Source organism: Drosophila takahashii, chromosome 2L (assembly GCF_030179915.1).
Source record: "Drosophila takahashii strain IR98-3 E-12201 chromosome 2L, DtakHiC1v2, whole genome shotgun sequence".
NCBI classification, from domain to species: Eukaryota; Metazoa; Arthropoda; class Insecta; order Diptera; family Drosophilidae; genus Drosophila; species Drosophila takahashii.
In genome coordinates, this window is record NC_091678.1 from 2,472,244 (window position 1) to 2,531,087 (window position 58,844).

At 36.9% G+C, this 58,844-nt stretch overlaps 10 protein-coding genes and 4 long non-coding RNA genes across 14 annotated transcripts; 9 read left to right on the forward strand and 5 right to left on the reverse strand.

Annotated features, from left to right (window-relative positions):
• Window positions 1–5,147: 5,147 nt before the first annotated feature.
• LOC108064256 (uncharacterized) lies at window positions 5,148–7,140 on the forward strand. Its single transcript, XM_017151690.3, has one exon. The coding sequence runs from the start codon at window positions 5,297–5,299 to the stop codon at window positions 6,263–6,265; it is 969 nt and encodes a 322-aa protein (XP_017007179.1). The 5' UTR covers window positions 5,148–5,296; the 3' UTR covers window positions 6,266–7,140.
• LOC108064257 (heterogeneous nuclear ribonucleoprotein A1) lies at window positions 6,775–7,358 on the reverse strand. The gene is made up of 2 exons (XM_017151691.3): window positions 7,212–7,358; window positions 6,775–7,139 (listed from the first exon to the last, which is right to left on the reverse strand). Exons 1-2 carry the CDS (start codon window positions 7,221–7,223, stop codon window positions 6,855–6,857), a joined length of 297 nt encoding a protein of 98 aa, XP_017007180.1. The 5' UTR covers window positions 7,224–7,358; the 3' UTR covers window positions 6,775–6,854.
• Window positions 7,359–8,364: 1,006 nt separating this feature from the next.
• LOC108064201 (antifungal protein) lies at window positions 8,365–8,909 on the forward strand. The gene is made up of 2 exons (XM_017151606.3): window positions 8,365–8,483; window positions 8,565–8,909. Exons 1-2 carry the CDS (start codon window positions 8,472–8,474, stop codon window positions 8,868–8,870), a joined length of 318 nt encoding a protein of 105 aa, XP_017007095.2. The 5' UTR covers window positions 8,365–8,471; the 3' UTR covers window positions 8,871–8,909.
• Window positions 8,910–9,026: 117 nt separating this feature from the next.
• Window positions 9,027–10,002, forward strand: LOC138911879 (melanoma-associated antigen D1-like). Its single transcript, XM_070211485.1, has 2 exons — window positions 9,027–9,260; window positions 9,327–10,002. The coding sequence occupies exons 1-2, from the start codon at window positions 9,249–9,251 to the stop codon at window positions 9,993–9,995; spliced, it is 681 nt and encodes a 226-aa protein (XP_070067586.1). The 5' UTR covers window positions 9,027–9,248; the 3' UTR covers window positions 9,996–10,002.
• Window positions 10,003–11,493: 1,491 nt separating this feature from the next.
• Window positions 11,494–11,946, forward strand: LOC123003246 (heterogeneous nuclear ribonucleoprotein A1-like). Its single transcript, XM_044395190.2, has 2 exons — window positions 11,494–11,600; window positions 11,672–11,946. The coding sequence occupies exons 1-2, from the start codon at window positions 11,589–11,591 to the stop codon at window positions 11,912–11,914; spliced, it is 255 nt and encodes an 84-aa protein (XP_044251125.1). The 5' UTR covers window positions 11,494–11,588; the 3' UTR covers window positions 11,915–11,946.
• A 2,920-nt stretch (window positions 11,947–14,866) lies between these two features.
• On the forward strand, window positions 14,867–15,727 carry LOC108064191 (uncharacterized). The gene is made up of 2 exons (XM_070219237.1): window positions 14,867–14,885; window positions 14,943–15,727. The coding sequence occupies exons 1-2, from the start codon at window positions 14,874–14,876 to the stop codon at window positions 15,261–15,263; spliced, it is 333 nt and encodes a 110-aa protein (XP_070075338.1). The 5' UTR covers window positions 14,867–14,873; the 3' UTR covers window positions 15,264–15,727.
• On the reverse strand, window positions 15,526–17,323 carry LOC108064229 (uncharacterized). Its single transcript, XR_001770246.3, has 3 exons — window positions 17,188–17,323; window positions 15,785–17,132; window positions 15,526–15,729 (listed from the first exon to the last, which is right to left on the reverse strand). It is a non-coding gene; the product is annotated as an uncharacterized lncRNA (long non-coding RNA).
• LOC138913937 (uncharacterized) lies at window positions 16,014–20,204 on the forward strand. Its single transcript, XR_011419831.1, has 3 exons — window positions 16,014–16,151; window positions 16,205–16,598; window positions 20,009–20,204. It is a non-coding gene; the product is annotated as an uncharacterized lncRNA (long non-coding RNA).
• Window positions 17,563–17,928, reverse strand: LOC108064213 (uncharacterized). Its single transcript, XR_001770243.3, has 2 exons — window positions 17,791–17,928; window positions 17,563–17,729 (listed from the first exon to the last, which is right to left on the reverse strand). It is a non-coding gene; the product is annotated as an uncharacterized lncRNA (long non-coding RNA).
• On the reverse strand, window positions 18,176–19,308 carry LOC138913939 (uncharacterized). The gene is made up of 2 exons (XR_011419834.1): window positions 18,901–19,308; window positions 18,176–18,845 (listed from the first exon to the last, which is right to left on the reverse strand). It is a non-coding gene; the product is annotated as an uncharacterized lncRNA (long non-coding RNA).
• A 15,717-nt stretch (window positions 20,205–35,921) lies between the features above and the next one.
• On the forward strand, window positions 35,922–37,140 carry LOC108064208 (uncharacterized). The gene has a single exon (XM_017151614.2). The coding sequence runs from the start codon at window positions 36,103–36,105 to the stop codon at window positions 36,880–36,882; it is 780 nt and encodes a 259-aa protein (XP_017007103.2). The 5' UTR covers window positions 35,922–36,102; the 3' UTR covers window positions 36,883–37,140.
• A 1,087-nt stretch (window positions 37,141–38,227) lies between these two features.
• Window positions 38,228–39,532, forward strand: CSN1a (COP9 signalosome subunit 1a). Its single transcript, XM_017151618.3, has one exon. The coding sequence runs from the start codon at window positions 38,308–38,310 to the stop codon at window positions 39,454–39,456; it is 1,149 nt and encodes a 382-aa protein (XP_017007107.2). The 5' UTR covers window positions 38,228–38,307; the 3' UTR covers window positions 39,457–39,532.
• Window positions 39,533–43,701: 4,169 nt separating this feature from the next.
• Window positions 43,702–45,134, forward strand: LOC108064215 (outer mitochondrial transmembrane helix translocase). Its single transcript, XM_044395133.2, has one exon. It carries the CDS (start codon window positions 43,768–43,770, stop codon window positions 44,929–44,931), a length of 1,164 nt encoding a protein of 387 aa, XP_044251068.1. The 5' UTR covers window positions 43,702–43,767; the 3' UTR covers window positions 44,932–45,134.
• Window positions 45,135–52,652: 7,518 nt separating this feature from the next.
• Window positions 52,653–53,827, reverse strand: LOC108064192 (mast cell protease 1A). The gene is given in 3 exon segments (XM_044395301.1): window positions 52,653–53,128; window positions 53,313–53,473; window positions 53,535–53,827. Coding segments are annotated over 3 exon segments (930 nt in total).
• Between the last annotated feature and the right edge of the window lie 5,017 nt (window positions 53,828–58,844).

The window sequence follows — 58,844 nt, forward strand, 5'->3', positions numbered from 1 at the left end:
AAGCGTAAAACACTGGGGGAGTGGGCGGGAAAAGGGGGACTGGGGGTGGCGGCAGGACTTCATGTTTGCAGCACGTTTCCACTTTCGCACTTGGTAAACATAAGTTGCCCACGCAGACACACTCACAGACACACAGAGGCGAAGAGATTGCGCTCCGTCCGCCACACTCCATAAAATAATTACCAACACCAGTGCAGGAATAGGAGCTCTGGTCATACACTCGAAAAAAATAGAGTTTCGACATACAATAGTTTGCTATACAAAACTTATTTTTCAAAATGAAAAAAATGTTTTAAATGTTTTTTTTTAAACCAAAAAAAGTTTTAAAAATTAAAGAAAACGAAAGAAAGTTGTTTCTTTCTTAAAAAAGTATTTTGGGATTTTCAACTTCTTTCTAAATAATAATAAAATGAATAATAAAGTACAAAATTAATATAATAAAGGGTTTATGAAACCTTTCCTAAAATGTAAAATTTTGTAAGATATGATACATTACCGATTTGTAGACGTTTATTTTTCTAAGTGTACTATACTACCAGAATGGACTCCAAAAAGTGGGAGGTGCATGAAGCCGGAAGACTTCCATTACAAATGCCGCGCACCCAGCTTGGAAAATTGAAAAGAATAGAGCGAGATGGAGAGTCAAAAAGAGAGAGAGAGAGAGAGATACACGGAAAGCGGCACGAAAGGAAGAGAAGTCCCGTTGGGACCAATGTGCTTAACCCACTACTGACTGGTTAGCCAATTAAATAAATATAAGCGGTACCAGCGGACTAAATTGGATTTTGGCTTACAGTTGCAAGCGCTCACTAAAATCTAGCAAAATAAAAAATAGCAAATATTTATGAGGATTAATAAAATAATCATAGTGATAGCAAAGAATAATTCTTATTATTTGATTATTTTTCTGGGAATAGCAGATTTAATTTTCATGCTGCTGTGAGATAATCTCGATCGCAATTTGACTTAAAGGTCAACAATTGTTGCTTATATTTCTTACGGCAAGATGTAAGAGTAAGAGGTGTTGACTCACATCTTATTGTTTTTTCCAAAGACGATAACAGTGAATAGAAAAAATAATATTTTATGTGCAGTTTATTTGAACAGGGAATATTTTCAGAAACAATATGTTCGTGAATAGCTTAAAGTAGAAATAAATATATTTTCAACACAAAGTAGTACTTAGAAAATTAATTTAATTGTTCTTTTACTTAGAGGCTATTTATTAGTTTTCTTAGTAATTTATTATTTTAATTTTGCATTTATTATTAATTTATTATTTTAACATGAAACATTTTTGGAACCAAATTAAATGCAGATCTCATGCTTTGATTCCATTTTGTAGAAATGTTGAAAGCCAAATTAATTGAATAAAAAAAATATTTGAACTAAAACAAGGAGGACGTGGGGGACAGGGACATCACTAAACATTTTGACTAAATAAAATGCACTGAAATATAAACATCTAAAGGGTCAGCGTTTCGTTTTGTTCATTTAAATTAATAATAATAATAAATTTTTGTCAAATTAGGGGAAAAGTATTTGATAAAATACATATCTAGCGGCCATTTCATTTTTTGCTCTTAACTTTGTATTAGATTGTCCGATTTTTAAATTTTTTCTACATTTCGATAGGTATTAATAAGCACAAAAAAATATGTTAAGATGTGGGCACCAGGCTTTTTTAAAAGTCCTTTAAAGCGACTGTGGGCGTACAAGTGGGCGTGGCGCTCGGTTGAAACAAACTTGCGCTGCGTAGGAAGCCCAAGAGTATGTGTGATTAATCCCAAAGTTCTACCTTCTGTAGTTTCCGAAATCTCAGTGTTCATACGGACAGACAAACAGACAGACATGCGACTTTACTGAATTGATTTTTAGATGTTCACAAAAATGGCCTAGTTCTTAAATAAACAAGAAACATTTTTTCCACTTAACAATTATTTCTTAAAAACATTTGTAATTTACCCAGAAATCTGTTTACAATCTTGAGACAGAAATGAATAAGTACATTTCATAGCAAATAAAAATATAGAATTTCCAAGAAAAGTAACAGATAAGAATGTTTGCTCGCATTGCATTCATTTTTGAAGACCACGCCGCCATATGAAATACAATACAATATGGTTTTAAAATTGAATTGATTTTCTTGATGCCTCTCTTGAATTTCCGCTTCACATAAATATTTGATTCCTTTATAAGAGTTGTCTACTGTGGTAGCAAGATCGCCAAGAGTATATGGTTTTTATTTACCTTTTCGTTACCTATAGGTAACAAATATGTGCATAAAATTACCCTTGCTACATTTTTAGGTAATTAATTAATTATCAAGAAATAAGATCTTTAAAAGAAGAAAACATAACGTAGCTTAAATAGCTTTAAAATTTCGTCTTTGATAAACGAAAAATACAGGGATAAAGCGTCCACTTAAAGGCGATGCTATTGCTTCAATTTTTAAAAATTAGAATTGGAGACAATAATTTTTTTTAACTGTGGAAGGATGAACATCCCATCACATTTTGGATAGATTGTAACATTTCAAAGCGAACTCACATTAAAAATATTCCCTCAAATTTCTTAAATATGTATTCATATCTAAATGCATTTTTATACCCTTGCAGAGGGTATTATGATTTCAGTCAGAAGTTTGCAACGCAGTGAAGGAGACGTTTCCGACCCCATAAAGTATATATATTCTTGATCAGCATCACTAGACGAGTCGATCTAGCCATGTCCGTCTGTCCGTCTGTCCGTCTGACCGTCTGTCCGTCTGTCCGTCTGTCCGTCTGTCCGTCTGTCTGTTTCTACGCAAACTAGTCTCTCAGTTTTTGAGCTATCGGGATGAAACTTTCCCAAAAGTCTTCTTTCTATTGCAGGTAGTATATATGTCGGAGCCGACCGGATCGGACAACTATATCTTATGGCTCCCATAGGAACAATCGGAAAAAAAAAACTTTAACAAATTCTAGCTTCGGTGTTTTTTGAAATATTACCTTCTACTTTTGGGAATGTTATTTTTTAAATATATCTGAATTTCGAATTAATTATTTAAAAAATCGGACTACTATATCATATAGCTGCCATAGGAACGATCGGAAAATTAATGGAAAAGTAATAGGAAATAAATTTTAGCTTCTTTGGATTTTATTGTATTATCTTCTACTCTAGGATATGACTCTTTTTAAATATTTCCGAATTTCAATTTTAATTTAATCAAAATCGGACGACTATATCATATAGCTGCCATAGGAACGATCGGAAAATTAATGGAAAAGTAATAGGAAATAAATTTTAGCTTCTTTGGATTTTATTGTATTATCTTCTACTCTAGGATATGACTCTTTTTAAATATTTCCGAATTTCAATTTTAATTTAATCAAAATCGGACGACTATATCATATAGCTGCCATAGGAACGATCGGAAAATTAATGGAAAAGTAATAGGAAATAAATTCTAGCTTCTTTGGTTTTTATTGTATTATCTTCTACTCTAGGATATGACTCTTTTTAAATATTTTCGAATTTCAATTTTAATTTGATCAAAATCGGACGACTATATCATATAGCTGCCATAGGAACGATCGGAAAATTAATGAGAAATATTAGAAAATTGAACATTTTTGCGATTTGTTAATTAATAGGAATGATCTGCAAGGGTATATAAGCTTCGGCTGGCCGAAGCTAGCTTCCTTTCTTGTTTTAAATAAATTAATTAAATTAATTTTCTAGATTTAAACGCTTAACGATTTGGAATTGAACTACGAACTCAACGCGAAGTGATAAACTATATTTGATAAACAGTTTTTTTGTACTCTTCATTCATACGCAAAAAAATCCATAAATTAATCTGGGTAAGAGCGAAACACCAATAGTCAAAACACTCCAAAATTGAAAAAGAGTTTAATATTGTTAACATGTAAATTTCATCAAATCTTATTAATCTTATCTTATTAATTTTGTTCACAAAATATTTTGTTTAGAATAATGTTTCTAGGCTTGAATGGCAATAGATTGGGAATTTAATTACATGCTCATTTTATATTTAAACAATATGTTTTGGACAAAGTACTAATGTTTTGAAGAAAAATAGAGTAAGGATTTGTGTCGAAAAACGAATTTGTTTGTTTCTATTTTGTCCATCTGATAACTTATGCAAACAATCCATGAGAATTTTAGAAAGATTAAAAAAAAACGAATGTTTGTATTTTCCTTAAGTAGTTTGCACAGGACAAAATACTGTTGTTTTTACGGAATTTAAAATTTCTTGCTGAAGCCGGATTTTTTATTCTGTGGAAAAATCAACACTTGTTTGTATGGGTTTGAAATAATCTTTTATTTACGACTATACTGCACAAAATACAAACAAATTTCTTGTTGAAACCGGATTTTTTGTCTTTGCGCAGAAAGTATAAAAATGCGCGACATTATCAGAAATGTTATTATACTTCAGAAAGAATTCGTTCAATAATGTTGTTCAAGAAAGAGCTCACCTTCTTTTTCGTAGGCCTTTGCTTCTACGCAGCAATGGGCAATGTCATTGAAAGACGACAAATTGGAGGAGGATCTCAGCATCCTTTAAGTTTGCCTACATCTGGTGACGCAGCAATGGACCACGTCATTGAAAAACGACAATTTGGAGGAGGATTTCAACATCCTTTAAGTTTGCCTACATATGGTGATAGGCAACAAGCCTTTTATGGAACCCCAGAAGGAAAGAAAACAAAACAGATCTTAGTGGCCGCAGCATGCGGAGCGGCAGGATCAGTTGGTGGTGTTGCAGGAGCTGCCGTGGCAGGAGCAGCTTGTTCACAAATCCCCACATAATACCCTTCCTCACAGAAGCAAATGTAATAAACGCGTGTTGCATGCTGAAATACAAATTCAGTTTGAGCAAGAACATTTTTTTGTAATTTTTTATTAAGTTCTGATAAAATGTTTCCTCGGTTTATAGGCTAAAAATTGGGCCTTTTTAAAACTTAAAATAATTAAAAAAGATTTAAATTTTAGTTTCCGTAGTTTTCCCAACTAGACCTCTTTTTCAAAATGTCGTTTTTATGGGGTCGGAAACGCTTCCTTCTAGCTGTTATATACTTTTACACGAATACAATATACCCTTTTACTCTACGACTAACGGGTATAATTAAGTCAATATGAGAGCAAAACGAAGAAAAAAATGTCATAGTTTCGATTCGATGTGTAGAAATTCCAAACCCAATTGCCCTATTTTTCGACCAGAGTTTTGAGTGCATGTGCTGGCAGAGAAGTCGATCGAAGGGGTCGATCGATATCGAAATCGAGGATGGGCCACCGCAACATTTGCTGTGACGGCTGTCAGAGGCGCGACTTCCGGGGTCGCCGTTTCCGCTGTTTGCGCTGCGTGAACTTTGACCTCTGCGGCGATTGCTACGACCAGCGGCTGGAGACGCAGGACCATCGCTTCGATCATCCCATGCAGCTAATCCTGGATCCTTCGGAAGATCTTTCGTCCTTTCTGCTCAATGGCCAAGTGCCGGAAATTGTTCACCTCTCGAATTGCTTCACCTGTCCGTATTGCAGACAATCTGGGCAGACGGCCAAGCGGCTGATTGAACACGTGTGTGCCGAGCATCGCCTTTCGGAGGACTATGTGGTCTGTCCCCTGTGTGCCGGACTGCCAGGCGTTGAGCTGGTGGCCATTTGCAATCTATCGCGGCACCTCCTGCTCAACCACATCGATCATGCCAACTTCCTGGAGCCCGACTCGCCGCCACTGCGAAGGATCTTTGCCCGAAGTCGCATTCGCCGAAGACGACAAGTGCAAACTCAATCAAGGGGCTTCGATTTAATCCTACAGCTGTCGACGGTGGAGAACCAGCTGCCACCCAGCATCATCGTAGATCCTCCAGAGGAGAAGCAGCCTGCTAGTTTGGTCATTGCGGAACCCAAAGTCAAAAAGCCAGCCGAGCAATATCTTCTCATGCAGTTTATGGAGCAGCAGGAAATCCTTTGCCAACAGGAAACGGAAATGACGGGCAGTCAAAGGCGGAGACATGCCCTCTTCGCTGAGCATCTGATAATTTCCCTTTTATGCAGCGAAGAACTGCAGCTGCCGGAGGAGAAAAAGCCAGTTGGGCTGTCCAAGGTCATGTCGGTAATGTCCTTGCCGTGGACGAGGGCGTGGCAGGCCACACAGCTGGGCGGATTAGAGGGGGAGGGACCGAGGATTGAGATTCCCCCGGATGATGGGAAAAATATGGAAAAAGTGCCGGCAGAGGAGGCCATTGATTAGTGGCGAATGTTGTTTTTATTTCCAATCATAATGATCTCGATTTGTGGTTGTGTTAACACTTAAAAAACATTTCAATGCTAAAGAACTTTCAAAATTTTTGTGATCTCTTTGGGTTATATTTGTACCAAACTAAAATGTGTTTTCTTTTTAACAAAAAACGATAAGAAAAGTCAAGCTTAATCTAAACCATTTAATTTCTTGCAGTTCTATTTTAACAGGCACTCGACTACAATTTTAGTGCAATTGTTTTATTGATGTTATTTTTTTCAAATTTGACTTGAAAAATCTATGATTGAAATAAAATTGCGTGTCTAAAATCGGAATAAGTTAGTTAAAAATAGGCTGAATAAGGTTGGGGATATTCAATCGCTCTTATTTAAAATACAAATATTTATATTTGTTGTCGGGGTCAAATGCAAAGAAATATACTGCATGCATATTCCGTTTACGAAAGCCAAATTATGTGGTATTGACCAATTTTTTGATTCGCAATTAAGAAAATATTTAAATTTGTTTCATCAAAATTTCATATTTTTATTGGAGCGTTTAGTTTAAGGCGTCGATATTTTTCTTGCATCGTTTTAGCTGTTTACCAGCCACCAAATCCTCCTTGCTGTTGCTGCTGTTGTTGGTCTCCGAATCCACCTCCAAATCCACCTCCGAATCCTTCTTGCTGTTGCTGTTGCTGTTGGCCTCCAAATCCACCTCCGAATCCATCTTGCTGTTGCTGTTGTTGCTCTCCTCCGAATCCACCTCCGAATCCACCTCCAAATCCTTGCTGCTGTTGTTGCTGTTGGTCATTGAATCCACCTCCGAATCCACCACCCCACTGAGGAAGTGCAGCCGCCATGGCGAAGAGGGCAAAGAAAAGGATCTGTGAGAAAGTAAATATCCCGATTTAGTCCTTTGGATCCGTCGTGAAATAAAATTAGGTTTAAAAACTCACCAAAAACTTCATGTTGCTGATGCTACGGCTGATCTTGCTTGTATGAATAATATTTTCGGACGCTCCGGTCTTTTTATACTCTCCGCCAATCTCGTTGTGTCGTCACGTGCCTCCAAGTACATTGAAAAGGCCAGACGGACACAAGTACACGCCATTAAATTTGAACCACGAAAAAAAAAAAAACAAATCACAAAAATTTCCATCCGTCTGGGAGTTTCAAATGTTTGGGCACTGATTAGAAGTCTGCGCCCCAATGGAGCAACCCTTCAGTGGCGTTCGTATCAGTAAAAAACCAGCGGACTCTGGTTTTGGAGCCTAAACATAAGATTGGAAATGTTAGAAGGCGACTTGGGAACAGACTTTATTTGTGATTGCTACATTTCCACGCATTTAAAGCGTGACAAGGCTCATGTGCCCCCAAAACGTATAGAATAATCAAGTTTTTTAATAAATAGAGAACATTTTGCAATATTAAAGTGAGAATTCCGATTTCATTTACTTAACCATCCGGTGCATTTTGGAAGTTTGCTCTTAAGTCATTTATATATATTTTCGTTTGTTATACATTTTGTAAAACATTATTTTTATTTTTAAAATTATATAAAAAATTTAATCAAATGCTTTTAAAAAATAATAAAATAATCTTAAGTCTAACGTTCTACAAAGTTTCCTATATTTTCATTTCTATAGTTTCTGTTATATTTATAATATTCTTTTGGTATAAATAATACCTTTTTATATTAAAAAGTTTCTAAATTTGTATTAAAATTTTATATAATTTTTTTCTCTGTACTCAAGCTTAAATTCAGCCTAAAAGCCTACTGTTAAATAACTAGTTTCAAATTAAACAAATACAAAATTTCGCCAATTTTTATACAACTATAGTTTTCAATAAAAATCAAAAAAGCTTTCAATCGGCGCTTAGCTAATCAGCTCCGAAATAAGCAAAACAAATTAATAAAAAGAAAGATCAGGCTAAAGGTCCGTAGCCCTGATCAGAAATCAGCCCTGTCAATGGCGTGCTGGAATTTTGTCATCTCATCGCGGACGATTAATCTGAAAAACGACAAGCGAATTCAGCTTGGGGTATATAGATTTCAATTGGAAAGAATAAACAAAATAAAAGCAACAAAGCTGAATTTATTACTTTGTTTTGGTGCCGGACTCTGCAAACAGTCAATTTTTCGCTATAAAAGCCCTGACCATCGACGTTGATTTAGTTAGAACACTTTCAACCGTGTAAACAATCTATCAACCAAAATGAAATTCTTCGTAAGTTCTTCGAGGTCTTCAAAAATATTTTTGGGTGACTGGAGCTCACAGATTGCCGTTTTCTTTCTTCTCTCCTTGTAGATTGTCTTCTTCGCTCTGATCGCTGTGGTCTTCGCTGGCTACGGACAGGGTGGACACGGCCAGCAAGGATTCGGACAGGGTGGACACGGTCAGCAAGGATTCGGACAGGGTGGACACGGTCAGCAAGGATTCGGACAGGGTGGACATGGCCAGCAAGGATTCGGACAGGGTGGTCACGGCCAGCAAGGATTCGGACAAGGTGGACACGGCCAGCAAGGATTTGGTCAGCAAGGACATGGCCAGCAAGGATTCGGACAAGGAGGACACGGAGGACACGGTCAGCAAGGACACGGCGGACGTTACTAAAAGAGCAGCGTAATAAAATAAACTAAAACTCTAAAAAAAACACTTAAAAATTTGCATTATTAATTTCCAAACCAGATTTAAAATTTTAAAAAAGTTGAAAATTCCAAGAATGTTAAGTTTTTAACGTCCCATTTTTTTCAGGAACTTAGGATACAAATTTCGTGGCAATATAAATTAGGGATGTCTGAAAATACCGATATATATTAATGTTTTACCGAAATAAATAACAGAAAAGTTTGTTTTGCTACGTGTGCTATGATAATGCACTATATTACACATTCAACGATCTTCCATTATCGGTTCATTAATCTGTGAATGATGTGTGTATAAATACCATGCGTTCGCTTATTGCAATACGCATTTGGAATTTGAAGAGAAATGCAATTGCTTGTAAGTAAACACAGCCCAAGCGAACAAAAGTTTTGTTTAATTTATTTTTAAAAAAAATTCTCACAGCAAATAATTATAATTTGCTTGGCGGTTTCGCTAGCGAGCAGTCGAAGTTCCCATGACGTGTTGTACGAAGGAAGTGGTGGCGGATCGTATGAAGAAGGTGTTTTTCATGGATCAATTCCAGTAGTTGGGAACCGCCCGGGAAACTGGCAGAGACCAGGAAGCTGGAACAATCCGGAACATGGTCCTGCATATTGGAACCATCCCGGTCCTTGGAAAAATCCAGGAGATTGGAACCACCCCGGTCCTTCACAAAATCCTGGAGGATGGAATAATCCCGGTCCCGAACAAAATCATGGAGGATGGAACCGTCCCTTTCCTTCAAGAAATCCTGTAAGCTGGAACCATCCCGGTCCTTCACGATATCCGGGAAGCTGGAACCACCCTGGCTCTTGGCAAAATCCCGGAAGCTGGAACAATCCAGGACCTTGGCGAAATCCAGGAAACTGGAACAATCAGGAAGGAGTTCCTGCTCGATACCCTAGTGGCCAAAGTCCCGATGATGGAAACACAAGTGGGCCCTATCCTTCCGGCGGATCTTCCACTGTAAGCGGAAACACAGGCAATGGAAATAGTGACGGGGAAAATTCTGAGAGTACAAGTCGCGGACAAAGCAGCGGAAATATTGGTGGCAAATACGAGATCGTAGATTTAAAAGCCCCTCGAGCTTAAAAAATAAATTTCGTTTGTGACCGTAAAGCTTTGCATTTATAATAAGAAAGACAATATATTTAAAAATGTTTATACTCTATCTCTAATAAAAAAAAAAGTGTGTTTTAATGAAAATCCTTTTTATCCTTATAAAAAATTTGATATAAAATATCATAATTAGATAAATTATATATAAGTTAATGAAATGCACAGGGCCGCCCTTGGCGGTTTACCTGAGATTGAATATTAAAAAAAAAGTGGAACTCAAATTATATCTCAACAATTGTCAGGTTCCGAATCGTAAATATCTCAATATCTTTAAATATCTTCGCATTATCGTACTTCCAAAAAAGGAATAATATTTATGAAAGATAAGGTGTGTTTTTTTAGCCTTTCTCCGTATAAAATTTTCTTATCAATATTCTTCGTGTGGCCGCTGAGTTGTAAGAGTCAAAGCATCACTCGAAATGAGATTACTGGTGAGTTGAGAGCAATACTCGGCGATGGCAGAGCAAGTCATTTTTCAGAATCAATACGTTTACACTTGGTACTTTGAATTCCAGATTATCATAGTTTTTGTCTTGTTGGACTCTGCCTGGATCGAGGGGCAACGAATAAGCCACAGAGGCAAAGCTGTGAGAGGATTTTTCCTGAAATCAGCTTCCGGAAAAACGCTACCCATTGTCTACGTCGGAAGGGGCCAACCAACTCCCAACTCAGAAAATATATCACGTGGAAAACAACTGCCTATTGCCTCATCCTCTGAAAAGGTCCCAACAATTCCTGGATTCCAAAACCTCCCATCAATTTCCACTTTTAACAGAGAATGTTCTGAACTAATTTCTGTTCGTGGAGGCACCATATTGATTCCCGGCGTTAGGGGCGTCCTACCAATTCCAGGCAGTAAGGGGGCCCTCATGATCCCCGGCTGCATAAATATAGCCAATTTTCAGAACCGCGACGCTTCCATCGATAGCAGCCAATTTGGTCTTAGAAACCCTGGTAACCAAAAACCTGGCGAAAGTAAATATGAAATTATAGACTTAAAGAATTCTTGACTTTAGAAAAATTGTATATTCAAAGGATGTAATAAAATAACTAATTGCTAACATAGATATAATAACAATTTCTGTCCGCGGCGTTTTTGGGTTTCATTGCTACTCGAAAAATAAAATATGTAGCTACTCTCTATATTATTTCTTTGTTTCTTTTTGTATATAATTATTTTATTAATAAATTCAGCCCAAAAGAATGCTTAAAGATCAGCGCCATTGTCACATGAAAAATATTGACCCTGTTTTGAACTAGAGTAAAAGTCACAAACCTTTTAATCGGGGCTTACCTAATCAGCTCCGAAAACACACAAAAACAAGCGAATTAAATGCAAGATCAAGGTCCCCTTCCTGATAGCATAAGAGTTACTCGATGTTGGGCCAAATTGTGTCGTCTCATTGCAGTGACAAGCGAATAAACATCGAAAACAATACAAAAATTCTAGTATTTTGTTTTGGTGGCGGCAGCTGCAAAATTTCGGCTTTTTGCTATAAAAGCCCTGCCGATCGACGTTGAATTAGTTAGAACACTTTCAACTGTGTAAATAATCAAACTACCAAAATGAAATTCTTCGTAAGTTCCGCAAAGTCTTGAAAAAGATTTTGGCAGGGTATATTAATTTTCCTCGATTTATTTCGTTATAGATTGTCTTCTTCTTCGCTTTGATCGCTGTGGCTCTTGCCGCAGGACGTGGAAACCAGCAGGGACATGGTCAGCAAGGATTCGGTCAAGGAGGACAGGGTCAGCAAGGAGGACACGGCCAGCAAGGATTCGGTCAGGGAGGCCAAGGAGGACGTGGACAGCAAGGAGGACACGGCCAGCAAGGATTCGGTCAGGGCGGACAGGGAGGACATCAACAGGGAGGACGTGGAGGTGGACGTTACTAAAGAGATTGAAAAATAAAAATCTGAAAGCTCAAGCGTTCGTTTTGTTTATTAATAATAATAGTACATTATGGTCAAAGTAGAGGAAAAAGTATTTGATAAAATCCATATTTTTAAAAAAAAGCTCAACAAAAATTCTTCCATTTCTTCCAATTAAATACATTTTTTTGTGAAATCATTTGTTATTTAGCTAGAAATCTGTGCGCAATCTTGAGATATAAATTAATAAGTACATTTTATAACAAATAAATATATAGAAATTCAGAGACATCATTTGTTATTTAGCTAGAAATCTGTTCACAATCTTGAGACAGAAATTAATAAGTACATTTTATAACAAATAAATATATAGAAATTCCAAGAAAAGTAGCAGATAAGATTGTTTGCCCGCATTGCATTCGAGCATACTAATTTTTGAAGACCACGCCGACACGTGAAATACATTACAATATGGTTTTAAAGTTTAAACAAACCTTGCATAAAAATATTTGATGTATATTAATATATCCACTTAAACCACACATTCATGGGATCCAATTATTTTTAAATGTATAAGTAGAAGAGTATTTCAAAATTGTCACAGTAAAATCTATATTTTTCTATATAAGACAAGCGTGACTAAGTGAGCTCAGATTATTTTCATAATGAAATTATTGGTGAGCAGTCATATGAAAAATGATTAAAAATATTTATTTGAACAATGGTATTTCTTATTTAAATTATAGATTGTTCTAGTAGCTTTTTTGGCAATTGGTCTGTGCACGGCCCAAAAATCCGAGCACTATAGTTTTACTTCCCGGATCTTGTGCTCTATTAAAGATGGGAAAAGACATTGTGTTCCATGTTCGACTTCCAACGGTATAATTAGTTGCACTCCTAGTGGCGGTAGTACATTTGCTCAAGGTTCTGGATCACAAAGCAGTGTTTTTGAAGGGCATTCATCCATTTATGACCCAAACGCAAGTAATGGTGGAAGAATTCTTGCTCCAACTGTAAAACCGATCGAACCTAGTGGAAGAACTCTTGCTCCAACTGTGATGCCGATTGTACCAGGAAATTTCGGAGGTTACTCACCGATCTACGACACAAACGCAAATAATGGCGGAAAAAATCTGGCTCCAACTGTAAGGCCAATCAAACCTAAACATATCGGAAATAATGCCTTCGAAGGATATTCACACATCTACCCATATAGTGGAGAAAGAAATCTTGCTCCCACGGTAAGGCCGATCCAACCAGTTGGAAATACTTATTTCTTAGATTCTGGACTTCGAGGACTTCGAAATGGCAATGGAGGCCATGCAAATAATGGTGGATCAACACCTCCAAATGGCGGTTATATTGACGGTCCTGACAATATTCCAAACTTTGATTAATAGCTAAACTGATTGTAGTAATACAATCTCGATTACAATTTTAAAAGTTTCCTGAATGATTACCGTTACTTATATGCATGATTTTTTATAAAAATGTTTTATTGCCAATGAACAACAAAAAATTATCAAAGCTTTGTGTCTGATGAAAGTTTATTCATCTTTATTCTTTACACGCGATATTTATATATACATTTTATTGCATATTTATTCTGATAAGACTCCAACCTCTTGGAAATTAAGTGAGCTAAATTTTTGATTGCCTTAAAATGCAATTGAAATACTTCATATTATTTTTCAAGCACATCAAACAACTAAGAATATTTACAAGTAGCTTAATAATCGACCAGGCTATTTTATTATTATACAAAATATTTTTCAAATCATTACATTCTATTACTTAACATTTTTTTGTCACTGATCAAATAATAATCCATTGTAAGGGTATTTAAAGGATGTATCACTTTTACACCATTGGACTTAATATAAAGTAACTGTGCACAAACCATTTAATAACATTATTAAAATGAAATCACTGCCGGGCAGTCTACTAAAGGTACGCGGTACAGCTTACAGAAATATTAAAAATTCATTTGTTTTTTAAGATTTTAGTGCTCACACTACTGGTCTTTGATTTTGGTGAGGCCCAATGGCAATATCAATGGCAATGGGCCATGGCCAAAGCGAATTCATACCGTACGTCTTGCGATTGGAAAACAGGAAGATTTAAATGCACCAAGGAAAGTTGCACACATTCGTTTAATGGCAAAAAAGAGTGCACAATAAGTGAAGTTCCGGTATCCGGTGGATCGATTGGAAATGGTGGATACATGCCGAACTCAGGAGTCTTAGGAGCCAGTAATGAAAACTTGGCAAGTAATTCCAATTACAGATATCAAAGGCCTGTGATCGGTGGTTATTCATACCGGACCCAATGCAGAAGTCTCAACGGAACTAGAAACTGCATTCAACAGCGTTGCACTTTGATTAACGGAAGACAAGAGTGTTCCATAAGCGACGGCTATTCGAATCCAACCTATCCAACTCCAAATAGCAATCAATTACGCAATGAAAATAATGGGGTCAGCCCAAACATGGCAAGAAGCGAAATATCTCATTATGATTTTCCTGGAAGATTTAACTAATTGTTATTATAATTTAACATTAAAATAAATGTATCGATTATAGAATATTGTGATGTTTAAAAGAAGAATCCAGAGTTATCTTGGATTTATAAGAAGTTTAGCGTTGTAAATTCTGAGATCAGCAAATTCTTATTAAAGAACTTTAAAAGGGAAACATACACACTGTTTTCCAGAAAAGCTGGCGATAACAAATGGACTATTTAGCCAGATACGAGTATTATATTTTTTCTCATCTCTTTAGTAAAATATTCTTCTAACAATGGGGAATAAAATATAAAATTAAAATAAATAAAATCATATGTTTCCATTTTTTTGTTATCAAATTTTTGAACTAGTTTATTAATTATTGAATATTGTAAGGGTATTAAATGTTGCAGGCTAACTTTTTACGTACTATGCTATAAAAGGCAAAGTTCGCAACACTGAGCTCAGTTCATTTGCATAATGCAGTTTATGGTGAGGAAGTTAGAGCTTAATATATAAATAGTAAATACATATATTACACATTTCTAGCTTCAGCTTGCACTAGTCTGCCTGATGGCCTTTGCCTTTGCTGTGGCCAACCTTGGATCCTCCTACCGATATTCCTGTAATTGGAATACAGGGCAATATAAATGCACCTATGTGCGTTGCACACAATCCTTCGATGGCAAACAGAAATGCACAACGAGCGTTACAACATCAAAGGGAGCAGGAGTCATGGGAACTGGAACCTCTTACCGATATCACTGTGATTGGAATTCGGAAAGATATCAATGCACTCACATAAGTTGCACACATTACATTGATGGTCACAAAAATTGCACTACTAGAGTAATTGGTATACCAAATTAGAAGTATACCCAAATATGAATTGCCTGTAGGATTCCCCATCATAACAAAAAACACAACACAACAAAAAAAATAGGCTTACAAACAATTAGACTAATAGCAGTAAATCTGCATTAAATCGATTGTTTATTTCAAATAAATAAAATATTTGCATTAAAATCGGTTGAATATATTACAAAGCTAGTATAAACTATTTCCGGCCAAAGTAAGCTTGCATTTTTGTTATCTTATATTTGAATTCAAGTGAAAAGGTTGTTACTAACAGTTTTGCTATGAGTTTGAAATAATTTATTTTTGAAAGCAATTTTATATTTGGTTTCCAAATAGTTTCTGGATTTATTTCGGTATTTCAAATTGTGCTTGCCACATATGGAACAATGTCTCCGCAATGCGGATGGCAGAATGGCAGAATGACATGATTGGGCGGACTGCTCACAGCTGCAGCCCACACAAGCGATATAAAAAGCCCCTGCAAAGAAGTATTATTAATCAAAATCTCACGACTATCAGCTAAGAGAACTTACAGAGCACTTGAAGTCCATTGTCGCCGAATAAGAATATTCTATAAATCTTCTGGGAGTCCGTAATCTTGCTTATATACCATAACCGATAATTAACCGATAAATTAGGTTCGCAATTAAGTAACTAATTATTCTTTTCCAATTCATTCGTTCCACATGCAATGCCACTTAGAGTTGTGCTAATCTACCAACTTCACATAGCGTTTAAAGACTCAAATATCACAGATTTAATTTAAATACAATGTCTTCATTATCATTATCAAGGCAATCCCAGCAAACAAAAGCGATATGAACAGCAGCTGCAAAGAATCAAAGATACAGAATTATAAGGCAGGTTGGATTACGAACGTACGGTGTCAGCGAATATAAAGTTAGTTCAAAAACAGTTTATTTTTGTTTAGCTTATTTATTATACCCTTGTAGAGGGTATTATAATTTCAGTCAGATGTTTGCAACGCAGTGAAGGAGACGTTTCCGACCACATAAAGTATATATATTCTTGATCAGCACCAATAGCCGAGTCCATCTAGTCATGTCCGTCTGTCCGTCTGTCCGTTTCTGTGCGAACTAGTCTCTCAGTTTTAAAGCTATCGCGATGAAACTTTCCCGAAATTCTTCTTTCTATTGCAGGTAGTACATATGTCGGAGCGAGCCGGATCGGACCACTATATCTTAAGGCTCCCATAGGAATATTCAAACAAATATAAGAAAATTCATTGTAATTTTGTAGGAAGTAGGCGTTTTGATTCTTGACTACTTAAAAGCAAAATTTAAATAAATAGAAACGCTGAATCTGGAATCCCTGGAACTGCACCGAGTAAGCATTCTATAATCTACAAGGGTATATAAGCTTCGGCTGGCCGAAGGTAGCTTCCCTTCTTGTTTTTAATTCTGTTAATTTAAATAAGTTAAACACATTATATTGTCGGAAGTGGATTTTGAACTTTGTGGGGACGAATTGTGGGCAGGCAGAGTGTATTGAAAACGACCGCAGCCAAGAAAATCGATATAAAAAGCAGCAGCACATAAGTATTATGAATCAAAATCATTGGTCAGGTCGGGTTACGAAAAATACCGTGTTTCCTTTAAAAATAATGTACACACCGTTTAAAACCTTTAATATTTCATGTATATTTCAAGTAAATACCGACATTATCATTATCAAGACATTATGCAGATCGTTCCCATGGCATATATGATAGTGAAGTTCGATTTATTACAAATAATTACAAATTTGTAATAAATTACAAATAATGTACGCCTAGGGTAGACCGGGTTCGCAGAAATGTGCCAGGCAAGGCTTAGCGGGCATGGCTACAGCTGCACCCATGAAAAGCGATATAAAGAGCATCTGCAAAGAAGTATTACTAATCACAATCGCCTAGTAAAGCTCCTAATAAACTTACGCAGCACTTGAAGTCCATTCTCGGCAAACAAAATGTTTTTATAAAATAGCTGGAAGTCCCTTCTTACCTACTTATATACCAATTCGCCGCCTAACAGAAAAATTAGATACGCATTTGAGTAACTACGTTCTCTCTTGTTTATACTTATTTAACCTTTAGCAACCCAGACTTATGTAATATTTCAAATAAATACCCATATTATCATTATCAAGACGTTATGGCAGTTACAAATATGATAATGAAGTTCAATTTCTAATAAATTACTAATAATGTACGCCTAATTTGGACTCTAGAACCTTGTGTTTAACTCAATTGTATTTTTTTTCAAAAATTTTCCGTTTTTAAAGTCATTTTAATATTTAGTTCCCAAACAGCTTCTGGATTTATTTCTGTATTTTTATTTCTGTTAATTTAAATAAATAAACACTTTATATTCCCGGAAGAGGAAAATTAACTTTGTAGGGTCCCTCGCCGCAAAATGGCTCGCAAGACGTAGCTGGCATGGCTACAGCTGCAGTCAAGAAAAGCGATATAAAAAGCATCTGCAAATGATTAGTATCTAAAATCAGGCTCGGTTCACGACTATCAGCTGAGCGAACTTACATAGCACTTGAAGTCCATTGTCGCGAATTTAAATGTTTTTATAAAATAGCTGGAAGTGCCTTATATTGCTTATATACCAATTCGCCGTCTAATCGTAAAATTAGGTTCGCAATTGAGTAACTTAAAAAAAAAGTAACCCACTGCCCAACAAATCGTTTAAAATATAAATAATTAGTTTTTAAAAAATTAAATAGTTTGTCCATTTAAATATTGATTTTTATTATAATAAATATTACATTTATTTGCGAAATTTTGTTGCAATTTTTAGTGAAAAAGTTCTTATTAATTTTTACTGATTTTAAATTGGAAATATTTTGTTTTGATGTACTGCTTGTTTTTTTTTTCAAATGCATTCGTTTTACAATAGATGACATTAAAAGGTGTGCTTCAATACCAAGTTTCTATTCTAAAAATCGTTCCTCTAACATGGCCGGGCTATATAATAATTTAAATCATTATCAGAGTATGGGTATTTTTTTTGTATTTAGCATTTACTCAGTTGGAGATTTAATCTAATTAATTTCGTCTGTGCCCAATCTGAAACTCTGAACCATAAATTTAATTTCAAATAATACAAGAAATCATTAGCGTTTGAAAATCAGCAAATAATCAATGTAAATAAAATTCACTGCTTTAATGGGTGTCCTTTATTATTTTTCGGGCCAAAAAATCACTTAGCTCTTAATATTTAAAAACTAAATAGTTTTTTATCTTTAATTTGGATTTTTATTTTGTTAAATATTACATTTATTTGCAAATTTTTCGCGATTTTTAGTGAAGAAGTTAATATTTAAAATTTTTACTGTTATTAATATTGGACATATTTTGTTTTGGTGCACTAGTTGTTTATTTTTTCAAAATGCATTCGTTTCACAATAAATGACATTAAAAGCTGTGCTAAAATACCAAGTTATCGACCATAGGACTTAGTTTACGGCTCCGGGGGGCGGTGGGGGTTGTCCGGCGCACCATGGCGTGCAGGGCGGCAGCGTAGTGGGCGTGGTTGGCTCTGGACGCGCCACAGCGCCAGCAAGCAATAGCGATAGGAAAAGCAGCTGCAAAGAAGTATTACTAATCACAATCGCCCAAATAAGCTCTGAGCAAACTTACGCAGCACTTGAAGTCCATTGTCGCTACGTAAAATGATGTTATGAATCTGCTGGGAGCGCCAAGCTTGCTTATATACTAAATCGCCGGGGAACCGAAAGATAAGGTTCCCAATTGGGCAACATGAAACCAAATATAAGTCACTGCACAATAATTAAAATATATGTAGCAACATATTCAAAGATTTTGTTATTGAATTACTTTCATCAATTGAATCTAAAATGTATTATCAGATGTATTGGTGAATTTGTCGCATTTATTTGGGAGTTTATTTAATTAAATTTCTATTAATATTTTATTAAATCTGTTGATTTTAATATAATGTTGAAAATATTTTGTTTTTATGTACTGTTGGTTTAGTCTTGCCCAACGTTTTCATTTCAACATTTTTTTTAATCTGGTTTAAATATCATTTCAGTACCTATTTATATCACACTAAATTCAGTCCAGTAACGATGCTGTATTGGGCTGTATTTGTAGTTTGTAAAAATATATTTTATCAATACACTCCACATAAGAATGTGTAAATCAAAAATGTGGAAAAACAACCGGAAATTTATTTGAGTGGGCATTGGGTGGAGTGGGTAAATAAAGGAACTGGAAATGCTTAAGTGGCATTTCAGGTGTCTTCGAATTCTGCTCCTGCAGAAGGTTAAAGATGCAGTCAAGTGCAAAAGACCAACCGGTCAGGTCTATTTGGGCCAACCTGGCCAAAGCCACCCAACCCCACTGGGTCAGCAGTTGTTGTATCTGGAAACTTCCGGTTCGTCACTCCTACTTAACACTGTGGCTGGAAGAGAAGGGCCTCGATAAGGAGGATGGGGACGATGTAGAAACAATGTGCAGTCATTGAGCGCAAATGTGCCAAATAATGACTTGCAGGCGAGCGAGTGCAATTTATATGATAAGCAACAAAAATAAATTGCAAGCAATTCATTTTACTTAAATGCAATGCAACTGCCGAGCTGGCAGCTTTATTTTACCCCTTTTTCCAGGTGAACATACTTGCATGTGAGTATGTGCGTGTTTGGAAGAAAAATATCTGGTTCAGGATGTGCATACATAGTATATATCATTTTAATTTTTCTGCTCCATTCTGCTACGTTTGCAGGCCTGACTTGATTTACTTGGGTGCTGCCTAATGAAGCCACCAGGCAATAGAAAATGGAAATCAGCAGCAAAAACATCGAGTGCTTGGGTTTGGAAAATCCTGAACTCATTGCATATGGAATCTATGGACTTTACAAATAAGCATATACCAAATAAGAGGGCTTTCCAGGGAAAACACTTATAAAAATGCTTTAAAATATTAAATATATTATCCAGTGATATTAAAAACCTAAAATTATAATACAATTTTAAAAGGGATAAAAATCTCATCAATTTTAAAACATGAAAACTCAAATCTTTTGTTCCTTGCATGTTTTTGTTTGTTTTTTTGGGATTTAAGTTAAACAGCTGCCAATTTTTCTTTAACTTGTCTCTGGTATTCAGGAAGTCCTTCGTTTTCCATCTCGTGTTGCTAATGAGCCGACTGCGTCAGCTAATTAACCTACGATAACGCTTCAAACGAAATTGATGGGAAATTCGAGCTTTGCTCCCAAATGCCCCCTATTTTCCACAGCTTAAAGTGCTTGTCACAAAGATGGCAATGTGTGATGGGTTTAGATAGAATTTTTTTTAAATTTATTGCCTGCAATAAACATGATGCGAGTACGAAGAAAAGTAGCTGCCTGAATATGGCATCGCAGGGAAAAGTAGCAGGAGCAGTGGCATTGCGCTATTCCGACAACAAGGACACATCCAGTGGTCCATAGTGATCGTATTCATATGCAAAATTAATACCGGCTAGGGAGCCTTCAGATGGGGACTTTGGGTATGGAAAGTTCAAGCCTCGACCAGGCCAGGTGCGATGTCATTCAGCGGACACACAAAGGACGCCAAGAATTGCAGGATGTGTTGGTCCAAGGGGTACAAAGGATATAAAGTTCTTGCACAAATTTAATACCCTTACTAAAAAAATTAAAAAAAACGCTATCACAATTTAAAGAGATTTTTTTGTAATTTAAAAAAAAATAATGGAAAAAATCAAATATATTATATCTTTTTAATCACAACGATACTATTTTTAATCAGATTTTAATTATTTTAAATGAGCTGTTTTAAGATGATTAAGGTACTAAATTTACAATTACAATATTTTTTACGAAAACTGAATTTTATGTTTCATAAATAAAGAAGTTAATACGTTGTATGGCTTACTTTAAAAATGTGGTAAATAAAATTTCTTACAAAATCAATCTCAAAAACTGGATACTCACTGGAATAATTAAATACGAAATTATATTGAGCTTTTAACCTTGTTAATCTACAATCTATCTAAATTCTTAGAAAAATTCTACCATTTTAAATCAATAATGAAGAATATTTACTTAAAATAGCTAATGGACCCCATATGATGGCACAGTGCAGCACATCCGTTGACCCGACAGCTATAGCTGAGGTTCTCGCAACCTGTCCCGTCATCACTCTTCTCCGCCGCACTGCCCCATCTTTCACCTTTTCACCCCCGCATTTTCGCTCGGTGTATATGTGCTGCTGCGTCCTTCATTGTTGAAAGCTGAACCTTGGGAGCAATCAGTGGATTATACGCTGCTTTACAAAAGCGGGCAACGCGTCGCCATCCTGCAGCCCCCAGAAGACCTATGACCCTACGAGCCCCTCTATGCACTTTTTGTTTTTTTTTCCAGCACTGCTCATTGTTCGTTAAGAGTTGGGCCTGTGTGGGTGAGTGTGTCTGTGGGATGCAACATAAATTTAACTGCGAACTCATGGAGCCGTGTGACAAGGCCGCAGGAATTCAAAACAAAAGTTGCAACAAATACCGAACACGCCATAAAGACAACAACAGCAAATACATAGACATAAATTGCAGGCTTCGTCCACTCCACTCTTTTTTACCCCTTTGCACTCTGAACCCATTCCCATACCCATTTTCATTCCCCTTCGCAGTAGTACTGTACAGTACGTACTGGTTGGCTGGCCCTTTCTGTCTCTGGCAAGCTGAAAGCAAAAAGAATGACAGGAAACCGGATGTGAGTGCATGCCTTTTGTGCATGCAACGAATTATTCAGTTGACACACAGGATGTGTGCTTTGCTGTTCATGTTGTTGCCACACTGCCACTGCCACATTTGCTGGTTGCAACTCGCTGCTGGCTGCTGGGATACTGGCTTGTTTGCCCGCTTTCCTCAGAGGATCTGCGCCCGGATCCTAGCCCTGTTTTCTCTGCATTTTTGGTTAATTTCGTAACCATGACAATTGGTGAAAAATTAACACACACCCACACACCCGGCACTTGTTCGAGCTAAAAGCACGGATTGCGCAAGGGGAGCTTAGCCAGGAAAAACCGGAGGAAAGTGCAATACAAATATAATTATTTTTCTACAAAATCAGTAATTCAGAAAACAAAAACATCATATTCAATACAAAACACACTACATTACCTTTAATTATAATAATTATTATTATAGGTAGAAAATATTTGCTACAATGTTACTTTTATTTACTTTTACCATTTTATAGCCTTATTTTGACAATGAGAAAAGTTTAGATTTTTTAAATTTAGTGTAATAGTTAACATAAAATATATATATAAGCTACTTAAATTTATTTAATGTAAAGTTAATAATTGTCTGAAAATCTATGCGAAAATATTCAAAAATTATTACAGGAAATTTTTGGTCTTTATTAAAGTTTTTACAAATGTTCCTATAGAAAAACTGTTACTAAAATGATTATAAAACCTTTTTAAATATTTTTATGAGAAATCGTGTAAGAAAAGCCGCATAAAAATAATGATAAATTTGTTCAAGGTTTTACATAAAAAGTCTGCACACTCATATTAGGGTCTTAACACATCTATAAGGCACTTTATCATGTTGAAAGCAGGATGTGGAAATTAAAATACGTTTTACGATCGCATATGCGTAACTCATATAGAAATTATTTTTGTAAAGTACCTGAGCCCCTCCTCAAACATCACACAAATGCGGAAGCATTTCATTTCAGCCACACCCACAACCGCACTCACGCCCTTATTTTTAAAGCAATTTTTTTCATTTTATGCGGACAAAAGTCATAAATAATAAAAGAAACCCAAAAGCAGAGTAGAAGGTCGATGGAGAGAGATGTCTGGATGCGATGAAAAAGAAGAGTAATCAAAAAGTGCGTGCTAACTAAATTGTTATTGCTTTCAAATGTCACGTATCATTATCATAATTTTTTCGCTTGACATTTTTAAGTAGCTGCCATAAATGTTTATAACTTCTGCACACCGAAAGTGTTTCTATTAACATGGCCCCAGGTTCCTCCTCCCCCTTTGGGCCGAAGGCCTCTTAACATTATTGGACCCGAGGGACGAGCGGCCCAACAGGATCGGAATAGAACGGAAAGGACGAAGACCTTGGGCCACACACGTACATAGGCACCTTGACATTCATAATTCATAATTTATGACTGCATCTGAACGGAGGCCTTTTTCCCATATACCTATATTATAATTCAACTGCTGAAAGGTGGCAGATGGAAGGCACAAGATTCTTTGGTACTGGAAACTCATGATTACAATTATTTTAATTTACAAACAGCTGTAGTCCTTCTTTGAAAATTTTAATATATAAAAAATCCATTGCATTCCAAAGAAAAAAAAAAAACACGTTATAAAATTATTTATAAATTATAAACTTTCGCATATTGAATTGGTTTGCTTTGTATTTGAATAACACAAATTTGAACAATACAAAAGCTGCACAATAAATTGGATAGTATTTTAAAACGCCAGCAATTTGCATAATTTTATTCATTCAATTTTAAATGGGCAGCAAACAATGTGTCTAGACAAATGTTTCCATTTATGAAATTGCTATTTTATGCAATATGCTTGTGATTAGAACATTTATGGTTGGATTGGTGCAGATACATAAAGTACTAGCATGAAATCGAATCAACTTTATAGAAATTACAAAAAAAAAAACGATGATGAGGAAAAACTTGCCCTACAAACATTAAAAACTAATCAAACTTTTAAATACACTTCAACCGCAGCAGACTTAAGATTGAGATATTGCAGCAGGGAAAGCAGGGAAAGCGGGGAAAGGGACGTCCAGAACAATTCGACAGGCGTCTTAAGAGGCATCGGCATCGGCATCGACTTTGATTTGTTGCCTCGGTCGCGTCTCATCTCATCTGCCCCGAATCCCCTCCCTTTTTGGCCTTAACTTTAGCCGGACTTTTGCCTTGTTGTCAACGTCAACAGAAATTGATTGCTCACCAAGAACAGCAGCAGCAGGATCTCCCCGCTTTTTATACCCTATTGGACTGCCTCTGTGGCATTTTCATTTCATTCAGAGTTGAGTTTACTTTGCGCTAAAACTTTTACCCAGAGAGAGCTTCCGAGTCGCCGTCCTCCAGTGAATTATCCTGAGCCAGCGGACCAAGGAAGCCTACTCCCCGACGCCCCCAAAACTTTGACACAGTTTAGGAGCCAAAAGTTTAATGGAATTTGTCTATGGCATCTTCGTCTTGCCCCCAGGCCTTCCGTTCGCCCATCGCCGCTCCCCCTTCGCCCTTTGCTCTCCACCAAAATAAATAAAACAGCATTCAACTTGTTTTTAAAGCAATTAAAAATTCTTTAAGACTGCGGAACACTTTTACCACTTCGTCGTGAGCCAACTACAAGGATGCCGGGCTTCCTGCCGCGGAAGGCCAAGAAATTTGCGATCGCGCCGCGGGTTAAAAGGATGCCGAAGGAGAGTGCTGGCTGGAATGTAAACAAATGCGGAATTAACTCAAGTTTTTAATTTTAAATGATTTATATATTTCTGATTTGTTTCGTGGTCTCTGAGTTGCATTTCCGAGGAATGGAATTAAAGCTTACAGCATAGGGATAAATAAATTATTGGTAACTTGTTACATACAATTAATTTACATACTTCCCTTAATAAAGTCTTAGGTATTTAAAAAAAATAAAGAATTTCATAAGCTAGTACTTTAAATAGCACTAAAAATAGCTTCCAAAACACTTGCAAATCTAATTTAATTAGGCAGCGTTTCCTTAATTTTTTATTGGTTTTCCATTTTGTTTTGCAATGCCCCCACGTGGCGTATGAACAATGCGGCTGGTTTATTGCTTACGCTCCCACAGAGAAAGCATAAAACACACACACACGGACACACAAATACCCGGCATCATTATCAACACTAATGCACAGCCACACACTCACAAACACATGCGAAGAAAGTAGGTTCCGAGGGAGAAAACTGGTCTTAACTACTTTCTGCACGTCTGCAGATAAAATCGATAAATTCCTTTTCGTAAAACGAATTAGGAAACTAATTGACTTGGATTTCGCTTAAAGAATCTCACATAAATCGTTAGCTTAAGCGTGATTCTGGCAGTTGGTTCGGTTGGTCGGGGTTTTGGTTTGGATTTTCTTTAACTTTTCCTGTAGTCCAATGCCAACTGAAATTGGAACGGAAATTGCTCGCATTTTATTTTATTTCATTTTTTTCATGGCGATATTTTTTCCTCCAAAATTACACTGATTTACAAAATAAAATTCAAAATAAGAAATATTTGAGATAAAGTTATAACATAACTTCATAACATACCATAAATTAAATTCAAATAATTTTTAGTAGTTATTAAAATCTAAAAAAAACTAATCCAGGAAAGCTACTACTATATTTTTTTAAGTATTTAATATTTATTCTAATCTTTTTTTTGGAAGTTTTCCATTTTATTCTTTAGTCCAGTATTTTTTATTTTATTTTGTTTCCTAGTGTTATTTAGCATTTTAATTATGTGGCCGTCGTTGTCGGCCGTTAAATGTCATTAAATGTGAAACATTTTTCGCCCATCGCCCCACTCCGTTCGACTCCTTCAACGACATCCTCCTCATCCCAGTCGTCATCGTCATTCAGCTCCTGCGAAGCGTTGACAAACTAACAAGGCGAAAATATTATGCTCACATTTCCTGCCTCCGAAGCATTTGCCTTTCAATTTAATTTAACCCACGGACTCGAACACTTGCACCTGGCTAACATGGTTAACATGACTCTACGAATTCCCCCTATCCAGGATATCCTATCTCATATCTCGCTATCTGTGCAGGCATTTTATGCTCGGCTTATTTGTGCAGACGTCTATGCCACTTGAAGGGGCGCACAAAACTTCAAGGGGCAAGCATTTTTGCACAACTCAACTCAACTCATTTGCATGGCGGAATTTTCGGGATTACTTCCTGGTAAACAAGTTAAGAGCTGATTTCCATTCACTGAATAAATAGGCATATTATTTAGAGTTTTAGAGGCACTTGTGCATTAACATTTGTATTTCTTCTTCAATATTTTCCAATTATTTATATGTTAGCTTGATACCTTGTTATTAAAAACTAAAGGTACTAAAATAGCCAAGTCAACAAAAAACTTATTTGAAAGTTAACTGAAATGGCTTTTCATATTCATAAATTCATATACAACTGCCATTTCTCTTGCATTCGTGCCTCCGCTGAAATGGCAACGAGCATGCAAATATATAATTTTAATAAAGTCCTGGAGAACAGGACTTTGGTAGACATTCCGAGTGCGACAACAACCCAAGTATACAGCTCATCAAAAATACCATCTGAAAAAAAGGGGAACCTGCTGTCGTGGCAAGGTAAAACTTGTCGTTGCTTTTACTTTTATTCGTGTTGTTGATTTTGCTGCTGTTCATTTGCTGACAGCCCGCAGAAAAGGGGAAAATTGCAAAATTTGAAATTTATGTTACCACGAAATATTTTTATGTAGATTCCCCATTTTTTGCCACATCAGTCCCCAAACCGCAAATAAATGAGCGCAATTTATATGCAATTTGTTTGCGAGAAGCCAAGATTCAGCAAAGAAAACCCTATTTGACTAATTGTGTCAGCATTTTCGGAAACTGAAAACATGCAGTAAAAGGGTATTATTAATGATAAGGAAACAACGGTGGGCTAGGAGAGTTTTTGAATATAAATTGTTTTGTGCTATTTTAAAAATATCAATTTATATGCTGGAAATTTATTGAAAATCGCATAAAAATTTTAAATATAATTATTTATACTAATAAATTATATTTGTACAAAATCATGTAGAAATATAAACGATTTATGTACCTACTATATAAAATGTTATTTTAAGATTTAGTCGGTCTCGAAATGGTCTTTAAGTCTCCCTAAAAATTACTTATACGACATGTGTGACAAAATGTTGACGAAAAAAATCTTTCTCCCGTTTTGAGCCTAGTCCGATTTAGAATTTCGTTGGAATAATTGGCTATGCAAAATGTAGAGCAAAAAGACAAATGAATGTACTTCAATAACATTTTGATCAAGGGCAACGCATATCAAAAAACGCCCTCATGCTCAGGGATATATAACATCATTTATAAGGTTCATATTCAATTATAAACTTGGCGGAGTTTTATTATTATGCCTTGGACTGAATAATTTGCAAAACTCCAAGCTCCAATACCTATTGTAAAAGTTCAGACTTTGTTCAACTCTTTTTGCCCTATGTTTGAACACTTTTATTCATTTTATTGGGCCGGGGTCAAAGCTCTCGACTGCGTTCGACATATACCCTTCTCAAGTTCAAAAATTTATTGTTTCAATAGAGCCCAGCGACACATGCAGTTGCGACGAGAAGAAAATAAAATAAAATAAAACCGATATAGAGGAGAAATTGAATTTCTATAAAAGTTTCGACAGCATGCAAAAGACAAACTTTGTCCAGTGGCGAAGGAAGTGTGGGTGAATTTTGGGTTGGGCAGAGGAAGTCGGATCACATACGCTGCTGCTGCTGCCACGCCCACCATTTGAGTCAGGAGTTGGCAAAGGAGTTAAGTAGCCAATCACCATGTCCTCCTTTGTCCTTCACTCAGACCTCCCTCCGCATATCCTTCTCCGTCGCTTTTTCGTGTGCAGTTCCTTTCGGCGGTCCGCAGGGAACGCTGTCAACACTTGGACTTCCGGTGGCTGCTGCTGCTGTCAGCAAAATGTCACCAGCATGCACATGGAATCGCTTTTTCCACTCTCCTGTATTTGATTGGAACTCTGGGTTGGGTCTGGGTTGGCGATTGGCCTCCGCCATCAAGCCATCCCGCCATTCTGCCATCCTGCCTTCCGACATCCTTCGATCCATTTGGGCCAACTCTGCCTGGCCAGGAGCATTATTTGCTTTTATTTCTGCAAGTCAATAGCTTTGGCTTTTAAATTTATCGACTGACGTTTGATGCGCTTCATTTAACTTGGAAACATTTTTCAACTCAACTTCTTTTTTTTAGTTTTTAGAAAATACGTCAGTGATGGCAATTTATGGATGTCCCGATAGATTTTTTTGTGGTCAATTTTTAATACCTAAATTGAAATGGATTTTTAAGTTATTACGATTTTTATCGCAATATTAATTTATTATTTTTAGGAAAATATTTTATTTTTTATAATTTTTGGATTTATAATAATATTATACTATCAAAAAAAATTGATTTAAGTAAATAAACATACTTTTTATTAATAAAAATATATATATTTTATATTACATTTTCTGAGCTTAACTGTTTTCTGTCTTTTTTAACTTTCGTGTATATTTTTATCAGCATTTTCTTTTATCTGTATTTTGGCAGCACTGACATATGTATATGGAAAACTGTTCCCCTTTCTTATTGCATTAGTTGTGTTGGCTGCATGGCAGATGCTAAGTGTCATTAAATTCCATTGCACAGTGGATGCAGCTGAAAGAGTTATAAAAAGAAAATAAAAGAACAAAATAATTGGTAAACTTAAATACAATAGAAATGGGGCTCAAAGTATAAAATAAGTTTGTTTAGGGTTCTTCATCCATCCATCTTAAAAAAATTATTTTACATACAAAGTCCTGCTCTTTTCGTATTCTCTAAAATTTAAACAAAATACTATAAATATGCATATCAAAACATCCTTGTACTGGGTTTTATTTAGCCACTTAACAATATACACTGTTTTACAACTGGTTAAATATTAATGCAGACAGAGTAGACGGGATCCGGAAAGGGCTAATGCCCCAGTTCAAACAATGTCCAGTTGGAGTGTCGGAGCCCTGGCAGCTTCTACATAAGTCGATTTTCACCGGAAACAAAACAATCTCATCGCCGAGAGTCAGATAATTCTGGAGTCTAGCCTGTCGTGGCCATAAAGCAGAGAACGTTCTCTAAAAAGAAAATAAAACTAAATAGGAAATTGGTCGAGCGAGAAGGAAAGGTGGTAGGTAAGAAGATCAGAATAGGAGCACTTCTAAATGGGTTCAGCTGCTGCCATCCCATCCATTTGGTTATCTGGCAATGCACTTCACAAAAAATAGAGGGTTAAGCTGAGGAGAGGGGAAGCCAAGCCAGCTACAATAAGCAGAATGCAGTGAACTGCAAAACATACAACTTCATGGTTATTTTGCTCTTTAGTTAGCTTGCCATATTTTTCTATCCTCCGTTTTCCACATTCCTCTACACATATCCATGCCTTCACAGGGGGCGGTTCCATCGCCCACTTAACGAATATCAACTAAAATAGCTTTATATATTGTTGAGATAATAAAAATCCAGCAAGGTTCAGGCTTCAAGAGCCCAGTTGCTGCAATCGTATGTGCTGGATCCTGAGGTCCTGCAAAAGTCATGGGATAAATACAAAAAATAGAGTTAGGGTACAAAGAATGTAGAAGTAAAAGTTTAATAAACTTAAAAGTGGATAGACATTTTGAAAAATATAAAACTCATGATAAATATATAATTTTTAATTTATAAAAATTAGTTTACCAAAATGCAGGTTTAAGAACTCAACATATTAAAGACCTGTTTCCACATCGACACTCTAGCACTCAGTGCTACCAACCATTGCAGCAAATTCGATTGTTTAATGACCCCTGATTGCAATAAGCCAATTTGCAATGGGAAGGTGTGTGTGGAGTGGGAGGTGGTAGTGAAGCGAAAATGCTCTGCATTTGAATTCAAAATGCGGAATAAGTTCATTAGCATTAAAGTAAGAGGGCGTTGGAGTTTGGGGGTTAGATGGGAATTCCCAGCCAATCGAACTGAAAATGTTTGCCAGAAGCTTTTTTACTTTAATTGGAGTTAATGTTACTTTTATCCCCATACAATCATATTTTCATTTCCTTCTGGATAGGCTTTTCCTAAGTGTTCGGCATTCGGTAATGGCCAATCGAACCTAAATTTAAATACCCTAATTTTTGGTTGACCATTTTGAGGAATGGACCGTTATTGAATAACCCCTGCATAATTGACTTGTGAGTCTGGTAATTTTCGCCTCGAACGAAGAGCCGATCAAAGTGAGTTGATTAGGCCGTGGACACAAAAGCGGTTGACAAGAGATAAACCTTTGACTTGGCCCTGGATCTCAGCCCCATTTTCCCATTTCCCATCCACTGTCTACAGTCTGCAGCTAAGTGGGCGTGGCTTGTAATAACTCACGCCTTTTGACACAGATTAAACCGGCATAAAGACAATGTGCCGGGGATAAGGAAACTGCAACGATGACGAGAGCAGCAGAAACAAACTTGGCCAGGGGATTGGATTGTATGTGTGACCCTATGTTATACTTATACTTCGTACGGTATGTGCGTATGTGGGCGGCTTGTATAAATGTTAGCCCTTATGGTTTGCCCGACTGGCCCATGCAGGCAGCTTATATCACCAGACAATCCTCCCGCCTCCCCCCTCATTTTCATATATACATTTTCCATACCATACCATACCAGACCGAGCTCATTCAAGCCAGTCTGCTGCTCATCTTCATTGTAGATGACAGCTCCCATTGTCCTTTGCCGACTCCTGCAGCGACAGCAGCTGCACTTTTAGCCGCCTCAGATCAGGGCAGAACAGTACCCATATACCATACACCATTTACCATCCCCATTAACTTGTTCTTTTTGTTCTTTAAGCCCTTCCTTTGTCTCCCGGCATGACTCATAAATTTTCAAATATTCATAGACATATCTTTTAATCTATTCTCAAAAGAACCAAAAAATGTGAAAATAATAATTAAGAGTACTGCTGAAATATACAGAACATTTATCAAGGTAAGTAGGTAGGTAAGTAATGATAAACCAATTTTAATCTTCTAATAATAAATGAGAATCCAAATGCAACAAACAAAAATGTTATTTTCTAATCAATAATTGGATGTCTATTTAAGATTGGGAAATCTTAATGATATAATGTGATATTTTATTAAAACTGTAAAATTGTTTTAAAAAAAGAAGAACATCTTTTACAATCTGGAATCCTTTTGAAATTACGTTTCTTTTTGTGTTTTCCACTTGCTGTTTGTTGCCATATTGTAGTTGGTTTTCTTGGGACAGCGCCATGCATAATATAGATTTTACTCAAAACGCATCGACTAAAGGGAAAATTCTATGCATTTTATATCGCGCCAGAGGGCATTCATACGATGAATGTAAGTATAAGTACATGCAGCCATACATATTATATGTATGCAGATGGGAGTTTCACTTTGCCGCACACACACGCGGAAATTCAGTGGCAGGAAGTCTGGGAGCATTACCTATGCTCTATGAGGACCCATCGCCAGTCACCTGGGTTCCTCAATTGGTGCGTGGCAAAGAATTCATCATGCAAATAGGGTTAGCGTGTGAAGTCAGTGAGCGACTAGGAATGGGACTACCCTGATGCATAATGCATTCGATGTCTGCTTTGCAAATGACAAATTGCCAATTCTGGGCAAGGCTTCAATCTATTAAAAAAGACAAAATTTGAGTTTTCCTAGAAGGATATTTACAAAAAATAATGATTGATTAAGAGCAAGAAAATTGCAGTTGAATTTAAAACGGTTGGAAATTATATTTAAAGATATTTGTCAAAAACATTTACCACTAAAATTAAAAAAAAATAAAATGATATTCCCCCTGTGTTTCAGAAGTTTTTTAAGGATTTTAACTAATGCGTTAATTTAATTTTAAATAATTATATATTAAATAAAGGATTTTGTACCCAAAATATGTACAAATTTAGAAAGAGCTTCTAATATCAGGTGAGCTATTTTTTTTTAAAAGAGCCATTTAAAACTGTATATACTAATTTCCTGTTAAATTTAATTTAATTTTTTTAATGTTTCCATATATTAATTGTTTAAATAAATAAAACATCGTCCTTTGACGGATGTGGACTTATGCTTCCCCTCATCTAGCCGAATTCCGAGCCGCATGCAGCTTTTGGGAGGAGGTCGCCAGAGTTGCTGTTGCAATTTCTGTTTTGAAATTGGCTTATTTAGGTATTTTTTGTGCGCTCGACATTCAACGGCCACCGTGCTGTGCTGCAGGGCTTCTAGAGTCCCTGGCCTTTGTTTTGTAATTGTTTCGAAAGTGGGAGGGGACGAGGGCTGAGCTTGGGGAGGGGCGGGATACACAGTAGGCGGAGAAAGTTAACGTCATTGTCGTTTCCGAGCTCGACGACGTTGGGTCGTTGTCGTTGTGCCAAAAGAAGAAGGACGACATTAGCGGCAACTGTTTTGAGTGCTGCTTCCTGCCGGTCTGTTCTTTATCGTTCCTGCACCACAAGCCCACTGCCATCCACGATCACCCACCAACATCCACCACCCACTGGCCGCTTTCAAGTGGCATTCGAGTGGCAGCCATTGTGCAGCATTATGATGAAAGTTTGTGTCGCAAAATGCAAATATTTGAAAGGTAATTGAATTTGAACTTTGCCGCTCATCGTCCTCGCCTCCCACCTGGCCACCCACTCGGGCTGCCTGCTCAGTATGTCAGGTGTACCGGCAAGAACTATTCAGAAATTCACTGCTTTATCACGTAAATATTACTTTTTGTCGAAAAATTAAAATTTAATACAAGATTTATCAGGATTTCACACAAAACCTAAATTATAGAAAATACTTTTTGAAAGAAACCGTGAAGAAAATTAACATTTATATCTGATTATACGGTAGAGTCCTAAAAGATCGTTGACTTTGAATTTTATTTCCAAAGGATGTTCAATAAAATGTAATAATATAATTTTATTATATTACTAAAATTCTCACTTTATAAAAACTTTTTAAATATAATTAATGTTATATTTTAAAGTTAAATAAAATTACAGTATTTAATAAAAAGAAAAAACTTTTAAAAATTCCATCCAACTTAACTAAATATTGATTAGCAATTACTTATGATTGGAAAATATTTGAATTCTATTCTTGTGCCGGTCACTGTGGAAAAGCAGCCTTTAAGTGTCCGAAATCGCGCATGCAATGGCATTAAAGCTTCGATGGCAAATATTTGACAAACAGCTTACATGTTTTATTTACCCAAGCTGAATGGTCAACACAGCACAAAGCCTAAAGCGCACTGTCCCACTCTCGCACTCATTTGTTTGTTGTACAAATTATATACAAAATTTGCACACTCATGAGGGCATTCAGTTTCCATGTTTTCGGGGAGCACATGAAAATCTATACAAGGCTGGAAAATACGTCTGCCCCCTTGCCACACTTTTTGGGGCATGCCGCAGGTGCAGTGAACAATAAATTTTGTTGAAAATAAACAATTATTTAGACATGATTGGCTTGTTGCTGGCCATTTTTTGAGTTGTCCGTTCAACATCTATCTGAATTTGGCTTTTGTTTTTACTTAATTGCCTTGATTGGACCAACAAGTTTTCGGCTATTTTATTTTTGTTTTGAAATCATGACACATTTCATTGGAAAATTAGAAGAGTTCATCAATTGTGTTCGACCTGATATCACTTCACATAATTTGTATTTTTACATTTTTTTTAAGTGTCGTGAGCATTTTCATTCATTTAATAGAATTGAATAGTTCAATTTACCTTGAATAATATGAAATATTTTTTTTATTTTCCTTGAACCTAAAAATGATAAAATACTACTACTAAACTTCATTTTCTGTATTCCTCCAGCGTTATAAAGCTCTGTTATTAAAGGCAAAACCAAACTTAATTAGCACAACCAGAAACTCTTATTCTTTCTCACTCTCCACACTTTCTGTGTTGTGGTAAACGCCTTCGAAGCTGATTCTGGGGGCGTGGCAGCCACTGTCTAGCTTCTTGGACCGCGTCAAAGACAGTAAATTGGAGTGCAAAAAGTGGTAGCTTTCTTCTACTCTTCTTCTACTTCGGCTCCGAGTCATCTTTTGTTTGTGTTAATTTCCTGCAGTGGGGGACAGAAAGGAAAAAGAAATAAATTGAAATATAATTAAATTTTCACACAACGGCAGGCGTTTTACAAAAATTGCACTTCTTGTGCTAAGAAAATTGTCTTTAATGAAACAAATTTATGAGGAACAAAAAAGTATGAAAAATATTTTCAAAATTGATTGATTGATTGATTGTACTATAAGTAGTACATTTTGAATAATAAAAATATAACTACTTTTGTGAATAAACTTTTTATAAAATACTTAAACAAAAAGTAGTTAATATTGACTTTGCCTAGGCTTAAAAAAAGGTAAATCAAAAATGATAAAAAATATTTTGCCAGCACGATTATTATTTTCTTGTTTTAGTTTAACATTACTTTTTTTGGTACTTCTGTTGTAAATATGGACTTTGTGGATTTTGGTCACGAACCTTTGGCATCGTGAACTGCTCGTTGTAAAATGACTTTTGATTGAAAGTTGCAAACGCGAGTTCGGGGATTGTGTCCAGGCATCCAAGTCGACCAGATTGATGGGTGAAAGATGGAAAGATGGGCTTTTCGCTGCTTCCCAGAGTTCGGCAATCAAAGTCAAAAATGCCTCACAATTGGCAAGTAATCGAGAGGACGAGTTCGAGGACGGGGAGTGTGTGCCGTGCCCCAGAAAGCGTTGGCATCGCTTTCAGTTTTTCGTCGGTGTGTACAAATTTCTAATTTCATTAAAATTTGTTCAAAGGGCTGACATCGAGGGGCGTTTGTTGGCTGGATGGCCGGGCGAATGCTGGAGTCCCAGACGTTGACAGACACAAATCGACACAATAGACGTCAAACGCAGGCGGATGGATGGGCGTAACACTGCGGATTTGCGGGAGGGGCAGCTTTGGCAATCAAAGAGCGCCGATCAAAGTAGAAAATCGATTTTAATTGCAATCTAGGCGCAAAGCCTCGTCGCTCGATTAGCGGTCAAGTGGGCGAGTGTTCGACGGGCCAGTGCAAATTAACGGGGCGTGGCATGTTGGGCCTTGGTCCACTGTATGCTTTTCATTTTCTATTTTTTTCCCGCTTAAAACATACAGCTCTTTTTGTAAAACTAGCGATTATTTTTGATTAAGGACCCTTAGCTTAAATACCCACTTTTAAAATTATAAAAAAATAAAATTTATATTTAAATGAAGATATTAACATTAATGGTCACAAATTGAGAAAAACATTTTTTATAAACTTCTAAATTATTGAAAATATTTTTCAAAGTAGAAAAAAATATTTTGTAATGAAAAAAATAGTTCTTCAAGTGCTTAAATCGTTGTGAAAAATAATAAAAGGAATGCAAAAAATTGTATTCATTGTCTATTTATCAAACCATAATATTAAGACGATAAAATTATTTAACAGTTTTAAAAGATTGCCATGAAATTTAATGGAAAACTAAAAAGTTCGTTTTAAATTTTCATTTATTTTATATGAAAAATATAAGCCACCTTTAATAATTGTATTAAAAAAATTTGATTATCTAAACAAATCTTAAGAGAGTTCAATGACTTTTAAAAAATTGCTAAATAAATTTTAAATAAAATTATAGTTCCTTTAAATACCACTTCTTTCTAGAGATAAATATAAACCGCCATGTGAAGAATAATTATAATAATAAATATGGAAATATAAGTGGTTATATTTGTTTATGCTTTACCACCGATAACTTGCAACTCAGGGTAGTAGGTATAAAAGTTCGATACACCCATGAGATTTGTTTCAGTCCAGGTGTCAGTAAGTTTCCCTCAGTTCGACTGCCTTTCTTTCAGTCTTGCCAACAGTTCCGAAGGGAGCACAGCTAAAACGAAAAAATGCGGTGCGGTCAGTAGTAGTATTTCTAGCGAAATTCGATGACAAAGTGTCGGCGTTTTTACCAGTTTTGATAGCAAAATTATCTAGTTATAATTGAAACACTCGTTGAGTTAAACAAAATTACGATGCTGGCAAAGAGTAAATCGCTAATTTCGCATGTTCTGCAAAAGCAAGTTTCCGGTTTGCTGCAATCATCAGTGGTCACCTGTCGCCAGTTTAGTTCCGAAGGAAATTTGGATGGCTCACTCTCAGACTATCCGAACCTTTCGAAACCGAAAAAGGGTTTGAAGCCCATGGAGAAGAAGGATCGGTCCAAGGTTTACGATGCCTGCTGGCAATCGATGCGCCGCACCGAGTACAAATGCCGCTCGGATCCCGAGTTCAATATCCACTCGTTTATCGATTCCAGGAAACAGTGTTTGGCCGACTGTGCCACCGAAATGCTGGCCATGGATTTAACGCACTACAAGCCGCAGGACATGGCCAAGAGGAGGTATCCCCGCACCTGGTTCGAGTGTGTGGTCAAGAGGAGGAAGAGGAAGGCCCATTGTGTGCCCATTGCCCCACCGATGCCGCGAAGGAAGCGAAAGTCTGGGAAGAAGAAATGCCCCGAGGATCTCTGCGTCCTGGGCAAACTGGACTTGAATCTAACAGAACCGTGCAGTCTGATGAAGCCGGGGAAATGTCCGCGCTTCAAGATGCCCAACTGCTGTGTGGCCGCCCGCAATCCGCCCAAATGCCGTCGACCCTTCAGGCGATGTGGCAGCAGACGCAAGACCAAGTACCCCAGTTTCTCCGAGTGTAAGCGGGATCCCTTCCCGGATCCCAAGCCCATCGAGTGCAACTGCCTGCTCAAGCCGGCCATCTGCGACATGTGGCGGCACTATCGCCGCCGGAATGGTTAATTAGCTGTTTTCTCAATAATTCTCTGACGCCCTGAAGACGAAGGATTCCTTCATCGGTTGTCTCTGATTTTACCGAAATTACGACTAACCAAATTGTTGTGTTACAAAAGCCTACCGCATCCATAAATAACCGAGAAGCAGTTCGCTTTTTTGCAGCACTTTGGTAATTCCATTCAAAAGAAATGTATTTCGTCGTACTCGTATTAAAAAAATATAAATATTTATTGAATAAAATATAAACGAGTATTAGTAAAGGTATGATTTAAGATATTTTAATTTTTTTTAGATAAATATGAAGCTTTGATACAAATATTATAAAATATATAAACTGATTTACGACTCATTTTTCCTGGTTTTACTTCATTAACAATCATAATAAAAATACTCCTAAATCCTCGTCGTTTCCATTGCTGAGAATTATTAATTCCTCACTTGTAGGTGCCAGCTCTGAATGCTTGACATCCTTTTTGGTAGCCGGATGGCCTGACATTCTCCCAAAAAATGCAATATGCAACAGCCGAAACGCGAATCTGTAGCTGCAGATTGTCCGAAATGGCTACAATTCCCGGGAAATAACCAAATTCCATTATACAGATACAAATCAAATTGGCAAAAGGCATTGAAAGGGATCAAAAGCGAGGGTTTTTGGCTGGGAGAAGTGGGGAGAATATGCAAAAATCAAATTACCAGAACTTGAGAAATCGCAGACATCAGAGACCCATAAATCAGGAAGTAAGCGAAGGGGAGGGACTCGAATCGAATCGAATCGTACATATATATAAGAAATTGTTACCGCTAGTTAACGGTTTATTGATGCGTCGCTTTTGGCTGAATTTATTAGCCTGGTCGTTGGTCCTTTGCTTCCTCACGCAAATGCAAAATGGCCGAAACCGAATCGAACAGGAGGAAAATCGTGCAAAAGCTTTGAATTGATTTGGCTCTTTAGCGGTTTGGCCAACCCTCTACAAAAAATATTTCGCTGTCTATAACTTCAAAAAATAAAGAAAATTCTAAATAATATTTTCCAGCATTTGTAGGAATATTCAATTGAGGAATTAACTAGGAAAATTATTTTTTAAGAATTAAGTAAAATTTATTCTCCCTTAGAAAGACTATTAACTAAATTCAGAATTAACTGGAATTTTATGGATGACTTTTTACTAATAATATATTTTAAATTATATTTAGATATTCTTAAAATCTTAGAACAGTGTGGAAATTTATCCATCTTTTGTGAATTTAAAATATTTAATTTTATACAATTTAGGAGCAATAAAATCATATTTTAGGATCCTTTTTGGATGCAACTTAAAATGGAATTACACAAAAATAAACTCAACCCATCTCAGAACACTCTTCTTCTAAAATCACAAACCTTTAGGTACTGCCAGCTAAAATTTCCCAGAGTCAGGAGCAAATTCGGATATGCCAGACCCTCCTGATATGTTCGTAAGTGATCTTAAATCCACACCCATGGATAAAGAGGAGGTGGTGGTGAAGGAGGGGGGCATGTTGCACCTGCCCAGCTACGCCGATCGCTATACGGATATTCCTCGTCTCATCCGCCTGAAGTTCATAGCCCAGGTGTGTCCGCAACTGAGTGTTCCTGCCCTCGAACTGGCCATCAATCACGTGAAGACCACCTACAATGTCAAGTTGTACGACGAGCTGTATAAAACGCTGTGTGTTGAGGTGAGCAGAAAGTCCCTGAAGCAGATCGATGAGAATGGAGAGTCGTCCAACGAGGCAAGTACCTCGAGTGGCAGGGGAAGAATGGCGGTGCCCTACGATTCCTACTGGGTGGAGGACAACACCATGGAGGCCACTCTAATGCTGCAGGAACTGGATGCTGAATTAAATTTCAAGAAATCAAATTCAGGCAGCGCCTATGTGCGCAGGATCCTCGAGGAGATCGGTGATCATTACGAGAAGAGCGGCAATCTGCAGATGGCGGTCAAGTTTTACGCTCGAGTGAGGTCCTACTGTACCAGCAGCGAGAATGTGATCAATATGTTCCGCAACCTGATAAGGGTTTCCATTTACATGGAGAACTGGTGGCATGTCTTGACCTACATCGATGAGGCCAAGCAGTATGCCTTTGGGTTCGAGAATCTGGCTGAAGAAGTCCCAGCTCGTCTCAGTTGCGCAGCTGGTTTGGCCAACATGGGATTGAAACTCTATAAATCTGCGGCCCAGAACTTTCTAAAAACTCCCTACAAGCGATATGATTACGATAGGATCGTAGCACCTGAAGATGTCACCTTTTATGCTGGACTGTGTGCTCTGGCCACCTTCGATCGGGATAGTTTACAGCTGAGAGCTATAAACTCGGAATCGTTTCAGCCCTTTTTCCAGCTTTCACCCAAAATGTCGAATATTTTGGCCAAATTCTGCGAGGGTCAGCTTGATACTTGTGCGGCGCTACTGCGCGAAATTGAAGATCATGTTAGGTTGGATGTCTATCTGTCGCCACATGTGAACACTCTATACGAAATGATCATGGGCAGACTGCTCAAAAAAAGAGACAGGAAAACAATGACCGAATTTCTAAAAAAAAGACATAGTTCGTCATAAAGGAAATATTTATTAAACCTGAAACAGCTTCATATATTTATCGAAAATAATAAAATTCAGGTTTTAGATGTGAAAACTCAAAGTATTTAATATTTGTGCCTTTGGTTCCTAAAAACGCAATCTTTTGCCAAAAACGTATACAAATAAGTAAAAATAGTTCACAAACTGGGCTTCCTGTCACATTTTTCCTAAATCCTTCAAAAGTTTTTGTAGTAAAAGCGGCATCAGTTTCTGCAACAATATAAGCACAGCTATAACAACAAGGAATATAATTAAATTTTTCGTGTGTTCAGTAGAACGAACGAACAAACTTGAAATCTCGTCAAGAAGAAAGAATAAGGGGAAAAGGACGAAGGACGAGCGATGACGAAACGCAGCGGATAGTGAAAGGCAGTGGAATCATGAAATATTGCTCAGTTTAAGTGATTTTTATGAACTCTTCAAAAGTAGCTCACTGAAAGGCGAATAGACAGTGAAAGAAGTTGGGCCGTTTGTGCCGACATAAAGGTTCCACCGGCACGCTAACGAGCTTAAAGATGTAGCACAAAGTGTGCACTCTGAAATTGCATCCATAATGGCGCCCAACGGAGGAGTAGGTGGTATGCAATAATGCGCCTTGCACCCTCATCTCATCTCCCATCTTACGGATCCAGGTGATTTCCATTGAAAAGCCAGAGGAAAAGTCTGGGAAATTCCGTTAAGTGGCCAAAGGTCAAGAGCAGATCAGTTTTAAGGGCTCCAAGGAGCTAGTCCTTCTTACTCTTTTAGATGAAGGCCAAAAAGTATGACCAACAAATATTAATTTAAATTTGCATTACTTATATTGATTTAAAATATATTTAAGTATTAAGGAATTTAAGAAATTCCAACCCCTTCCATTTTTTATACCCTTGCAGAGGGTATTATGATTTCAGTCAGAAGTTTGCAACGCAGTGAAGGAGACGTTTCCGACCCCATAAAGTATATATATTCTTGATCAGCATCACTAGACGAGTCGATCTAGCCATGTCCGTCTGTCCGTCTGTCCGTCTGACCGTCTGTCCGTCTGTCCGTCTGTCCGTCTGTCCGTCTGTCTGTTTCTACGCAAACTAGTCTCTCAGTTTTTGAGCTATCGGGATGAAACTTTCCCAAAAGTCTTCTTTCTATTGCAGGTAGTATATATGTCGGAGCCGACCGGATCGGACAACTATATCTTATGGCTCCCATAGGAACAATCGGAAAAAAAAAACTTTAACAAATTCTAGCTTCGGTGTTTTTTGAAATATTACCTTCTACTTTTGGGAATGTTATTTTTTAAATATATCTGAATTTCGAATTAATTATTTAAAAAATCGGACTACTATATCATATAGCTGCCATAGGAACGATCGGAAAATTAATGGAAAAGTAATAGGAAATAAATTTTAGCTTCTTTGGATTTTATTGTATTATCTTCTACTCTAGGATATGACTCTTTTTAAATATTTCCGAATTTCAATTTTAATTTAATCAAAATCGGACGACTATATCATATAGCTGCCATAGGAACGATCGGAAAATTAATGGAAAAGTAATAGGAAATAAATTTTAGCTTCTTTGGATTTTATTGTATTATCTTCTACTCTAGGATATGACTCTTTTTAAATATTTCCGAATTTCAATTTTAATTTAATCAAAATCGGACGACTATATCATATAGCTGCCATAGGAACGATCGGAAAATTAATGGAAAAGTAATAGGAAATAAATTCTAGCTTCTTTGGTTTTTATTGTATTATCTTCTACTCTAGGATATGACTCTTTTTAAATATTTTCGAATTTCAATTTTAATTTGATCAAAATCGGACGACTATATCATATAGCTGCCATAGGAACGATCGGAAAATTAATGAGAAATATTAGAAAATTGAACATTTTTGCGATTTGTTAATTAATAGGAATGATCTGCAAGGGTATATAAGCTTCGGCTGGCCGAAGCTAGCTTCCTTTCTTGTTATACCCTTGCAGAGGGTATTATGATTTCAGTCAGAAGTTTGCAACGCAGTGAAGGAGACGTTTCCGACCCCATAAAGTATATATATTCTTGATCAGCATCACTAGACGAGTCGATCTAGCCATGTCCGTCTGTCCGTCTGTCCGTCTGACCGTCTGTCCGTCTGTCCGTCTGTCCGTCTGTCCGTCTGTCTGTTTCTACGCAAACTAGTCTCTCAGTTTTTGAGCTATCGGGATGAAACTTTCCCAAAAGTCTTCTTTCTATTGCAGGTAGTATATATGTCGGAGCCGACCGGATCGGACAACTATATCTTATGGCTCCCATAGGAACAATCGGAAAAAAAAAACTTTAACAAATTCTAGCTTCGGTGTTTTTTGAAATATTACCTTCTACTTTTGGGAATGTTATTTTTTAAATATATCTGAATTTCGAATTAATTATTTAAAAAATCGGACTACTATATCATATAGCTGCCATAGGAACGATCGGAAAATTAATGGAAAAGTAATAGGAAATAAATTTTAGCTTCTTTGGATTTTATTGTATTATCTTCTACTCTAGGATATGACTCTTTTTAAATATTTCCGAATTTCAATTTTAATTTAATCAAAATCGGACGACTATATCATATAGCTGCCATAGGAACGATCGGAAAATTAATGGAAAAGTAATAGGAAATAAATTTTAGCTTCTTTGGATTTTATTGTATTATCTTCTACTCTAGGATATGACTCTTTTTAAATATTTCCGAATTTCAATTTTAATTTAATCAAAATCGGACGACTATATCATATAGCTGCCATAGGAACGATCGGAAAATTAATGGAAAAGTAATAGGAAATAAATTCTAGCTTCTTTGGTTTTTATTGTATTATCTTCTACTCTAGGATATGACTCTTTTTAAATATTTTCGAATTTCAATTTTAATTTGATCAAAATCGGACGACTATATCATATAGCTGCCATAGGAACGATCGGAAAATTAATGAGAAATATTAGAAAATTGAACATTTTTGCGATTTGTTAATTAATAGGAATGATCTGCAAGGGTATATAAGCTTCGGCTGGCCGAAGCTAGCTTCCTTTCTTGTTTTTAATTTACAATACATTTGTTTAGAAACCAGACTACATTTTTGATTAGCACTCAGAAAAGTGAAAATGTTGTATTAAAAAGCTAACAAGAAATACCAATTTTCGGGGGCAGCCAGAGAGACACCTGAACTGCGAATATTATTGGAGGAAAAACGGAGGAGATTTCGCAGCAGTGGAAAACTTCAGCCAGACATTGTGTTGAGTAATTCTTTTGTAATGCGGAAGGAAGCTCAAAACAACACAGAGTGCACAGCGATTTCCGTGAAAAGTGGAAAGGCGAAAAAGGGGCGGAAAAAACTTTAAGACAAAGACATGGGCGGTGGGGAAAATTGGGTGGCCAAAAGGGGTTCGCAGATAAATTGCTGCAGTGTTTAGTTAATACTTCTGGCCGTCTTACGCCTTTCTTGGCCTTTCGTCCTCTGGTCCGCTGCTCCTGCCTCCAAATTCAGCAGGATAGCTCGAAGATTCGAGGAACAAGGAACAGCAGCTGGCTGGACAAGTTTATCTTTTGTTACATTGACTTCCGCTAAAAGATACTAAACTAGAAAACATTCTTCTCCGCCCCCCTTTCACTCCTTTTCAGTTTTATTTGCCGGCGCTTCTCACAGGTTAGCGTCAAAGTCCTGCAGGAGAAACAACGGCAGGCAGGAAAAGTTAAACAGAAATTAAAACGCAGCTGGGGCACAGTGGCCAAAAAGTGCAATTCACGACCAAACAAAATTTAACAAAAACATTTCGTTAAATAAAAATAAAATTAAAAAAAATATCTAAACATTAAATAAAATAAACTCCCCTTAATCAAGGGCTGCGGACTTGTTTATAACAAATCATAGACAGTCATATTTTGTCAATTCTAACATATTTCGAAATAATGCATTGTTGTTGCACATTTTTTTTTAAGAGCTCCAAATATTTATTCAAAAATTTAGGAAATAAATTTAAAAACCGAAGATATGGAAAATTCTAGTAAAGCGTAGGAGGTGTTCTGTGACTTGCTGTTTATAATTGATATTATCGTTCACAGTGGGCAAAAATGGCAATTTACGCCCTTAAAGTAAGAAAACATAATGAAAAATTAATATTAAAGGAAAATAAATATACAATATTTTGTAACATTAAAAAATAAATAAATAAAAATCAAGCTCTTGAAATCCACCATTTATTTTCGACAAATCGCAGGAGGCACTCAGTTAGGCATTTAATAGTTGACATTCTCATTCGATATATGATTGCCGCTACAAATTGGAATGTGGAAAATGGACTCGCCGGTAGTGGACGGTGGATCGCGTGGCCACATCCTGGCCATGGTGGTGCGGGTGTGCGCGGTGACGGCGATTACCTACTACAGTGCCAAGTGGATGCTCGGTGCCTTGGATCCGAATAGTAAGGTGCGCAAGAGGGCCAAGCAGGTGGCGGAGCAGCAGTTGCGGAAGCTCAACTCCTCGGCGGCTCAGAAGTTTCGAGCCCGCGACTTCAACGAACACGAAGTGATGATCGCCTCGCATCTGGTGACCCCCGAGGACATCGATGTCAGTTGGTCGGACATAGCCGGACTGGACGCGGTGATCCAGGAGCTGCGGGAGACGGTGGTGCTGCCGGTGCGCCATCGCGAACTCTTCCGGCGATCGCAGCTTTGGCGGGCCCCAAAAGGAGTCCTTTTGCATGGTCCTCCGGGCTGTGGCAAGACCCTGATAGCCAAGGCCATTGCCAAGGACGCCGGGATGCGCTTTATCAACCTGGATGTGGCCGTGCTAACGGATAAGTGGTATGGCGAGAGCCAAAAGCTGGCCACTGCCGTCTTTACACTGGCCCAAAAACTGCAACCCTGCATCATTTTCATCGACGAAATCGAATCGTTTTTAAGGATGCGCGGCAGTGGCGATCACGAGGCCACCGCCATGATGAAGACCCAGTTTATGCTGCAGTGGGATGGCCTGATGAGCAGTGCCAATAGCTGTGTCCTCGTCCTGGGGGCCACCAATCGACCGCAGGATCTGGACAGGGCCATCCTGCGTCGCATGCCAGCGCAATTTCATATTGGAGTGCCTCACGACTCCCAGCGACAGGCCATCCTGCAGCTGATCCTTCAGAGCGAACAGCTGAATCCTTCGGTTGACCTCAAGGAGTTGGCCCGTTTGACGCCGGGATTTTCGGGTTCCGATCTGAGGGAACTGTGTCGACATGCCTCCATGTACCGAATGCGTTTGTTTATGCGCGAAAAGCTGGGAGAGGGAAATTTGGCGAAGGAGGAGTTTCAGTGGGACTTCGAGTCGAAGGATCAGCAGGGCCTGCAGGACTGCCAGCAACTGGAGATCCACATGGATGATCTACTCAAGTCGCTGACCGCGATGAAGGTCTCCAAGTTTCAGGCGCACAACGTCTTGATTGAAAAGGATCTGGAATTGGACTGATATATATAGGTGATGCAAATTTTAATTTATGCTGAAATGGAACTTATAATAATAAAAGATGTCAGTGCTTTATCAACCTAAGGATATAAATTTGATGTTTTTCTTAATGTTTTAATAAAGAACTTTCGTTATCGGATTATTTAAATTTATTGTTCTGTAAAATATTTGAAAAAATCTCATTAAAGTCCACTGTGTAATGTGAATTATTTTAACATTTCGTGCTTATAAAATAAATTTTAAAAAACATTGTTTTAAGCGATATTATAATTATCTTATTTTTGGAATATTAAACAAATCCGATGTTTTAAAAATTCATTTACTTTTAATCCTAAAACTATACAAAGTTCATATTTCTATTATTATTTTCATCCTTTCCAATCTCTCGCCAACATTTTGTTTTTCTTAGCATTGTTATACCTTACGGGAGTATCCCTGCTTTATATCGCCTCAGCCCATCCTATCCAGCGACTAACACCCCGCACTGTCAGCCTGACCAATATTTTTCACATTTCATGGCATCATGAGTTTTTTCAGCCATGAAGAGCGGAGAGAAATGTGAAAAAAAGAGGGAAGACTGCAACCAGGAGTAGAGTATGAAAGAACAGCAGTAGCAGAAGCAGCACAGTGGCAACAAAAACTCAAAATAACAACGGCTACGACAGCAACAACAAAAAAATCTTTTATGTAAAATTGAATATTCATAAGTTGTTTCACAGAAGCGGCAGAAGCCTAACTACGGGCCTCCATCTCCGCCTCGTTTGCCTCAGTGATACCCTTGCGAATGGTCCTTTTATTTAACCAGCAAAGAACCTGATTAAAAAACGCAGTAGGTCTATTAAACTTTTTTTCTGATAAAGAAGTTGAAGTTGCCCATTGTTATATTTTTATATATATTTTTTCATTTGGTTATTTCGTTTTGCCTATAAATATTAAACAATATTAAAGTTATGCCAGATTAAAAAATATTTAAATTGGAAATTATTATTATTTTAAAGCTGCTGGCACTTTTTGTGATACATAAGAAATTAAGCGGTTATAATGGCAAGTACCATATTATTATTAATAACTTATTTTATTTTATTTATTTTTTGAGTTTACCTGGTTGTGGGTAGAGTTTTTCAGAACGAATTTTTTGTTGCACATTTATTGATTACCGAATTTTATTTAATTTTTTAACTGTAACTAACACTTTTGTGTTACGATTAAAATTTTTGTATTTATTATTTATTTTATTATTTATTTATTATTTTATTTATTTAAGGGTGTTTTAAGATATGGTCTTTGAGGCGAAGTCTTCGGTACATTTGGTTGCTGTTGTTGTTGCATTGGACGGGCAGTTGATTGTTTTTGTGTGTAGTTTTGTTTGGCTGAGTGAACCTGCAGACGCTTCCGTGCCACGCCCCCGCCTCATCACTCGCCCACGCATACATACAGACACACATACACACACACACTGGGATGCAGCGCACATGCACATGCAAAAGCTGCCGTTGTTTGCTATTTTGTCATGCAAATTGTATTTATTGCGGCCAAAAACCAACAACAACAGCAGCCGCTCAGAGATAGGGGCGGAGACAACCCCGCCACACCCCCTTGTAATTGTTTGCTATTTGTCATTGTGTGCGTGAGAGTGGGTGGTAGTGGGGGTTGGAGTGTATGTGTGCTCTATTGTAAACAAGAAAATTGACTGCCGTCGCGACGGCGGCCTGTAAACTTGGGAGCACATTTCCCAAATTTCCCAAACCTCTATGGATATAAAAAGAATTTTTTAATTTAATTTAATTTTTTTTTTTAAATTTTCTGATCTCAAAAAAATTAAAAGGAGACCTCTGCAATGGTATTCACATAATAATTATTGATTGCTTATAGCTTGATAAGGTTCCTTTGTTGATTATAATAAACAGAGAGCTGCAAGCCTTCAAACGTCAGCAGCTATGAAAGTCAATATATTCGGAATGTCAATGTTCCTGTACTAAACAAATTTCTCGATGGAGAGTGAATGTCAATGGAAACAGGATACTGGAAGTCCGTCGTCAGCCACGAGAAATGTACCCCAGCAATATCGGTAACTTAATCTCCACCTTATCGAGCAGCCAATTCTGTGCGGGAAATTGGGAAGTAAATCTATGCAACGTCGATTGCAGCAGTCCTCTGGGAGCAATAATTATGCACCAAAATACGCTGAGATTTGTCCAAATCGGCATAGCAACCACAAACCAAACATTCAATATGCCCAGTATTTACACGGACGTCCTAAGTCACATCGATTTTATCCTAAGAGCTTGGAGGTATTATGGAAAGAATCCAAGTTCCTTAACAAAAATATTTGAGTGGGGTTCAAGAGGTAAGGATCCGGATCAATTAAGGTTTTAATGATAGTTATAGAAATTAGCTTAATAGTAGTGTTTAATTTCTGGCTAAAGCGATGATGCTTCCCAGGGTAAACTGATTTAGTTGGCTAATTTGATTGTCGCTGAAATTTACGATTATAATGCGGTCGTTTTCCTCGACGGTTTTATGTAAATCACTGTAATAAAATCCCAGCCAGCTGTGCCGCCTTCACAATTGTCTGCTGGCAGGCATAATTGAGCCAAGAGAAAGTTTACGAGAAAGGATTTCAGTAACTACATCCATTTATTTATGCTCTTTCATAGTCACAGTCATAGGAAACCTCCAGCTTTCAGTCGATAAATTTTAATGAGGCCACTATGTTGAGTGATTCAAAAAACAGGAAATTGGAGAGCGTTTTACTAATTAAAATTAGCCAGGTTTAGGTAAATCGCAAATACCGAATGCTTTGATGATAATTTTGAAAATATTCCCGTTTTTTTTTTGCAATTTATAATTTTTTTTTATATTTTAAATATTAATCTCAAAAGCCCCTCAGTTGACTATTTTAATTAAAATACGTAGTTCCGCAAGCCACTTGACACTTAACACACTCTTTAAATGACAATTTCTTTGCTGCCCGACCGTTGATAAACTGCATAATTTATGTAATTTGCCTCACCAACAGCAAAACACTCACGAGCTCTCATTGATGACAATTATTTGAAATACTTTTAAGTGAGTGGGCAAAAGTTTATTGAATTAATAATTAACTGCAATTGCGTAATACAAAATTTATTTTATTGCTGTCATCAAGTGGCTGGTGGGCTGGTGCACCATTAAATTATTTTAGTTGCATTCATAATTTAATTGATTTAAATGGAAATAGCGATTTCTCTGTCAATTATCGCACCCTCCTCTTAGGACAAAATGCGCCGGGCTTAGAATAATTGATGGCATTTGATATTAATTACACTTACACACAATCCAACTTGAAACCCTTAATTGTAAATTGCACATCCTATTTTTTGCCGCTGCATTCCGGCAGTTTTCGAGGCTTTAACTAATTTCATTATTATGCATTAATCATGCACCGCGTGTTAATAAATATTAATGTCCTTCGGCCCGGCCAGCAAACTGCCAATTTTAGCCCATAAAATATCCTGCGAAATTTTGCATAAAAGTGTACTGATTTATGGCATTGCCCAACAAAAAAAAGCCGACAAGTTCATTCAACGAGTGGGGTTGTAAAAAATCATGCACAAATAGCAATTAATTATCTAGTAATGAAACGAAATTGTTTCGTTTGGCATCGAAGCGGCCTTTTCATACCCTAGAATAAAAGTTGAAGCGTTAAATATTATATAAAATTATCTTATGTAGTTTAGTTTTTGGAAAAAAAAGACTGGAATTTGTCTTTAAAATTATGACATTAAATACTCAAAAAACTTTGGGGTAATACCATAAATATAATTTAAAAACTCTCCCTATACAAATCTCCTGAAATATGAATTGTACCTTTTATTTGCACTTCAGAAGAGTATCATTTTGGTGGTCCTTGTGGCCATTTGTTGCATTCGGTACAATACTGGTTGTATCAGACTCTTGGTCATTAAATGCATCTGTGTGACTGCAAAAAAAGTGGTGGAAAAAACTATAAACTCCTTTGTGAAGACACAAAAAATGAGAAACAAAATAAAAGAGGGAAGAGGACATCAGTCTTTCGAGGGAAATGGTAAAAACTGTGCTTTTCGCCCATGACCATTTCTATTTCCTTTGGCCATTTCTAAAATTTGCATTTTTCATGCCACAATGTATAAAATTCATATTTATAAATCTTTTAACTGCACACACCACACCAAACACACAAAATGGGACACATCAAAAAGCCAAAGCACAGACAGAAGTAAAAATGTGAAAATAGGAAATGAAAATGAAAAGAAAAAAATAAATAAAAACCAAATACCGGGCTGAAAAGGTAAGTCGACTTATCAAAACACTCTCTTGAAACAATCTCAGAAAAATATTAAAGAAATAAAGTTAAAGATAAAGAGGTAATATTAATATTATATTAAGTCTTTACCAACCAGATATCTTACAGCCTAAAGCATTACATTTTGGTCATAATATATCGTACTTATGTCTAAGCTTACTTTTGGTTTAAGCAAAAAGTCCTGGGAAGTGTATCTGAGAGCCCAAAATAAAAACGAAACAAATCTATTCACACTCTCCGCACAAAAAAAGAGCAACACCAAAAAAGAGGAGATATAAAAATGTGTTGCAAGTCAGAAGTGAATGAATGAATGAATGTGAATGAATATGACTTTGCCACACCGAGCAGAACACAATAAAAATGTTGGGACCTCGCCAGTGGCCAGTGGGTGAGCGGAACCCCAAAGTCGGGGAGCCAGGAAGCGGAAGAGAATTTGGGGGGAGCGGAAGTAGAGCGCACGGAATGAGAATGAGACACCGCTGCACGGCGCTGTGATTTTTCATTTGGAGCGATTTTCCTTGGGCTTCCTTATATTCGGGTTCGGGCAACAGTTGTGGCCAAAAGTGGGAAGTTTGGAACGCGTGCGGCATGCAACTGCAAAGTGACCATGCGACCACGTCTGCTGCATGTATTAAAAAATTGCTTAGCCTTTCAGCCTCTCACTTTTGCATATATAAAGGGATTGCCTTTTGGCCTCTGAATAAAAAATAAGTCGTGGCCTTTTTGGGCATTTCATTTTATATACTCTACTTTTAAAGTCGCACATATTGAGTTATTTATTAATTTGAATTTAATAAATACTAACTTTATTTTTAAAATTTAAAATAATATAACTACGTATACATCATTCCTTTATTCATGTTCTCCCCCGTGTAATATACAAATTGCATTCATTTGAAATTCATAACATTTTTATTAGTGGAGAAGGAGGGAGCTTACACAAAAATTTCGTAGCTCACTTTGCAGCGCACGCCACCTTTTATTTGCCTCTGATTCTGAAAGTAAGCATCTCTGGCGTTGCTATTTTAATTTTAGCCTGCCACGCGTTTGCAGAAATTAGCGTGATGCACTGCGCTCCTTTGCCCGCTCCCCCCTTTTCGCCACTCCCAACCATTACCAACCTTTTCCCCTGCACTCAGATACATTTAACTTTCGGTCTACGTTCGGAGGCGTTGACGTTGCATTTTTCCCTGCACGCTTAAGAACTTGGCTGCGCCAAAGTTGTTCAAATAAAATGGTAGAAAGGAAGTTTGGCATGGAGGCTGCAAGTCAAGAAGGAGCCTCTCATCAACTCTACCTCGGTGGCACACAATTTTTCAACACGGAAATAAAATTTCATATTATTAAATTCATTTTTATATTACAAAATTATGTACCATTTATCCTTTTAATAAAATCAATGAGTTGAATATGTACCTTAAGTACTATCGTCTTATCTTTTCTCTTTCTAAAAATATTTTATTGTGATTATTTTGGACAATTTAAACGTAATTTACATAAAGTTCAGAAAAAGCTCTTTATTGGTTAATTTATTTAGGAAAATTTAAACATAATTAAAAGAAAGATTTTATGATTTTTATTTGACTGTGAATTTTAATATGATTGCGATTTTTAAAGAATTTTAAGATCTGCTACACAAATGTCGTTATATTTGTTTGATATATAGATTTGAATATCCTTAGAAAATCGCTATATTATAGCCTCCGATTTCTCTTAGTGCAGGGTGTAGGAAGCTGCTGATGACTATCTCTGCTCGTTGGTGCCGTCTACCTGTCGCTGGCATTCTAATTAGCGCTGACTCGAGCCACCTGCTCCTCCACCCACACTCAAACTCTCCCTGAAAAACTTTGACTTCTTGGGCCGATCATGGAGCGCTTCGTTAGTCGCGTGCATGTGACATTGTGTACATGAAACAATTATGCAACATTTACGCGCAACTCATAAAAATGTCCATAAGTGCTCATGTGCAGCGGCAATGCTTTCAGTACCTTTTACTTTGCTAAAAATTCGACTGAATCGTGAAGGCAAATATGTATCTACGGAAACTAATTTTTCGTCAACATGAATCTTTTACTAATGGAGATAGTGAGATGGGTACTCTTATTGAAACTGTGCTGTCCTAACTTTAGTTATATGTATAAAATTGTTGGAAAGGAAATTCTGTACGATTCAAACCCTTTTAAGAAAAAACCTTGTTAGAATCTTTAAGGTAGTTTTCTATTTATTTTTATAAATTATACCAAAAACGAAACTACTTTAATGACTGACACCCCTCTTAAACAGTTCTCCCCCAAAAAATTATCAGCGTAAAGTTCAAACAAAGCGAAATTAAGAATGAATTGCATAAAAGCGAATGCCAAATACGCGAAATCTCCACCCCCAATCTGCAGCCACCCTTAATAATTGCTAGACCAGCGCAAAAATTTGCGCTGACTTCATTAAAAATAACACACAAAAAATCTCTAACAGGGAAATAGGAAACAAAAAAATGGAAATAAAATTGCAGGCAAAATGAATGAGTCTGGGCCACAGAGTAGAGGGTAGAGAAGAAATGGCATCGATTGAGTTCAATTGCCGGGGCATCGGGTGGCGAGGAGGCAATTGTAAAATGGCCAGACCATGAGCTAAGCCAATAATCAAGGGGCCCGGAGTTTTTTTTTCGGGGGGTGGGGGGTTGGCGATGTCTGGCAGGTGGGCGGGGGACTTTGCGGTCCGGGAGGCGGCAGCTAATTTATTACGAGCATTTAACAAGCATACTCCTGGGGTCTCTCACGAGTCCGCTTTGATTTATTAGGTGTTTGGTTTAAAAAAAGCAAGGCAACAAAATGAAAAGCACAAGAGCATGAAGACGAGGCCGAACGAAGGCATAAGGAGCAAGGACCATGGAACAAGGACCGAGGACCAAGGAACAGCCGACCGGATGGGCAGGCTGCGAAATTCCGAAACACTAATGTGAATGTAATTTGTAGTTAATGTGCTGTCGGTTGGCATGTGGGCGGGCACTTCGGCCATTCAGGCATTTTAATTGTTCAAACAAAATCGGGATTTTCCGGAAGTTTCGGCAGGCCTTCCTCCTTTTCGCAGCGCCACGCCCGTCAAAGTGGACGCTTTCCATTTATGCGGAGGGAAAGCTCTAATTTTTAGGTTGCTTTTCCTTTGCTTTATACTTTTTCAGTAATATTTATATTTCGAAATCGCAGATTTCAATTCCATTTAATTAAATGATTTTGGGAACTTCCAGGCTAAAATGCGTATCGGTTGGGAATAGGAATATATTTAATTGAACTGTGCATTTAATGCATTAATATTATATTAAATAATATAATAATTATGTCATTGTAAAGGTAGGTATATAACTTATTAAAAGAAATGCATTTCCTGAGACTGAAAATATAATCCTTCAAATTTGAACCCAAGTGGTAAATGGTTCTTCAGTTACGACCTTTGGAACCTGTGAGTTGGAAGGGGTTTCATTTTTGCCATACTGCCGCCACACTCGAAGGATAAAATCGATGTGGCTCAGGACATCCGTGTAAATACTGGGCATATTGCATCTCTGATTTGTGGTGGCTATGCCGATGAGGACAAAACGACTGATGTTTCTGTAGGATATGCTGGCTACCAGGGGACTGCTGAAGTCCACGTTGCAGAGTTTTGATTCCGAGTCTCCGGCGCAGAACTGATTGCTCGAAATGTGAGTGCCATTGGCGGTGAAACACATTTCTGCAGGTTGCCGCCTAATGTCCACAGTTCCAAAAGCATCACTTTCGTTTTTCCTCATAGGTAATCCCCATCTAGCACCGGTTAGCACATGAATTTTGTCGATATACCCTCTCCAAATGGTCCACCACGCAATGCAAATGGGTCTGATGTGTTCTGGTTAAAGAATAATTATAATTTTCATATTACTAAAAAGAGAAAATAATTTTTTCTCCTTTATATAAAAAATCAATGAAAAATTTGGTAAGTGGTAAGAATTAATTTTAGAGTTGGACATTATTTTTAAAAATATTCTAAAATATTCTAGAGCCTAAACAAAACAGAATCAACCTTGTCTCACCTGAGTACATAACATCCGTTTCCAATCCCAGAATGGCTATATCATTGGCATCTGTTTTTACATTATAGAAGGGGTGGACGAAGGTTTGATTTACTCGATGTTCCGAATGAACCGTGTCATTTTCATTATCAGCTTCTATAAACTCTCCCAGACGAGCTACTCTGCGAATTAAAATATTTAAAATTATATTTTGTTTTTTTTTGGTTTTTTGAAATTACTTGCAGTTGTTCGTTGGCTTTTGTGCAATGCGCTGCCGTCAGTACTAATTCTGTAATAAAAGTAATTATTAACTGAGCTTAATGAGTTTTAAGTATTGCCGTTCTTTGAGTTATCAGCGTTCCTCCGCATACGAATGTCAATTCGGATGTGTGCAGATAAGCAATCCATGGACTCGAGATATTTTTCGCAATCTGGCCATTCGGGAGAATTCCACACTCCCCGTCGAGATATTGGGATAATCCGGGGATGGGGAGAAGAATCAGCAGAGCAGAGATTCCGATTAAAGCTGACTTCATTGCGCTACTGTAGATCGTTCGGCTGGGGCTCTCCATTTAATAATAATTATAGGGTCGACATTGTGGCTTATCAAGCTTTTTATTCTGAGAATTCGAATGGATCAGCCGTTTACTTTAAGAATGTTCATGATTATGTTTTCTTAACTTCCCATTGCAATAATTGCTTGAATAGTAATAATAATTTAAAATATTATTTACAATAATATTTCTCTTATTTAAAATTTTTGAAGTTTATATAAGGCAAGATAAAATAATGAAGTGCCAAATTAGGAAGTAAATTATTTAGCGGAATTTAGACAAAACGCTCTAATAAACATTTAAATTCAATGGCTATTATTCCTTTGAAAATAATGTGCCCTTGTCTCGACCATGATTAACCTCCAGGGAAGCCATTCACCCCAATTTCCGCTTTCTTTCTCTCTTCTTCCTCATTGTGATTTTTGTTTCACTTAATTTTTTTTTGTTTTCAACTGCCCAATGTTAAATGTTAAATCACATTGTTGAATTTCTTCTCCCTTTGTCGTTCAACAGCGATGGCGTTCGCATCGCCGGCTTTTCCATCGGCGGCCATTAAAGGTCATAAATCACAACGTAGCATAGAAATAAATCAACCCTTTATTATCAACACATCGCAATGTTTGTTATCGAAAGGGTTATTTATAGTTCTCCTGGGAGTGAAAAGCTGAGAGAAAGAATATCGGGTCGAGCCCTCCGGAATTTGTGAATATATTTACCGGAATTAACTACGGCCCACAGATCGAGTTCAAGGTTGAAATGCTGACCGAATTGCCTACTTATCGGTGTGTATATATATGGGATGTGTAGTGTGCGCGTTTTTGTATGTCCTGGCAAGCTCATTAAGCAAATCGCATTATTTGCTCATACGAATTCAAGTATCTTTCCAGTGCACTAAGCACACAGAACGCTCTGACAGCCCCACAAGGAGCTTCATTTGCCGGCAATTGAAAGCCTGAAAAGACACACTGGGGAGGAACGAGAGGGCTGCACATGGAAAATGAATACATCATTAGCTGCATAAAGTGTCCTTGCCGACTCAAACGTACCCGTGCACCGAGAATATTTTTCTGAATAAGAAAATTGACGAATTTGCATTGTAGAAATGCGTATTGTTTTCCTAGTGCCTTTAGAAGCTTAATTTAATTTTTTATTTCATTATCGCAATTATATTATGAATTTAATTTAAAAATTTATTTTTGAATATCTTTTAAGAGAAAATATTTTTTAGCAGCACAAAAGAAATCCTACGAATTATTCTTGTTCTAAAATAATAAAACTAAAAAATAAATAATATTCTTTATTTCACTCTACTAAAAGTTATTTTCTTCAAGTTATGAAATAATTACAATTCTTTCCTGTGTGAAAACCCATATATACACGATTATATAAACGTGTACGGTTGCTACAAGTGGACAAGCCGACTCTAACTGGCTGAAGAAGGAAAACCCGAAAGCAGGACGAAAACATCAACGCTCCATGGCTACTTAAACGGCTTAGGTTTGAGGACTTATGCAACTTGTTAACTAATTACGTGCACAGCAGCCTAAAGAGGCTTAAAACACACGTACCTTGGCCACTTGATAAAGAGGGAATTTTTCATAATGCCATGACAATAACATCAAATTGAGTTGATAAGACCGTATTGATGATTTTGTGGAATTACATGCCTTGTAAGCTCTCAAGTATGGTTGAAACTGGGTTTTCTCCCCTTGTGCTGATCACCTTGTGGTATCAAGTTAAAGCATTATTAATGGCAATTACTGAATGAAGTCCTTACTGGGGGCTTACTGTTTGAATAATATAGTTCTCTTACTGGTTTTGTGTTGATATTAAATGCCACTTACCATTTGTTCTAGGATAAATATTAATTTGCCGGAGAATCGATTTATTTAGAAATCAAATGGGGTTTTCAAATATTTTAACCATAATTAAAATTAAATCCAAAATATTATAAAAATGATTTTTGGGACAAAATTCATTTATCTTCTGATTTACAAGCCCCACATCCTCTTATTTAATTTGCATTGATTCACACTTTAATTAAATGTTAAAAATATCTAACTTGTGAAGCCTGAACGTTGCGAATGTTTTGCCTTAGCATGGTTTCAATAAGTTAATTTCCTGCGCGTTTCCTGATTAATGTTTACTGTTGCAGCTATTAAATTTCGGAGCTTATTGACAAGTACATAAAGCTATTGACTAATCTCATTGAATAGATATATTTTTCATTTCCTTTATCACGCAAAATTGTGATTCAAGAATTTAATTAATTAGTAAAGGCCCTTAATCCATTAAACAAACATCCAAAATATCTTTAAGCATTTGCAAACAAATTTCATTTTAAATTGTCTAAAAGGCAAAATCGAAATGCAAGTAATCTAATATTAAAAACTTTGAAGAGAAAAAACACGGAAAAATCAAGAGCAGCAAAAGGTTCAAAGAAAGTCAGAAAAAAGCGGGAAAAAAGAGTGATGGGCCAAACAGCCATTCAATATAATAAATCACACCTTTGTCACACAATGCGAAAACGTATTTTTCCAATTAAAAGCCAAAGAACGTTTCACTGCAAATTACTTTAACCTTTCGTCGGCCATCGGGTCGCCGACATGTAATTAGTTGACAAAGGTGTTCGTGCCAGTTGTTGTTAGCTGGTTTGGGCTGGTTTTAATTGAATTTTTATCTCGGCCAATGCGGCTCCACTGCCTCCTCCATGTGTAAAGTTTAGACAGAGGGAACGCAAATAAAAGATTTAATTTGGAAAAGGTCTGCACCTTAAAGGCTGTGCAAATCTATGCAAATTTATAGAGTCCCGAACTCCAGCTTTACAAATATTAAATATTTTTTCTAAAGTTTGTTTGAATATAATATAATATACTTTAAATATATTTTACGTGCTATTAAAAATACATTAATGTCCTTAATATATAAATAAATATTTATAGGTATATTTTCAAAAAAATTTTCTGTTAACTATTTATATTTTTAATTTTTTTAAAATTACCTAATAATTCGAATATTGTATTTTCATAGCTGTTTAATCAGCAATGCAGATGTTAAGGGCTCGGCATAACAGACAAGAAATCATAAAATTGCTATTTTTATTTGAAAAGCATGAAGGCTATTTTTAATTGCCCTGAACTTGGCGCATCCGAGCCCTGCCCAAATGCGAATATATTTGTCAACAATGTTGATTTTGCGACAAGCTCTTCTTTGTTTCGCGTTTGGAAGCCCTGCTCGGTGATTGTTGTTGGTTTTCGCGTTGTCCTGCCACAGAAATGGGCAGGTGGTCAGAAGGGGGAGGTCCTGGGAGTGGCACCAAACCGCAGCAATGTCAACAGCATAAGCCGATTGCGTGGAATTTCGCCATTGTCCCCTTCGATCTCTCCCAGGGGATTGGCTGCTCCGCACAAAGTCAAATGATAAGTCAATTGTTTGGCTTGAAATTCCAGTTGCCACAGCAACCCCGCCCCTGTCACTCGGAAAAAGTGGTTTGGGTTTTCTAGGTTAGAAAGATTACAAAAAGATATATTTTTAGGATTTAAGAAAAAGATAATTTTACTAGAAATAACACTCAAATTTTAACTATGATATGGTAAGGAATATAAACAAGTTTTGAACAAAAATTTTTGAAAAAAAAAAAAATTTATATTTAAATACATTTATTTTAGTTCCCTAATTAAACTGACTGTTATCAAAAGATACTTACATTACTTCCGATTAAATTCACAACTTATTTTTGAGAGTGCAGCCATTGTGCAAAAAAGGGAGCGGAGAATAAAGCGAGCTAGAACAAATGGAAACCATCTAAAAACTGCAACTAACTGCAGCTCTGGGTTTTGCCTATTATTGGCCGCATTTAGTTTCAATTTGCGGCCAAAACGATCTAATTATTTATTATCCCTGCCATTGCCCCTGCCCCTCCGTTTGTTGACCATCCCTTCGAGTCGAGCGCGTTGGCTTTTATGGCCACCAATTGCGCTTAAGTGGGAAAGCAGCAACTTTACGAGCCCTCCTTCATCCCACAAGTTGCTTCTACTCCCACTCAGACCACCTCCGATTCAATTCAAATTGGCACGCAAGCCAACTGAAGTTATGAGTTTGGTTAAAGAGATGGGGGACTAGAGTGTGTGTGCCCTATTCCAGCTCCTTCTTGCCTCGGATTTGCTCAGGGGAAGTCTTGAGGAATCGGTACAACAAGTGTGCACTTTGAACGGGAAATTGTGGACCGCCATATAGATACCCTACAAAAGTATCCAGTATTACAACAGTTAATATAAATTTCTATAATCAAAGGAAAAAATTTCCTAACAACTGGCCTTCCTAAATTCAATTTATTAACACCTAGACTAGACTAGATTTTATTAAAACTCCTAAATAAGATATATAAATTTGTAGTAAATATAAAAATTTATTTTACATATTTTTTAAATCTCAGATTGAAATATAAATAATTTTAGAAATACAAAATATTGCATTATAAATTTCCTATTATTTAATTCCATTTCCTAAAACTGTTGAAAATTCCCATATACCTCAGTCACTTGAACGTCCAACCTTTGCAGAACAAACAGTCGCCGTGGGAAATTATTAGAGACAAATAAATTAAATTTTATAGCTTGGGTGCGCTAACACGGAAGGAAGGCAGTCACGATAGAAGGATGGATCCCGAATTTGATTGGCGATTGTTCGGGGGCAATTATAGATTTGGTTCGCTTGTTTTCTGGGCCCTTCTGGAGGGCTAATCCTGTTCGATAGAGCTCTTCTATATAAGTACTTATATAGGTATGTAGGAGTCCCCTTCCCGGGATACCCTGGACGGACAATGGCCACTTCAATTTCCTTCAGCTCCATTTATGGCTGAAACATGCAAACTAAAAGTTAAGTTTTGTGCGAACTCCGACCCCAGCGAACAGCAGAATAACAACAAAAGCCGCTCGACTCGATGGCGTTTAACAAAGTTATTGGCTTCCTCTTCGGCATCCCAGCATCCCAGTTCTTG

Bases quoted from the DNA above. Each gene is read 5' to 3' on its own strand.
- LOC108064256 (XM_017151690.3), top strand. From the start codon at position 5,297: ATGGGCCACCGCAACATTTGCTGTGACGGCTGTCAGAGGCGCGACTTC.
- LOC108064208 (XM_017151614.2), top strand. From the start codon at position 36,103: ATGCTGGCAAAGAGTAAATCGCTAATTTCGCATGTTCTGCAAAAGCAA.
- CSN1a (XM_017151618.3), top strand. From the start codon at position 38,308: ATGCCAGACCCTCCTGATATGTTCGTAAGTGATCTTAAATCCACACCC.
- LOC108064215 (XM_044395133.2), top strand. From the start codon at position 43,768: ATGTGGAAAATGGACTCGCCGGTAGTGGACGGTGGATCGCGTGGCCAC.